Here is a 69,631-nt window from a genome sequence, read left to right on the forward strand (position 1 = left end):
CATAAAGCATGTTTGCTTTATAATCCTTTTCTTAAAAGGTTAAAATAAATGCTGCCTGCACCTTGGGAAAAAAACCTCACCAATCATCCTCAAACCTGGCAGGAAATTCTCATTGTGCACAGCGCAGGGAACTGCTCTTCACAAGCACTGGTGACCCACGCAAACGGCCCGCGATCCGGCCTGAAGCGAGAGAAGGGGGAGGACGGTTTGTGTTTGTCCCGAGTGTCCCTGCCCACTGCAGGGCGGGTGGGCTACGGCCTCTAAGGTCCCTTCCAACCCAAAGCATTCCATGGTTCTGTTTTCACTACCCAACGCTACGCCCAACCCTCGAATGAACGGGCAGGAAAGGCGAAAGCAGGCCTCCCAACAGCAGGGCAGACGTCCGCCCTCCCGCCTCCCCCAAGGCTTCCTCCCCGGCTGATTGTCAGTGAGCCCCTGCACCGGCTCCGGGCGGGGCGCCCAGCCCGCACGCCCCACCAGGAGAGGCCTCCGAGGCCGGGAGCGGTGCGCCGGCGCCTCGGGCCGCCGGTTCCTCACAGAGGTGCGAGGAAAGGGCCGACGCCCTTCCCGCCTTTTTTCCCGCCTTGCCCCGCCCCGCGCGCGCGCAGAGCGCCGCCCCCGCCCCCGGCCGTGTCGGTGTGGGGCGGCGCGAGGAGGCGGCGGGGGCCCCGCCGGCAGCCGCGTCCCGCTCAGGTGAGGTGGGAGGGGGAGAAGCAGCACGAGGACTCGGGCGAGGACTGGAGACCTCCACAGGGCCGGGGGAAGGTGGCGTCGTCCCCCCAGCGCTTGCCTCTGCGAGGTGTACGGGGGGCAGACCTGTTCCTGCGGCGGCCCGGCCGCACGGCTGCGGTGCGAGACCCGCAGGGGCCTGCCCGCCTCCTCCGCCGGCCGGTGCGATGGCGCTGCGACGGGAGCGGCTCCCTGCCAAATAGCGAGCCGCCGCCCTGAGCGGCCCCCGCGGCGCACGGCGCATGCGCCCCCGCGCTGCCAGAAGTGAGTCCCCGGGGGTGGGGCAAGGCGGGCGGGGCGCGCATGCGCAGTGGAGGGGCGTGTTGGAAGGAGGCGGCGCATGCGCGGGGGGGGGGGCTGGGCTGGCGGCGCAGGCGCAGGGGGTGGGCTGTGGGGGGGGACTGTGCGCATGCGCAGTAGGTATGAGCGGGGGGGCGCCGGGGAGGCGGTGTTGTTCGTGCCCGCGCATGCGCGGGCGGAGGGGGGCGCTGGGAGCAGCCATATCCTGCCTGGCCGCCGCTGGCGCATGCGCAGGAGGCGGCTGCGGGCACCTGCGGAATAGTGAGCCGCGGCGGCTGCGGGGGGACCTGGCGGAGGCAGACATGCTGCCAAATAGTGAGCCCCGGCTGCTGGTGTTCTCCTAGGGGGGCCGGCCGCCGAGAGCGGGGCAGAGTCCGGGGCGCCATCCCCACCCGCCGCACCTGCCCGGGACAGCGCTCCTCGGCCTTCCCCGCCTGCCTCGGAGCGCGGCGTCCTCCGGCGGTGGGAGCCGCTCGTAGGGCCGGGAGGTGAGAGCCGTGGGGAAGGGGCAGGAGTTGAGAGGAGAGCGGGGTCGGTGGCTCGGCTGGGGAGAGCGGGGGAGCAGGGCCCGCGGCGGGGAGCGGTGCGGCCGGGAGGGTCGGGGGGAGGCCTGGGAGGGAGATCCCTCGAGATCCCGGGGCGGGGGTGGAGGTTCGGTGGGCTGCCAGGACCTGCGTAAGGAAACACGAGTGGGAGAAAGGAAATAGGGGCTGGAGTGGAAAAACTGAGGTGACTAACAGCGTAACCGAGTAAGGGATGACAGGTCACGGCTTTGCCACCCAGGGCTGTGAGGCACGTTTCCAAATCAGGATGGAACTTGGTTGTCCTATGAATTAGACCTCGGGGGGGCTGGGATCAGTACTGGTATTTCTGAGCTGTGTCTCAGGCCTGTGGTGGTGTTTAAAGGAAATGGTGCATTATCATGCAGTATGGAAAGGCAAAAGAATTCCCTTTCGCAGTTAAATGTGTCGCTAATACGATTTGATAGCCGAGTGCTAATGCTTGTAGCAAGCGCTGTCTTGATTAGTGATAGGTGGGATTATAAAGGTAAAATATTATTATAGTATTTGCAAAGCTGCCTGTGAGACAGAATTGCCTTTTTCTGACAGGAGTTTTTTTGGGAGAGAAAAATACGGAATGTAATGTTATTTGTTGTCATTTTTCTGTAACTCGGCATTATTAGATGTGTTTACATTTCTGATTGTAGAGCATTGTTGTGATATAATGAAAAGGAATCCTTTTTTGTGACTTTCTTTTTTTTCGTTGCCTTTAGAGTTCTAAATGGTTATGTCTGGGGTGGCTTGGTGTGAAGCCCTATAAAAGTCTGAAGAATTTCACTATTATTTATGCTTTCTAAAATAGAACTCTTTGGTTATTAAAAAAACCCCCTACATTCGTTAAGTAAAACGTGTAACTGGCTTGCTTCTTTTTCAGTGACATTTTCTAACCAGATGCCCAGAATGATTTGGTTTCATTATGTCACTTGTTTCATTGCGATTTTTTTTTTTTTCCCCCTTAATGGTACTTTGTCATGGGTGTGTATCGAGATCAAGACAACATGATAGCAGAGTACATCGCAAGCTGTCATCCTGTCACTGTATCAGTAGAGGACAGTAATACAAAACTGTACCTACCCTAAGATCGGAGAAACTACTGTCAGATCTGATATCCTGATTTACCTGAGTGTAGTTACCACTGTTAGAACACTAATTGTGTTTCCTCCCCAAAACCTCCAGGATCCGCGCATGGATACAGGTCAGGGAGGGAGCTGGAATGGAAGGGGTTTTGTTTTGACACATGGTCTCAGGGAGCAGTACCATCCCTGATTGCACAGATCGCAGTGGAGTGCTTAAAAAATACCATTTCCTGTGTAATTGATTTTACAGTTTGCTCGTGTTTTAACACGGAGAAGGTACCAGTACTGGCAACAGCATTGGGTTGATTAGACCTGATAAATGTTAAAAACAATTCCATTCACCAGAGTCTTCTCTCAGTTTCCACTGAGCCAGCTTGACCAGTGTGGGGGGAGGTTTAGGGTTAATCTCTGAACTGCAGCTCAGCCTCTAGATGGGCCTAGTGTTAGTACGTACCATGAACGGAGTTTGTTGCCGTGTGATTTTTCTAGATACCAATCCAGTTTACAATAAGAGGGACTTACCAGCTTTGTTCTTGGCACACCCTTCTGTTCAGCGTTTTACTCGTGGGGCTTGCTGTTCCACTGCCTGGCTCACTGTAGACCTGTAAACTTGAAATCATCTGCTTCATTTCTTCCTGGACATTATTTCTGCAAAATTGGGCATAAAGCTGGGAAAGATATCTATTTCTTGTGTGATCAGGAGCTATTGCTGTGGTATTGATTGCATTCATAGTTCCACCCTTGGAAATACCCACTGTAATTTTGCAAAATTCCTTCTCTCCTCCCAGCTTTGGCTTGATTTTCTGCACGATTGGACTATTATGTAAGATCTTGCTGTATTCCTCCAACCTCTGACTGCTGGTGTTTCCTTCTCAGCACAGGGAGGAAATACAACAAAAATACGTTTTTAAAAAAAAACCCCAAACCAAACCCAACCAAACAAAAAACCTCCAACCAAAAAACCTTTATTGAGAGTGTTGCTGCTTGATTCTCAGTTGATAAGCTGCTACTGCATTCTGTCTCGTACTCTGTACTTGAGAGACCTCTTAAATAAAGCATGTGTCCCAAGTTCTAGAAACACATGATGGTACAGGAAACTAGCATGAGATTAAAGTATTCGTACCCCTGAGGAGGCAAAGAAGCTGTTGTTTTTCAGAAACTGTATCCGTAAATGTATTAGAACTTCTCTTCCTGGTTTCAAGTTGTTAAGTGTCCCTTTACGGAACTCTAGCAGTGTTTTGGAAGGAAGGAGTTGGGTGATTCTGGAAGTCTCTTCCTTTTTGCTGATGTGCATAGCTGAGAATTCAAGACAACATGTAGCACACATGAAATGTAATTTGTGGGTTTTTTGTTTGTTTGTTTGTTTTTTCTCCACATTTTTAGGACCAAAAAGATGCAGAACCACTGACTGTGTAGCAAATGCCTGGAAAAGACTTGGGAGTTCGTTTTTGTACTGTGAGTAAATTCTTTGGCTACAAGCAGGAGTTGCACTGTTGCATTCTGTGAGGTGTAGCTGGCCTTGCTACTCCATGGATTTTTAGACATCTGTAGAGGTTATTAAGTCAAGAGCATGGGAGGGATTAAACACTCCAACACTAAATTCGTAACTGGATGGTACTGTTCTGGCTGTTGATCTAGTAGAAGCCAGTAGGACACTGGTGACTTTAGACTGGAGAAAACAGTATTAAAATTTTCATGTTGAGATCTTGGTTCAGCTTTTCTTAGCCTGTGTTGTAGGTCTTCCTCAATAGGTTATATTGTATGACTGTGGACTTTAAAAATGGCTTTCGCTAGAAATGTGGCGTCTATGTTGTGCATTTTAAATTGGGTCTGATGTAATACTTGGGCTGTGAATCATATACAGTAATGTTAATGCTTTTAAAAAATTGATCCAACTCCTGATAACAGAAATAATTTTCCAGCAAAAAAGGATGTCCTTGTGCACACCTTTAAGAGACTTGCATACAGAAGAAGTCAGAATATTCATTTGAAAATATGCTAATTTTTAAGCATTTTAAATATCTAGGAATAAGTTCAGTAATACTGTTTCTGAAAATATAGTGGAAGATTTAGGACTCTAAACACTTAAATTTATTACATACTCAGAAACATTTCATGTCGCATGACATGTAAACTTATATAGGGTATAGTTGGACACTAGGATACTTAAATTGCTGACTGATGGTTCAAGTTACTCGGAATCGCTCCTTTTTCTCTGGAGTTAACATGCCACCCTTTGAGTTAATAGAGGGACGGTTGGAACACTTTGGTATGTGTGACATCAGCCATGCCAGTGACATCTACACAGCATCAATCTGAAAAGACTGATGTGGTGTTCTAAAAATGGGAACTGTATCTTCTGATGTCAATCAGAATTTAAAGAATTAACACTTTTTTAACTATGAATATTCAGGAATGGTACTTGTAGATGTTCACAAAATGGTATGTGGGACTTGAACAGCCACGCGTAGTTGTTCGGGCTTTTTTCCTCCTTTCCATGAAGTCTCGGTCCTCATATTTACCAGTAAACAGTTATCTCCAAAATGAGTGTAATGTGAATATCTCTCAGGGCTGTGACAAGAACTGATACTTAAGCAAAATTGCATGGGCAGAGAAGATGGTCTAGAAAAACTTACTGATTTTAGAGCCAAACAAGAAGTGGAAGTTTGCTTACAGGACTTGATCAGATGAAGAAGTAATTTAATTGAAGTGTTGTTCTGCCTACATTCTTTGCTCACTGCTGCAGAAATTTGTTAACAAATCATAAATCAGATCGCAATTGTATACAGCAACTTTTCTCTTATTGCAGTGGTTTACTAGTGACTAGTAGTTTGCTACGAGACTTCCCAAGATTATTAAGTTTTATTTCTTCAGCTTAGACTTCAAAGCTAGTGAGGCCTCGCTTATCTTCTCTTAATAAGTAATCCTTTTTAATTTTTATTTTTTTTTATTTGAAACAGTGGATTTGCCTTTGTGTCAGAAAGAAAAGCTCAAATGGCAGCCCTGGTTTTAGAGACATGCTTACAGCAGTGAGCCTGGAGAGCAGGTGGAGACAAATACACTAAGTCGTCGGGAGCTGCTGTATAGCAATGCAGAGAAGCTGCCTGGCTGCCTCCCAAGTGCTGCTGCATAAAGAGGCTAGAACAGACGCTGACTGCGTCGATGGAAAAGTTTTCAGTTAACATGGCTAGAATCGTGCCTCCAGATAAACTCTGTTGACTGTTAAAGAATCTTGTCATACCCCCCCCGGCCGAAGAATCCATTATCTTAGGGCGAAGACATCCAGTACCTTCCTCGGATGCGTTGAAGGCAGGCTGTTGTAGGCTGGGTATCCTGACCTGACAGATCTGCCTTTGTCATTTCAAAATCGTATTAAATGACACCACTATATTGGTGCCTTCATTTCCTCAGCTGCTTTTTTGTAGAAGTGTGCAACCTCAACAAGTTGTGCTTAGAAACCACATGTATCAGTTTGATTAACTTCTTAGAAGCACTTGTGGGCAGTAGGTGAAATTCAGAGAACAGTATTTCACTACTGCCTTTGAGAGACAGACGATTTTCTTCAGGTTTCCTGTTAGCTTGCAATTTTGTTCATACTTGTTCCCGGAGAGAAGAACAGTGTGTTGGTGTGGGTGTTTGAGTCCAGAAGTTTTGAAAATTGCCATCACGTGTCGTGTTCTGCCTCACAGACCTCTGCTTTCTAGCAAGTAAGATTACAGTGAAATGACTGTCGTTTAAATTTTATATAATATAATTTTAATTAGGGAGTGCAAGCACAAACATTATAGTAGATTATATTCAGCTGTATTGTGGAAATGTTCTGCAACATCCTTCCTTTAGGTTCGTGCCAACCTTACCAAACCTGCAAGTGTGATAAAAGTCCTAGTGTTACTCGGTAGTAAAAATTATAACTTGTGTGATTTAGAGCTGCTTCTTGGCTAGCAGATAATTGATATTTCCCTTTAGATAAGCCCAGTAGCTTATCGAGTTTTACTATTGATGGGGAAAATAGTAGGAAGACTTTATAAAGTGGTTTTATAGGAATGGAAGGGGTAACAGGAAGAAAACAAAAGCAACGAGAACTGGTTTCTTCTTTGAGCTGGACACAGTTTATGGAGGTGGCTTGTTGGTGTAAAAAGGGAAATAAATGTAGGTATCTCCTGGGAATTTATTTTCATGTACTTTTACATCTCCCTCTGTTTGTTAAAAATTTAATAAATGGCTTACGCCAACAACAGCTTTGAATGTATAATTGAAAGTCAGCCAGTCAGCTCCCTGTGTCCAAGATACTTCCTTTGGGATTTTTTTCACTTTTAGCACAAATTACAACATTAATGCTGAAAGCAGTGAAAAGAACGCACCTTGCTGCCCTGCTTCCGAAGTGTCACTAACATAAATTGACATATAATAATGCCTCTGGCCCAATTTTTCCTATTGACAAAAAACATGAAATACAGAATATCTGAGCCACCAAAATTTTTCTTTGCTCTTTGTCTTATTAACTAGATAATCTTGGTCTTGAATGGTTAGGATATTCAAGTATGGGTGCTGGCGAATGCCATAATTGTGTTGTTTTCAGAGTGTGATTTATGGTACGATGTGATTTTTTTTTTTCCCCTTTAGTATTAATGTGAGTAAGATTATTAAAATTATGCTAGCAAAACCATCACACCTTATTGAAGTTGGTGCGATATGTTCTATAGAAAACACGGCTGCTGATTTTTGAGGAAAACATAGATGGTTTGGAAATGGAAGTTGGTTGGAATTTGATTGCCATCTCCGTCCTCTCCTTATTCCTTCTCGTGTTGATGTCCGATAAGGTCAGAGAAAAGGCTAAGCGAAGTAACTTTGAAAATTAAGGACTCTTCCTGCCTATAAGCCCACAAATGTTGGAGAAGCATTACCTGGTAGAATAGGCTGCAAACAGTCTTTTTGAGTGCTTGTAATTGCTATTTATTATCTGTTAGAAAGTCCTGGAGTGAGCTTTCTGTTGGAATGAAGCAAGCGGTTGATTTCTTTTCATGCTTTTCCAAAAACCCGGGTTTGCATGCTGATTCGAAGAGTGCTTTTATTTGGCAATCTCACGATCTTTACATTTAGCAGGTTAAAATAATTCTCATAACCATTTTGAAGTCATGCTGCAATTGCAAGTAGGTGAAAGAATCCAGTAGTTTGATGTCTAGTTTTGGCCACGCATTGTAATCTCTAAATTCATTATTTGAAAGCTTAATTTCCAGACTAATAATGGCAGAAACTGTATTTCGGCACAAGTTGGTTTTGATAAGCTCTTAGAAATATTAATGCAAGATGGCAACTGGAAAATGTTATGTGAGGCCTACCAGATGTTTGTGTTCCTGGGAAGTCGATATAAATAAAAGGTTCCAGGGGGATTATCATCTCGGCGGCTTGCTAGAGGTCAGATCTGCGATCCCGTGTGAGTGCTTTAGCGGGGTTTGGTACCAGGCCTCAGCGCGGCAGACGGAAAAATGCAGTCCTGCTTAATTTTAAGTTGTTGTTTGTTCTCTGATTAGACATTATACCACTTAGGCAGTTTCTTCCAGTTATTTTCAGCTCCCCAGGAATCCGCTAGGATTTTAGAGGTGTGAGGTTTTCCTAGCGGCGTGTCACTCTTTCACGCGAAGAACAATCTACGGAGGGGAGAAAACCCTGCTGCTGCCGGCCTGCTCTCAGAGCAAGAGGCTTCCCTGGCATGTTAGGACGTTTTCTGGGAACGAGTAGTTTTCATGGCTCTATCTTTCAATTTGGAAGATGACTTACATGCTATGAAAATGCAGATGTTTTACTTTTAAAAAAATTTGCTAAAATGGCAGCTGAGTTACTTGACAAATGACAGGTAACAATTTACCCTGCAAGTGGAAACTGAAGCTGTAAAATACTTTTTATGATTTGCCTATGAGGGAGAAGCTAAAATGAAAGCGTTCGCGGGCAATAACAAAACCCTTCTTTTCAAAAATAAGATCAGGTTTCTTATTGAAGACAGAAGTCTGCTCAGGCTGATTGTTTCTGTACGACCTAAGCTGGTGTGTTCAAATAACATTTTTCCTTGCGAGGGGAGAGAAATGAGCAGGAACGGATTGGCAGGAGTGAAGAGAAAAGAAGTGAAAAGGAGAATTTGGAGAAAAAGAAGAGATTTATTTCTTTTTAATATGCTTATGATCTGGATTAAAAAATTATGAGGAAGATTAACTTCTGAGGAAAAACGGTTTTGAAGATTTAAGCTTTAAGCATCCTAGGACGTACCTCAAGGGGATTAAAGATGGAAGTAGAAAGAGTTAAAGAAGAGGCAAACATCTGGTCAAAATAGGTGTGGTGACTTAAATGCAACAGTAACTCTAAAATAAAAGTTTTGTTTGCTTTTAAGAATTTGATTACTTTTTATATTTACTGGTGTGGATGTAACTCTAATATACTTTGGGTAATTTATAGTTAGGGTTGGTTGTGATTAAAGGGGATACAATTTTCTGCATCTGTTCAAACACCGGCATGAAGCAGTCTTAGAAAAATGTCAAAAATACGACTTGATTTAATGACTGAAGAGCAGAAGTTTTCGGTGGAGGATTTGTTTATAAAAGCAGAACGTTATTTAGAGAACTTTAGAGAACTCTCGGCTGCCTCTTACCACCAACTTCCTCTCCCTTTCCTTGGTTCAGTTTTAGCTGTTTGCTGGTTTATCTGGTGGTAGTTGGGGAGGAGGTGGAAGGGATGGTAGGTGGTCTACAGCTAAAGAACGATGGTGTTTCTTTTCTTACGAAAAAGAAAAGAAACACCATATCTCTCTCTCTCTCTCTCTCTCTCTGTATGTGTCTGCCTTAATTAAAATCCTCATTTTATGCAGTGTTCAGAGGGCCCTGTTGTGACCTCAGGAATTTGGCCTTCTCTGTACTCTGCAGCTTCGGGGTGTAATGAAAAGAAGGTACCCATCCAAGCTCCTGAATGCTACTGATAGTATAATGGGGACAACTTACAAACTGGATTCGGACTGATATGTAGTGCCGTGGAATCAAGAGAAAAGCACGATCATTTGCACTGTATTTTAAGGAAACCAGGTTATCTCTATTGTTGCGGTCTCCCAAATGAGAAGTTGTAGGTCCTTTAGCCTGGTATGCATCTTCCACTGGATGCCAGTTCATTCCTTTTATCTCTCTGCTATGATTGTGTTGATTTTCCGGTCTGTTCTCTTATGACTGAAGGTTGTAAATGAAACCCCATGTGTCATTTGGAGCTCAGCAGTTTTCGTGGCACTCAACAGGGTACTGGTTAGGGAAGATCTGGTTTGGGATTTAAGAGCACAGAAGGTGGAGGAAGGTGTAATGCACATGCTCCCGGGTTTTAGAAAGTGTTCAAGCTTAATTCACCAACCACTTTTTTTGGCATCGATTATTCTTCCCTCTGATTCAGGTACAGTTAAGCCTGTGTATATCCCATTCAGGTGACTCCTTTGTAGTTTGTTTTTTCCAGGTGGCGATTGGCTGCTTCTTGTAGAACTGTTTGCGTTCCTTTGTTCCAAAAAGATAAGCCTCTCCCTTGTGTAAACCAGGCTTCCTTTCAAGACGTAGCTTTGTGGTATGGCTCACTTTCATCTTTCTTAAGTGTTGATTTCTAATCTTAAGTCTATTTTTATTGGTACAGGTTCTTTGCTACCTTGGTGCAGCCTCTTCCACACCGCCATGTTAATAATTAGGCAACTTTGTGTAACCTCTGGAATTCATTGTGCCTGACTTTCAGCCTGCGTTTGGAGCTCGGCAAGATTTCCTGCCACACAGGAGAGGTTGCAATCAGGATCACTTGGCAGTCGTTAGCACGGGCTACGTGAACGCTTTGCCCATCGTTGCTTTCTTTTGTGGTATGCCAAGCAGGAAGAGTGGTATGACGCCCTGTTTACTGTATACATTAAAATCTGAAAACTTACTCATTTTATTCATCCACTAGTTAGATAGCTTTGCAGCCCACTTTGCTCTTTCAGGTAACTTGCCGGGGTTTTTTTTTCTTTTCTTTTTCTTTCTTTATGGCAGCAAATTCAGACCTTGCATTGTCCTTTCCAAGGCTTTGAAGAATGCAGGAAGATAATGGTCTTTTCCTGTGCTTCCATATCTCATCCCCTTGTTTTATTGCTCCAATTATCTTTGCCCTGGTCCTTTTCTCTGCACTTTGTGCTGTTCTTGGATAGTCTTTGATACATAGCTGGTCCAAGAAGCAACCACCCCAGTTTTTGAAACACTTAATTAAAAATATACTTCTTTTACAGAGTTTTGTAAGTTACCTTTTGCTGAATAAAACTTACTGAAAACGAATATACTTGGAAATTTCTGGTGTAAACTACTGGTTTCTTAAAAGGTGGTTGGTTTGTCTTGCAGAAGTGGAAATGGACAGGCTGTTGAGCGAAAGCCTAGTAACTAATTTTGAGGCCTCTTCTAGAAATATTTGTTGAGTCGAGGTTTCCCCACCTCTCTCGGGTCAAGTCTGATGCTCACAGAATAGTTTTGACTGTTGATTCCTACAGTAGGTGAAGTTTTGAGCCGAGATGGCTGGGTACAGCTGCTCAGTCAGGAGGTGATTATGAGGACAGGGTGGCAAGGGAACGTTTCCTGTGCTTCAGAAAGGTCTGGTCTGGCTCTGGTTCTTAGATAAAATGTCTTCATTTGGAAGTCGTCGTGAATGAGGTGGGAATTACTTTTTTTCTTAACTGCAATATGAATTATGTCCAGAGACAACTGCTGTTTGTTGTTTATATCCAAGGAAGAGACTCGCAGACTGTACACGGGCTCGCAGTGGTCCGTAAGATAGTATTTTGTGGTTTGTTTCCTGTGACTTGATATTTATGCCTGTACCTTCAAGTTTGTCCCTGCCTCTCCTGGCCAGAAAGAATTTTGATACCCAAACTATTTACAACATGTTTTCCTAAAACCTCTGCCTGCAGCGCTTTTTAATTCACTCCTGGTTCAGAGGTGCCAGCGCTGTTAGTGAAGAGGTGTGAACTGGTGAAGTATTAAGTGTTCATGGGCCTATAAACACCGGCAGTGCCCTGCTGGTTTCAGAAATTTAACTTTACCTTCAGTCAGCTGTTGTTCCTTTGAAAATGCATTTAATGCTGGCCCATGCCAAAAGAGCGATTCGGCATTTGAAGGTGGAAGAACACATGGCAGGTTCTACGGCACACTTCTTGGGGTACATTTCAGTGACTTTTTGTGTGCTTCCTAAGCAGGACAAGTGGCAAGTTTTTCCTTACTGGTAGTTTTTGCAAAAGACAGTGATGGATATTACCTGTTTATTCCCATTATTACTTGCTGCAGCAGAAAAAGGACCAGTGATGTCATTTGATGCCAGGTATTTGATGGTTGATTGTCGTATTGAGCTAGGGGTATGCTGGAGTTTAACGTCTTTAACTGCATTAAACTGCCTTGCAAAGCATCTGTAGAAAGCTTTGACATACTAGACTGAAAGTATTTTCCGAAAATCTTTAAAATCTAGAACCTTTGGGCCATTTTAAGAGCATAACAAATGACGCGCTGGCATGCAGCAATTCTATTAGCACGTTGTCATAACTTTTATTACCACCTGCCTATCCAAGCCATCTGGGAGGAAAGGATATAAGATATAAAAGTGACAGTTACTCAGAGGAAATTAAATAGTCCTGTGTATCTCAAGCTCATATATTTGTCCTGCCTTTAGACCACAGAAGCTTTCTAAAACTTCTTTGCATATGTAAGATGGAGGTAATATTTAGGTACACCTTAAAATCCTGTTGCAATACAGAAAGTAGCTGTTAAAGATTCAATTTTTGCATCACACGATTATCTCTTTCCTTCCCCAATTATGGTTGATGGGTACAGTCTTTTGGAGTTTGCTTCTTGGAGACCAGTGAAAGGTACAGGAATTCAGGATTAACTTCTGCCCTCCATCCAGGAAGCCCTTCCACTCCTCTGTGTTCCAGCAGGCTTGATGAATGTGCCATTGTAACATAAACAGTTGTTGTTGTCTCCTCTTTCCCTCCTCATTAATCCCTCATTCTCATGCCATAAAGGGAGGTGTTGCCACTAAATTTACCGATTTGTTTTTGAGAAGGACCCACTGGAGTCTTTTACTGTGTAATTACCTTTCCTGTTAAGCCACATCTCTAATGTGTGTGTAGAGATACTTAATTGCTTCAGTTTACCTGGAAGTAGAAGTTGTCTTACAGAAAACTGCTTATTGTTGATAAATACCTTATGTGGAAATTGGTTCCTTATCCGAACTGTTCTGGGATCTGTTCCTTGTAATTACTCTGGAGCCAGGCAAGAACCGCACTGCAGCCTCACGGAGCACCGGGAGGATGCTGGTGGACGCTGCTGCTGCCGCCCCGGCCATTCCTCGCCTGGAGCTTTAGGGTGTCCCGCAGCGACGGGCTGTGCCCAAAACCCCTGTTGGGGGGGTGGTTGTGGCTTGAGGTTTAATTCACACCTCTGTGCTGGCCAGGTATATGGGGAGAGGTATGGAGGGCCATAGTGTCGTCGTTTCAGAGATTTCAAAAGCTATTTTAAGCTAGGTTATTTTCCCGTCTTTTCTTCACCTCTCTAATGCTTCTTAAACGAAAGTTGCATTAGTTCTCACTCTGCATAAGGAAATATTTTAAAAGAGACCTGAATGCTTCTGTGTTGCAAGTAGCTTGAGTAAAAAGATGTTAGCTAAAAACTAGAATCAGTGAAACTAACTACAGTTTTAACAAAAAAAAAAAAAAGGTAATTTCACATACCACTCTTGTGTTTTATTTATTCGTTGTGCTTTCTTCTGGTTGAACCTTTTCATTAGGCTTAGCATCTTGCTGCTGGGTGTGCAGACAGGTTGCCATCAGCGAGGAGGTGAGCTAAGAAACTTCATCCTTTCCCTGGCTGCTTATTATCCTCTCAGGAGTTTGTGTCCCTGTCGTTTGTGCCTGTGCTATAAAACAGATCCCTAGAACAATGTAGATTAAAAATAGCTGTGAACAGAACAAATGTAACAGCCTGGGTGGAGTTGAGCAGTGCTGCTGCGAACCCCGAGGGGAAGGAAGAAACTTGGGTCTCTCCTGCCCGTGGACTGAAACCAGCAGAAAGGCATCCCTTCCCCAGCTGGGTGGGGACAGGGGGCTTCTGGCTGCTTGTGCTGGAATTTCAGGTTTTATCTGTCCCCCAAAGACTTGGGCCTGCAGACAGTGAATGAAGCGATGATGTCCTGGGAGGCGAGACTGAATGTTGCCCATGGAAGGGCAGTTAGCTAAGTATTCAAAACTAGTGTCTGCTAATTTTGGCTTAATTTGAATGACACAGAGTGGTTTAATTCAATTTCTTTGGAGGAATTGTGGTAATTTTAAGTTTAATGTAATAAAGCCTGCAGCAAGTACCTGAAGTGCATATTGATGTCCCTTTCTTTTTAAAGTGTTCATTTTTAAATCAACACTTCAATTTTTTCTTTTTCCTCATTCCGCATGCACAGCACAAATTGCAAATTTAAGAAGTTTGTAAAGCAGTTTGATCGGAGAGCACTCGGTTTTACATTAGCGCGAGTTGTCTGCAGTTCAGATTTTACAGAGTTAGTTGTTTGCCCCTGAGCTTTGCTCTGGGAAAACTTCCATCGTGTGTGCATCTCTGCAGGGTTCAGTACTTCTTAGCTCCTGGTAGCCAGTATCTCTTTTTCAGTGTTTACATGAGCTCACTTGGGCTTTTTTAAAGGAAATTAAACCTGGAAAAAACCCCACTCCTGTTTCACTATTAGATGATGCCTGTGTAGCAGTATTTCCAGGTCCCTTCTGAAGATGCACGGAAGTCAAAGCCCGAGTACGCAGCCGTGAACTGGAGCGGAGGCTGATGCGAGCTTGCTTGGGAGAGGTCTGGTCTGCAGCTGGCGCCTGCGCTCCACTCCAGACCTGCCCTGCAACTGCACTCAAAACTCCAGATTATGTTGATAGCAGTTTGGAGGGACTTATGTGCATTTATGTTTATGTTCTTACTGTGAATATTCTCTTGTTGCTTTGAGGTGTGGGATTTTTAGGTACGTATTCTCTATGCTTTCCACCATTTCCTTTCAACAACTAACGACTTGGCTTTCCTCAAGAGCATGAGCCTGCGCTTTACCTTTCTCCCCCAATGAACCTCAGCGTCAGCCTTTGTATTTAAAGCAATTCGTATCACAAGATAACAATTTTAAGTCTTTTACTCACCCTTTTTTTTTTTTTTTTAATCCTTTTGAGGACAAAACTAACAGCAATGGTGTTCTTGTGGTTCACGGGCTGTCCTGCTCAGTAAGAGGAAGGCAGATAAATACCACCTGTGAAACAGAAAGCGTTTAGCAGAAGGCTAAACTGAAAAGCATGTGATGCTTTTATATCTGCCAAAGTCATGAATCCTGGTTTCTGAGCTCATCTTTGAAGGCGCTTTGTGTATCTGCCTTAGGGATCAGGACTCAGGAGTCAGAGATGGGTTGATTATTCTATTCTGTTTCTGGAAACTAGATGCCTGTTTTATGGGTTGTGCCTGTGTATTCATTCAGGTGTCTTGCAGTGGTTTTAACCCCATATGTTCCTGCAGATGACAATTTGACTTGGCACTTAGAAGTTGTGAACTTCACTAGCATATAAAGGCAATGAGAATTTCCCTCTGGCCAAAGGGATTCGGTTTGAAGTAGAGAAATCGTTACCAACACCTTCCCTAATAGTAAGGCTTCAGGAGAAGGTTTAAGCTATAGGAAGTTATTCTGTTGATGTTACCGGAGTCACTCTGAACCTAGGGGTTTGTTTTGCTCTTGAGTTTGGGTTGCATGTTGCTACCTGTAGCTTTTTCAGATTTAAGAGCTTCATTTGTCACATCTGATCTCTAATAGTCTGAGACTCAAAATGAAAATAGGGAGTATGTAGTGAGTTGAAATGGTGGCCTCAGGGTAAAGTAGTAAATCCCAAGTCAAGTGGGGAGTCTCCTGTTTGAGTCTTGGACTCCTTAAAGGAAATTGTATGCTGGGCTTATTCCTATAAGGAGCTGCATATTGAAAGAATGAGTGGAGGTGGTATATCCCCTCTTCAGAAAACATGTGGTAACACTTTAAAACGTTTAAATGTAACATCGTATTTTGAAGGTGTAAGGGGGGAGGGAGAAAGCATGATGGCTTTCACTTGTGTCCCATGAGATTTAACAACACTCCTGAAGTCTTTTTTTCCTTCGTTCTTAGTTTTGTTTTATTTCTCTTTTTGGGGACTGACAGGGTGAAGATCAATTATAAATTTCTTCTGCTGAGTTGTGAAATTCTGTTTAATCTTCAAACTGGCGATGTCAAGGGTGCCGAGTCCCCCTCCTCCGGCAGAAATGTCGAGTGGACCTGTAGCAGAGAGCTGGTGCTACACTCAAGTAAGTCCACACTGTGCTGAGATACTCTTGACGTAACGCAATTAGAACCTGTGGTAAGAGATTTATTCAAAACAAGTTTAGAGTCTGGATTTTCAGATGATGTCATGTTTGCTAACAGTGAGCATTCACCAAGGCAGCAGCAGAATGTTGCCCTCTGCCTTTGGCGGAACTTTGGAGGAGGCAGCTGGAGAAGTTGGAGTGGTCCAGCTCCACTGCCAGCCATTTCCAGACTCTGTTGTCTTGTGCTTGGGGGTTATTTGTCACGCAAGTGACTCAGTAAAACTTGCAGGTTTTCAGTTTTGCCTTTAAGATGGCCAGGGTGAATGGGCATGACCCTAAACCACCTATTGTCCTCTGTTTTAAGATCAAGGTGGTGAAGTTTTCCTACATGTGGACCATAAACAACTTTAGCTTCTGCCGAGAAGAAATGGGTGAGGTCATCAAAAGCTCAACCTTTTCATCGGGAGCCAATGATAAACTCAAATGGTAAGAAATTGAGCAGAGAGGTTCACCCTGTCTGTACGACTGTGTGAAAGAATTTGGGCTTCTATAACAGGAAATATATTTAAAAAATACTTGTACTGCACATGGGTTCTTGCTTCCTTGGATGTACAACATATGCACAGGGAGAAAGTACCGTTGCTTCAGCACAGTGTTTGGACACACAAAACAAATGTGAGGATCTGGCTGTTTGCAGTGTTTCTCTGATAATGGAAAACATCAGAAGTAATAGAAGCCATAGCTGGAAGGGAGACTACATCCTGCCTTGAAGCAGACATGCTGTGGAGGATTATTAATGTCTTAAGTTGGGGGTTTTGGGCTGATGTTTATCTTAACAAGTTCTTATAAGCCAATGAGAGTCCACAGCCAGTGTATTCAAGCTCTATTTCAGCCTCCCAGTTTCAGTCCCTAATACTCCACGCTGGTAAAAAGATAACTTCTGCCTGCGCTCTAAATCCTGCAGTGTAAGACTATAGCTACTGTATTACCTTTCTCTTTACGGCAGCTTTTTGTGAATTCAGAGACTTAACATTGTTACTTCGATCATCTCTGTGTTCTATAACTCCTTCTGCCCAGGAGTTTCTGCTTCTTAAAGATGACATTATTTTTACTCTTCTCCTTTCCTTCAAAACCTTTCTTCCCAGAGTTCTCAAGTAATTCCCAGTAACTCAGAGTAGGCTTTGGTCACAATGTGTATCTACTGCGAGTCGTCTCTGACCTAGTATATCCATGGACACCTGGTTCCTTATTTTATCCCTTGTTGGTGATGTTAAGTGTTTTAGCATTTTTATTTAAACATCCTTAGTATAGATTGCAGCGAATTACCACTACATAATTTAGTGTGTGTGTGTGATACAATTTGTGTTCCCTTCCTTTGGGTGGCAGACCTGTGCTTTCCTTGGACTGCTTTTTGTTATTAAATTACTTGCCTTTATAACCTTTGCTAGTCAGATCTCATTCTAATGTCTAGATCTTTCTGATTTTTTTTGTCCTTGTGTGTTTGAGCTGTTAGTCATTTGGCCTAGTTTTTGCTTCTTGTTAGATTCTGTGTCAAGTTTCAGGTCATGGAAGTGCTTATGAATTAGCCTCTTCCTGCACTTACTACCTTTTCTTCACACAGGAGTATTCTTCTCTTTTTGCCCTAGTATTATGTTTTTGAGAAACTACCAGCCTTCCAGAAATCCATTTTTCCTTTCAGTTGCTTCCTACTGGAAGGAATTTTACCTACCATTTCTCTGGATTTGTTGCACTTCCTCGAATCCGTTGCCTCCATTCTACTACTTCTTTCAGGTTCCTTTTGTGAAAGCTGACATCCAGGGTGCTTTTCAGTAATTTAAACCATACCCCGCTCCTTTTTTCCCCTGTGGTTTTTTTTTTTAATTGGTTTGCCCATAGTTACTGCCTGTATATTATTATCTGTCTCAGAGATGTGGCATGAGGCTGACTGTAACACGCAGTTCCACTCTATTTACCTAGCTGTAATTTCCTTGTGCTTCAGTGGCTGTTAAACAGAACTTGTTTGCTGTACATTTTATTGTGAAAATTCTACAATGCCCTTTCTTTGAAAGCTATGAATGACCTGCCAAAAACTGTTCCTGACATCTCATTCAGATGCCTGCTTCTACAGGTGTTTACGTGTGAACCCTAAAGGCTTGGATGAAGAAAGTAAAGATTATCTATCCCTCTATCTGTTGCTGGTGAGCTGTCCAAAAAGTGAAGTTCGAGCAAAGTTCAAATTCTCCATCCTGAATGCTAAAGGGGAAGAAACAAAAGCAATGGGTGTGTAAAAACTCTTTCTGTCTGATGGGGTCAGTTGTTTGTCTTTTGCTGTTTGATCAAGCGAGTCACTCAGCTGATGTTTAAAGCACCGTATCTTTCTTCCAGAGAGCCAGCGAGCATATCGATTTGTACAAGGCAAGGACTGGGGGTTCAAAAAATTTATTAGAAGAGACTTTCTTTTGGATGAGGCCAATGGACTTCTTCCAGATGACAAACTCACTCTTTTCTGTGAGGTAAGTCTTCCTGTGCAGCTGAAAGAATAGCAGTTCCATTAGCTTAAGGTAGATGTGACCTTATTTTTCATCATTGCTTTTAAGGAGTCAGAGGTATCAGGAGAAATACTGGATGTTTATATGGCGCTTAGATTTTATTTGTGCGTGTGTGTGTGCGCGCGCGCGCCTGTGCGGCTGGTGGCTTTTTCTCCGTGTGATTCATCGCATTTCACTTCCATTTATTTTTTGTTTCTGTATATTTGTCTTTTACCTGTGATGATGATAGGAATTAAGCATGTTTGATTATCATTTCACTTCTGGTTTAGTGTTATCATCCATCTGTTTGTACTACTTAATTTGAAACTCACTGGGGGTAATAACCAACACTAGCTCTGTAGTGGAAACTGGCCCGCCTATTGCTTGCCTACTGAATAAAGAGTTTTCTTTATTTTCCTAAGTGTGTCTATACAGCCAACAAAAAGAAAAATGTAAGAAAAAGGAATTTTACAGTAACCACAATTTTCTGTTCATTGTGTTTGTATTTTTCTACAACTGCTTACAAAATTATTATTTCACTAATACTAATTTCAGACAAAGATGCAGACAGTTATTTCTAAAACTAGAGATTTAAGTTTAGAAACCTGAATGAGCAAATCTAAACTCTCTAATTTAGTGTCTTCAGAGCTTCTGCTGTCCTATTCCCATTGTCTTTTTAACTGCAGCATACCTCCTGTAGCTGTGATTTTTGCCAGAAGACAGGTAGAACGAGTTGTTCTCTCTTTGGATCTCCTGCAGTGTTTTTTATGGGAGTCTTTTCTTTTGCTGTGTGTGTTTTCAGCAGTGAAAGAAATGCTTCAGTCAAAGTTGTTTGACAACTGGGGGGGGTGTTTTTGGGGAGGGGGTTCAGTTTTGTTTGGCCATCATAAGCACACACATATTTAAATTAACAAAACATCTCCTAAAGCATGTGTATTCAATCAGTAGTAAAAATTATTGCTGTCATGGAGGGAGCCCTTCTTTTAACACTTGCAGCAATATGGGAGGGGAAGGCGGCAGCGTCTTGGATGACACTTCTGTAGGTCTGGCAATGACTCTTTCCTTCATGACAAAAGAGCCGGAAAACTTACAATTGTGGAGTGAAACTCAAAAATTAGTGTCTGAGAAGGGAATTTGCGAGGTGCGATGTAGATAAACCTGAGATCCACCAGTAGTCTTGGCAGCTAGTGCTAACTCAAGTCACTCTACGCTTTACTGAATTACTCACTTTAAAAGCTTCAGCTCAGTGGTTTTGTTTGTTCTAGATGAAGAGACAACTTGCTGCCGGCCTCACCTGGCCTTGATATCTTCTGTTCTCTCTTTCAGTTTGTTCTACAGTCTAGCATGTAAGAAATCTGAAGTTTAGTGATATCAGAGGGGAAAGTTTTGCTGTCGGGAAACAGTTTGGCGAGAACTCTTCAATAGCTTGGCTTTGGGTCGTGTGGCCATCCATCCCTTTTTTCTTTTTCTTTTTCTTCACTGAGCTTATAAGTAATTCTCTTAGCATGTACACTGGTGTGCCATATGCTCTCCTAATGCTTCCCTGCTGGCCACAGGTGCCAAGTGATGCTGCTCACATCTGTACTTTCAGCAAGCATGTTTTGTATTGTAGAAACTCTCCAAGGAGTTAGCAATACTGGATGTTGAGATGCTTGTTATGGGGGGATAATATTGGAGTTTTCTGTAGACCAGAGGGTTGCTGAGTGTCTCTGCTGCACCTTCTCATTGCTTTATTAAAGTTAAAAGGAAAAAGCCTTTTGCTCTCTGCTCATGTGTCCGGTGCTGAACACAGATAATATCTTGCTGAAAATGCTGTTAAGGTAGAGAATGATGTTCCTTGTCAAGCGTTTCAAATCTGACCTCATTTAGTTGTCAGTTTGGGGAATTTTCAACGTCTGTTTTGCAGGTGAGGTTGATTTGTTCATATCCCAACTGCGTTACTTTTTGCTGTTTAAATTACATTCCGGCGTCATAGGTAAATATCATTCCAGTAAATCTTGAAAAAGAATGATGTTCCTAAAGTTATGGTAATAGCTCTCTTCTGAGCTGGGTAGCATTGGTTCCCTTGCTAAGGTGTTGAAAATCGCTTAAGCAAAACCTTATCTATTTTGACCTCTAAGGCTGGTCAGCACTTGGAATCCACCAGTCTAAACTCCTTATGTAAAAAGCCATGTAATAGATTTTCATGCCGGTAACTGAGTTTCTTTCACATATGAAGAGGATTTGTTTGTTGATTTGAGACACAGTTCGCAAGTTGGTTTTGGCTGGTCTGTAATCAGTATTGGACTCCAGCAAGGGATCTACGTCTTAAAATTCCTTTTTAATTACTCTGATGGGTTTTCATCCATCCTTGAGTCCATGTTACTGGTCTAGATGTTACAGGGCAAAAAGATGATGTAGCTGTCAAATTCATGACCAAGAATATTAGCTTCCTCACGTTTGCTCTGGCTAATCATTAGCGTCCTTTGGCAAGCAGCATCTGATACTTGTTTGGTTTTGAGTGTTGTAGTTTACAGAAGATGTGTCTGCCCTCAGAAACCCACTGGAGGTTTCTCAAGAGTTGGGGTATGTGCTGTCCGCAGGTTTTTTTCCTTAGAAGATGCTTCTGTCGTCTCTCGCTTCATAATTTACTTCTCCTTTTACATAACTGTGAAGCTTCTTTTTCTGTCCATTGTTCTTCTTTGGCCATTGGTTATTAATAGAACTGAAATTTAACTTGGACTTGACAGCAAATACAGGAAACAGTCTCACGCATGCTTCCCTGTCAATCATCATCTTTTATTCTTTGTTATAGCGGGGTAGTATTAGTCACTCTGATCTTTTCTAATTGGAGTCTGCTGTAGGAGGCTATGATTTACTGAGTGTTTAACAATAATGGTTTGGTGCTGAACAGGCTCTTAACGGTTCCCTTTGTGTAGGATATTCATCAGCCAGTACGGCTATGTATGGTCCCTGCCTAACACCCTATGCTTTAGAGCAGGTGATAAGGAATCTGTCTGCCTTCCCCCAGTCTTCCTAATTACTTGACATAAAGCTGCTTTTTAAAACTTAACGTTTAGGGGTTTTTTAATTTTATTTTGTAATGTGATGGAAGCGTTGAACTGTCTTAAGAAATTTAGAACCAGAAGCAGCAAGATGTTTGGGGGTTGGGACACTGCCCTTGCATACATGTGTGGATGCAGTGCTCAGTTATAGAAGCTTTCTGTATACTTCATTTTCATTTGTACTGCTGTCTGTATTGCATTATTGATTGGGGAGGGTTTCAGAGTGTTGATAGAAGGAAAAAACTAGGTCAGGTATGATGGCTGTAAAAGCAGAAAAATAAGGTTCCACTTCCTTAGGAAGCCATCTAATAAAGTAATGATTAAATCGCATAGAAGTGCCTTTACTTTGGGGTCAAAAAGAAAATCTGCTGGTGTGATTTAGGACTTGGGATAGACCCTCTGGAGGAGTAGAGAACGGGGTTAAGGCAGGGTAGAAAGGATGCCTTAAAAATGTAGACATATTTAGTCATACAGTGATTCTGCTTGAGAGGTGTGGGTTTTGCTTTGCATTTTCCTTCACCTGCCCTGGAAATAAAAACTTCCTGTAGGGATATTAGTTTTCCAGTGTGGGTTTTTGAGTTTGAGTTTGTTGCTTTCTCTTCCCGTCCAGGTGAGTGTGGTACAGGACTCTGTCAATATCTCCGGCCAGAACACTATGAACATGGTGAAGGTACCAGAGTGCCGCTTGGCAGACGAGTTGGGAGGACTCTGGGAGAACTCGCGCTTCACGGACTGCTGTCTGTGCGTCGCAGGCCAGGAGTTCCAGGCGCACAAAGCCATACTAGCAGGTCGGTATCCCCGGTTAGCGGGATAGGAGGCAGCAACCTGGTGGCAAGTGGGTTTTTTTGAATTGTTGCTTCTTTAAAGGAGACTTCTGCAGCTCTTTTAACAAGACTGTTTTGTGAACTGTTATGGGTAGAGAAGAAATACCTACTCCATTTTTAATTGCCTATCTCCTACTATGGCGAGGATGGTAGGAGGATTCTTCTGTGGCTGTAGCGTATTCCTAAAGCATTTGTAAGGAGAGGTTAGCATGTTTCCTGAGGAATACGTTCTTGTAAAGTCAAGAAGCATACCATACCACCCATGTACTCTTCAGCCTTGGTTGAAAGGACATAATAAATTCTCCTGTACCCAGTTTGAAGCTATGTCGGCCACATTATATTATGTTACAGCCTATACTTCTTTATCAGTTGTACCCAATTTTCCCTGTCTGCTGTAGAATAATTTTTCCTGCATTAAGTAGCAGGACAGTTGTTGAGGTGTTGGCAGGCTACACTTAGCTCCTCCTGAAGAGTAAAAGAGCATCTCTAATTGTGTTTTATTTTCCCCACTGCTATAGCGCGTTCCCCGGTTTTCAGCGCCATGTTTGAACACGAGATGGAGGAGAGTAAAAAGGTAAGTTCCTGAAGGAAGGAGAACTTCTCTGGCTAGGTGAATAGCTCTCCAGTCAACTCTTAGCATCACTGGTCAGATAACTTTCTTAGGTAGTGTTTGTGACTATTGTCACCTTTTAACTGTTTTTCTCATATTAGATGCAGGTCTCTGCTTCAGCTGTCCTGAAGGGAGGAAGAAAGGGATCAAGGAGGCAATTGTTACCTTTGTTACTCTTGGGGAAAGGTTCTGGTGTGGGACAGGGAGAAGTAGAGAATGTGAAATACAACTTAGAATTTTTCTTACTCCATCCGCATCTTTTTTTTTTTTTTTTTTTCTTTTTTGCAAGTAGCACATATTCTCGTTTGTAGCAAATTTCTGAATACTGAAAGAGCTTGGGTAGAAGGAAGCCTTAATCCTCTTGTCAGGATCTTAATAAGCTTCATTTTTCTGATACAGAATCGGGTTGAAATCAATGATGTGGAGCCTGAAGTTTTTAAGGAAATGATGTGCTTTATTTACACGGGGAAGGCACCAAATCTTGACAAAATGGCTGATGACTTGCTGGCAGCTGCTGACAAGGTACAGTTGGGATTATGGGTGTTCAGAGAACCAGGAATGACATGCGCCTTGCTTTACACAATGCTCCTGGGAGATTGCTGCAGTAAGCTTTCCATGTCATTGTGGTTGGGCAGCTCCTTTGAATTGGTTGTGGCTTACAGGTAAACCTGGATGTAGTATAAGATACCTATAAGACAGGATATACATATGAGATACCTATAGCTGTATAGATACATATCTTAACAATCAGGAATTTCTGTCTCTACTGCTCATTTTCAAGCATTTTCTTAAAATTTTAGAGGACATCTCTATTCAGCATAATCTAGCATAAGAGCTGGGGGTGAGAAGAAAATTTCAAGGTGGACCTGGAGATATTTTTTTTAGTGTGATTATTACCAAATCTCAAAAGTAGTGTTCTGTCTTGGCAAACAGGGCCTGCTGCTCCTTCTGGTCTGGCTGGTATCAGCAGCTGCAAGAGATGCTCTAAAGCGATGGATAGTGGAGAGTGGGAAGGTCCTGTTGTTTATTTTCTTTTTGCAGTGGCAGTCCCTGCTGTTTATGGAGAGAAGGGGTGCACTGGAGGAAGCCCCGTTGCCTAACCTGTCCGTGGTTTTGCAGGGTCCTTGCCAGGGAGGTGCCGGGGATGGGCTGACTGCAAGGCTGCTGGTAGTCCCCGTGCAGCAGGCACGGCGCCGTGGCCTTGCCAGCCAGGCAGCCGCTGCCTCCTTCCCTTTGCAGCACCAAGGACAGAAGAGAGTGCTCTGCTGGCCAGTGAGCCATATTAACCAGTGAAAATTCGTAATATATAATTTTATTTCCTTTTTCTTTTTTCTCTTAAAAGTGAACTTAGTGCTGGTGAAAGATGCCAGTTTGACAGCACTGGAGACTAAAGTCCTGAATTTATCCATCGAACAGGTTCAGCACGGGTAGCAGCAGTGCAAGATTCTCCACACTGCCCTGCCAATGTGCCTCAACTCTGACCTGGAGGGACCACCTCTAGGGGTGAGAGCGTAGTTCAGTCTCCATGCTTCTTCAGTCCTTGGATTCTCTTGTGGGTGCCAGTCAGGGTGGTGGATTTTAAGGTGTGGATGCATGTAACCTTGTTCCACGCAACCACCACGTGGCCATCGAATCCCCTGTCACTGCAGACCTGGGCTTCATCAAAACCGCTGATTTTAGAGGTGAAATGCTCCATATGCCGTTACTAGGCCACTGCAACTAGAATTAAAATGGGAGATGATGCAAGGAGATTCTTGGCCTGATTATAATCATTGCCACATATTTTATTCAATATTTAAAGAGTATTGACTGAGAGCTTACATACCATCTTTAACTGAGACAAGTGTAAGTAAGAAGCAGTACATTAAGGACAGAGTAGGCTTTAACTTTGAGTTTCCTGGCTTTTAATGTAGGTTTTTTCCTTTTAAGCTCATTGTGTGTCTTTTAAAAGCAGAAATAAAAAATCTTTCATGAAAGCACATAAAACATCTACTATTTACTCAAGAGACTGAAACAGCTTCTTCTGAGTTCCTCCTGTCTCTTGGGAAAAATATGTAATTAGACCAAAATCAAAACAAAGCACGTCTTCTCAACCCAGGAGATACTATTTCAGCCTCTTGGGTAAGTATGCTATTAGGTAGGGTGTTTTTTTTTAAAGTGTAATTAAGGAAGGGGGGAAGGGGAAATCTTGGTACCTGAGAGACCAGAATGGCTACTTTTGCCCAACTATGTAATTAGAAGCTGAGCTATTTGTAGTGAAAATCGAAATAAAAATTGTACATGCATGGAGGAGAATATTCAATTTACAAAAGGAATAATTTTAAGCTTCGTTTGCTGCATTTTAAGCTACTGACAGACAATAATATAAACTAATGGCTTGCCCCTCATTTGAAACTGTTTTAGTTATTGATACAGATTAAGCAAGTAAATTTGATTTGCCTTCTCAGATGTTCTGGTGGGAGAAAACTGTCCTGGTTATGAGTGCCATGCCTCAATTGAAGTAATTATTATCACTGAGTCTTAAGTGAGAAAATGTTTTTATAATCTAAAATTATTCATTTAAATTTAATCATAATGGGATGAAAATCTCAATCAGAATATAAAATCAATTTATAGTAATAGTGCTTATCATATGGCAAGCACTCCCATCATCATGCAGATGAGCTTGTTACTGGCTCTCTGTTCAGGCTGACAGAGCAGTCCTTACAAATCTGCTCTCTTTTCCAAATGCGGCCTCACATACTGAAGAACTTGTATACCATGTCATCTCTAAGTTGTCCAAAAAAGCCTTATAAACAATATGAAGGATACTCTCAAATGCGGTTATCTGTCAGATAAAAAAAGAAATTAACAATCTTAAAGATTTTTATTTTGGAAATGTCACTCAATTTGAAGTCATAACGTGAAGATTTGACTGTGTTTAATCTTTAGGACAGTTTATGTAGTGCTAATGTTAGTACTCATACAAGAACTGCATTAGAATGGACTACTCTCCTAATCCCTATGAAGTGCCATCATGGGATCTAGAATATTCAGAGCTATTCAGAAAAACTCAGTTTGTTTCATCCAAAGAACTGCAAATGCCATAATCAGATCACACATACCGAGATTTTCAGAAGTATCTCAGTCTCAGTTCCTGGCTGTGATATTCTAAAAGACTGAGGTTTGGGTTTCATTTCTTGATAACGAGTGGCTTAAAGTTTTCTGACTATTGACCTTTCTGAAGTCTGCCCAAGACCACTGTGTTGCTTTTGAAAATCTTGGCTGTGTCTGCATGTTTCAGTACTGACTGAAGTGCTGCAGAAAGTAGAGTGTGAAATTTATTTGACAGCACTCTTCTTCTAAGCATGTCCTTTGAATTTCTCAAACGATTGACATGGCCCAACCCTGTGGATCTAAAAAATGTTGAGGCAAATGCACAATCGAACAGTAGAAACTCTTAGGTTGAGAACGTGAAGTTACACTAGAGCTTTTGCCAGGGCGTTACAGACATGCTGTGATGCTTCGTTTCCAGCTGGAGAGCCACAAGAAATCAGGGGCATTTATTTAACATTGTAGTATGAAACTAGTAGCAAATACTTGAGCAAGGCTGATCTTAATGTGCAGGTCATTAATGGCAAAGAAATAGAGTGAAAACTGCCTAAACGTCACTGGAACACCTATGGAGCATTCACTGTTAGATAGGTCTTCCCACTGAACCCAGGTAATACTGTCATGCGGGAATAGATTGAGAATAAAGATTTGGCTTTAGCATTCTGTGCCTTGAAGTAACTGAGATGGGAAGTATTACAGGTGACCTGAAATTCTCATTTCAAAGCATGAACACAGCTCCAGTAAGCCTGTAACACCAGAAGGCCGGGATGAGAGTTATGGTGGGTATGTTTCCTCTCCATTGCTTTCCTCAGGGTGGGCACATCGCGTTTCTCCTTTTTTGCTGGTCGGTACTTCTTTGAGTACAGTTCAGATGCATACAGCAAAGCAAAGAGCTCTGTTCAGCACAGTAGAGTAGTTTGTTACTGAAGAGTGAAGGAGCACAAGTAAGGCTTCACGTCAGGCCTGACGAGGTGTTTTCTTCTTTGTAACTGTGCTTTGGCTTGTATTTTGCAGTACGCTCTAGAACGTCTGAAGGTGATGTGTGAGGATGCACTGTGCAGTAACCTGTCCGTGGAAAATGCAGCCGAGATCCTCATTCTAGCTGACCTGCATAGTGCTGATCAGCTGAAAACTCAAGCAGTGGACTTCATTAACTAGTGAGTTTTACTTTTGTTCCAGGATGCAACAAATCTAGAGGAAAGTATTGTTTATTAGCACTAGGGTTCACAACTTGTGAACTGTCGCACACAGGGGAGATTCTCCTCTATTCTTTCTCTTTTTTAGTTCTCCCATTGTGATGCTTCATTTATCTGGCGTCCCAGAAGCGGCATTGCCCTAAGGGCAGATTAGTCTTGTCCTGCTGGGACTGTTCAGAGCGTACAGCAGGACTGTCTCTGTGAGCTATTACGGATCTCTTCCTAAGATCACAAGAACTTTTAGGTAGTAGAATATGAGGTAGTCCCTGACATTGAGGGACTGTTTGCAACTCGTGATATAACAGACCTTTCAGTACGTGTAAAATGACTACCAACTACTTTGATGTCTGGAAACGTTTTTAGTCCTATTTGTCAGTTAATACAGTTTTTCTCAGTACTTTCTATATTGATTTAAAATACTTCCGTGCTGAGTAGTCAGGGTAGACGAGCATTGTGTTCCTGCTGTCCTCTGCCTGGGCTCATGTATATTTGAGCTTTTCATCCTTAAGCTGAAGGTCTGCCCAGCAGACAGTCGCGCCAGCAGAGCCAAAGCTTGCAACCTCCACAAAAGATACCTCGCGTACATCCAGAGCGATCCTAAAACAGTACACTAAAAATGTCAGGTTTCTCAGGCATGTGGAAAGAATCTATTTAGTTAATCCTTTTTATCCCCGGTTGATAACTTCAGATTTATTCTCTCTTATTTCTAGTCATGCTTCTGACGTCATGGAGACATCAGGCTGGAAGTCTATGGTAGTATCGCATCCGCATTTGGTGGCTGAGGCGTATCGCTCTCTGGCCTCTGCACAGTGTCCCTTTCTGGGACCCCCACGTAAGCGACTGAAGCAATCCTAAAGTCCTGTCTGTCACACCACCCCATGTTTTTTTCTGGAAGCAGCATCAGCTGTTGCTGCTGTAACCTTGACCACCAGGTAGACAGCGAAATCTGTGGAGCTTTTACTCTGTTGTTGGGGGGAAGAGACTGCTTCGTGACACCCAGACTTTTTAAAACAGCACCAAGTAACTTGGGGAGAGGGGGGAGGGTGGGCCTGGGGCTCTGGGGCTGTTCAACCTAATGAATCCCTGTCGCTGCATCGTCTGTGTGTTCCCTTCAACTTGGCTGAGTCAATTAAGTTACAGGGTTCGGTTTAGGTACCGACCCAAGTCGGAATAACCCAGCAGTGGTACTGGGGAAAACAACGTCTCTGCGTCTGGCAGCACAGAACAAATCGTCAGATGCCTGGAGCAAGAGGACATTTTAGCTTTGGAGAGTGTTGGAGGGTTAAAAAGAATTTCCAGTGAGGTTCTGGAAAGAAGGTACCTGATGGGAGCTCCAGTAGTATTTATATCAAAAAAAGAGAATTTTAAGTCCTTCCAGCTGAGCTAAAAACTGGACGTTTGTGTAACTCCTTATTGCCATCCAGCAACAAGAAGATCAGTTTCTCTGTTAGTAGCACTTGTATGTTAATTGCAAAAAAAAAAAAAAAAAAAAAAAGAAAAAAAAAGAAAAAAAAAAAGAAAACCCCCACCTTTTATAAAATGACAGGTTGAAGTGAAAGGGGACAGTGAAAGGCTGTGTGTTCTGGAGGGTGTGAATAGACTGAAGGCAGCCTTTGGCAAGTCTGTATTGGTTTTGAAAGGACTAGAAAATCCTTGATCTGGAGTGTGCTGTCTGACAAGAACAACGGTTACTGTTTTTAGATATTGTGGGAAATGTTTTTGGCATTTTTCCCTGCTTTATTTCCCTCCTCCCCCTTTTTTAAAAAAAAAAAAAAAAGAAATTTTATTGTTCATGAACGCTGCGTCAAAAGTCCCTGTCCTGAGTTGCTAAATGATTCTTAACAACTGTTTGTACCTGACTTGCCGACTGTATAGGAGCCAGTCCTGTTCCTTTCTATTAGTCACTCTTCTTACAGGGAAGAAGTTTCAAAATAGCTGGTAACTTTTTTTTTTCCTTTTTGAAAATATAAATAATTACTATTTTGTACTGTGTGGTATCTGTTGTCTTTTTTTTTGTTGTTTCATTTTTAAGACTTCCCAGTTTAAAACCAGCTCCCAAAAGGTTCGGTTGAGTCTGCTGCCATATACCGATAGTGCCATGCTGTTCCTGGAACTCAGGTGGGATTTATTAAGGAACATTGCACACAAAATTGCAAGGCAAGTCATTCCTCATAGCAGGTATTGCCAAAATACTGGAGAGCATTGGTTTTAATAATAGCTGTGTGAAGCTGACCTGTGGTCCTTTCTTTTACCTGTGCCTGTTTAGACGCGGGAAGGGAGAACAGCATAATCAGCCATCTGGTTTATAACATTAAGGTGCAAGGCAGGACGTCTGGGTAGGATAGACACCATCCATTTATGTCATCATTAGCCCCAAATCTCCAGAGAGGTTAGCTTGAAGTACGCAGTGCCAGGGCAGTGGCAAATTGATCTGACCTTAAGATGGTCAGGTAGGGCGTGTAATGGATTAGGGAGAATAACTCTGTTTTGTCTAGAAAATAGATTAGGGATCTGTTGTCTCTGATTTTTCATTCTGTGATCATACTTGCTCTCACAGCCTCTTGTCCCTTGTGTGAAGGAGAATTCCATTCGTACGCTCGTGTGTTTAATCTAGCTGCTGTCTATTTTTATCAAATGGTGACTCACGAGAGGGCCCCTGCCCCTTTTTGTGCTCCCCCCCGAGGCTCTCATCATAAACACACAACCGTCTGTATAGTGAAGCCTTCCTTTTACGTGCTTCACAAATTCCCATATTACATCTATTGCTCGAAGGCCACTAATTCCTTCTATATTGGATTTAGCGTGCGTTTCCTTTTAGGTAAGCAAAGCCTTTAGTCATAACGAGATTCTCCCCACTACCCTGTCAGAGCTCAAACCCGGCATTTCGAGCTTATCATTGCAAACGGACGTGAAAAGTTCATTGCCAGGTAATTGCAGAAGTTGTCTGTGTGGCACAGGGATGTCTGATCATGCTGCAGTAACTGCATAGTTTACTGAAACACTCAGACCTGGAGGAGACCCTTTGTCCTTGCCACGTTAGTGACCGGCTGCCCGAGGAGTGTCCCTGCCTCAGCCTTGCCCTGGGAAGCAGCCGTGCCTGGGAGAAGGTAAACGGGTGTGCACGGTGCCTGTCCTCAGCCTTTTGTGGGGAGGTATTTACAGGAAAGCGATACGGATTTGGCAGCCTCCTTCCCCGGAGGATGGGGAGATACCTGCAGGAAAATAATCTGCTCTGGGGCTCGTCCGTCCCAGCCCGTCCTGCGGAGCCAGGCGCAGTTGCAGAATACGCTGCCATGGAAGGTCTGAAATGAGATCCATGAAGGAGGCGACTTGTTCAGATTGTTCCAGTTGCAGGTGAATTAATGATTTATTTGTCAACTTCACTTTTTTTTTGTTTGTTTTTTATTGTAAATGATACAGCTGAAGCCATCTGGTTATAACAACATCAGAGCTAGAGCATACTGTTCATAAACCTCCCACTGACATCCTCCCCTCCCCAGATTTGAAATGTAATTCAAGTTAACTCACAATCTGTGGCATGTGTTGTTACTGCAGAGATGTCCATGCCAGTTGAACAGTTGGAGATTTGAATTCCACAAGGAGATGGCATATTTATCAAAACAATATTTCAGAGAGGCATTTTTACCGGGTCTTCTGAACCGCAGCGTAGCTACCACAGGTCCGGATTCAGAATTTAGGTTGGACCCTGCGCTCGTGCTTTTAATTCCTTCTTTTCCCCCTCCTCCGAGGTGTTACAGAGAGACATTTCATCCCTGTGTGCAGCCTTTCATGTGCTTCCTTCTCCCTATTATCTCCTTGCTCCTGCTTCCTCCGCTCGCTTTTGTGCTGACCTGCGAGGGTTGCAGCCTTCATCTGGCTGTGGGGAGGAGAGGCGGAACGAGGAAGACCTCGGAGAATCCCCTGACCTCCTCGGCAGCGGTGGCATGGATGGGTGGATGCCCGACGCCCAGAAGCAGTCGGCTCTCTCTGAGCATCCGAATACCAAATATTTTTTGCTGGCCAAAAGATTTCTTTCTGGCTGCCCCTTGGGCTTTGTTATTACAGACTCAGATTCTATTGAGGTATTTTTCTTATTGTGTGAGTTTTTCCAGATGAAAGGAAACAGCTTGTCTGCTTATGAGCAGAACAAACAGCAGAGTGGGGAGAGCTGCTGTGCTTTGAAACTCTCTCTGGCTTTGTTCTGGTTCTCAAACTGCTGTTAAGGACACAATACCGTCTCTCTCTTTCTTTTTTTTCTCTTTTTTTTTTTTCTTTTTTTTTTCCCCCCTCCTCTTCCTTGAAGGAGCCAAAGATTTTTTTTTTTTAAGAACTTCATTTCAGAAGGTTTCTCAACTTCCGTGCAATTTATTTTGCAAAAGGCTTTGCTAAAATAATTATCTTGTTCAGTCAGCTTGGGCCATGCAGTTTTTCTTTCTCTCATGACTGCCATTTAACTTGTGTTGCAGAATTGCTTAACTCATTTATTTCTAATGACTTTTTTTGGTTAATCTAATATGAAGACATTTAATTATAGAGGGTGTATTTTTTTTTTTTCCTGACCTGCTGCCCACTTAGATCTTTGGCTGCAATTCCAGACACATGCTGCAGCAAATTTTGCCTTGGCAGTTCCAGTTTCTTGTGTATGTTACATTTAAAGTTAACTTTAGAACTGCTGGGGGGGGGTACAGCAGGCAAGTGCCAGCTTGAACCACACAGGAAGACAGTGGGCAAAAGAAACTGTGAGACACCAGGAAAAAAATGACAGCCCATGAAATAGTTGGGGAAATAAATTGCAGTGACCTGGAAGGCTTTTGGAAAATACATAAGATAAATAAAGGAGGAGTGGTTTGGCGTAGGAGGTGGCCTTTTAACCCAGCTGAAGTTTGTTGGGCAGAGTGCAGGCAAGAAAAATCAGCTGAGTTTTGGGTTAAGTTTGGGTTTGGATTTTGCGTCTTGCTCCTACTTGATACATTAGACTTTGTCTCTGAGACTGAATTATTAAAATCACTTGAGGAAATGTGTTAATTGATGGGGTAAATTGGGGAGGGATGGAGAGAGGATTGCAATTATTCCATCAAATTACGAAAAATCACAGGCAGAAGAGGTATAAAATGTAGGGCTCCTCTTTGAATAATTGAAAAGCATCAATGGCAAAAAAAAAAAAAATAGTAGTTAATCGAGGTGGTGGATGATAAACGGGATGGGAACTGGAACACTTCCCCCAGCCCTCCAGAAGAGAAATGATGTCCTGTGTTACGCTGGAGTATTTTTTTTCTAATCCGAATGCAGGAACATTACTTTGAGCTCTGCCGTCGGGAAACGGAGCGGGGCTTGAAGAGAAAATCGTTGACTCTTGCCACTGGGGAGCAGTGTTGAGGACAAGAACTCTTCATATGTTTGTACCGAGCTGCTAATGAAGCTTTCTGAGCCTTGAAATAGGCAGAGGTTGCGCATCGAGGAGTAATGGGATGAAAACGAACAAATGAAAACCATTTTCAAACTCTCGTTCCGCTCCTTCTGGAAGGCTCCTGGCAGGCGGGGAGGTTATCCCGGAGCGTTTTGAGTCATTGAAAACCTACTAGAGAAACACTTCGTCACACGGGGATCTTGTTCGGACGCGGGGGAGGTGGGTGCGCTGGTCCTCGATAGTTGATAGCGCGGCGTCCTGGACAGCGGCGTCTGCGTGGATGTCTGCGAACCTGTTCCTCGCTGCCGCCTCCGATGCGGTAGCTGCAGCGCTTTTTATCTGCTTTTTTGTCTTGGCGTGGTGAGATGAAGCGGTGTAAGTGTTCGCTCCTACAATTGTTGCATCTCATAGCTGGGGTGGGTCCGTTTTTCCTGTTCACGCCTACTTGCTTCAGTCTTCACGGTAGGACTGCAAGGTTCTCGTTGCTTTTTTATTTTGCGTTGGGAGAAGAGTTTCCCACTGTTGATTCCGGTTGCTGCATTGCAGTTTGTCTGCATTCCCTTTCTTTCCCGCTAACTTTTTTCACTCCTCTAGGCAGGTGGCGTTGGCAAAATTATTGCTTATTACTGAATTTTTGCCAGACAACAAAACACTCGACAAAAATAGCTCAACAGGATGCTGGGTTGTTAGTCCGTGGCCAGGTTACGGCTCGCGGCCAGCTCCGGCGGCTGCTGGAGGCTCGTCGGGGCTTTCACCCCGCTGCAAGGACGACTGGCTGGCGCTTCCTGTGGCCAGCGATGAGAGCTGGCGGGCCGGCAGCTTCCTCTTCCCGTAGCCTGTGCTTGCAGATTTGGGGAGATCGCCTTCTGCCCCGCGTGTGTGCGGCAAGGAGACGGCAGACTCGGGCGAGGTCGTTACCGTGCCGTGCTCAATTGAAACGGCGGCGTTGTGCAGCGGCGCGTTCGCCCCACAGCAGCCTCGGCGCTGCTCTGGCTTGGGGCAGGGTAGAGCGGAGCGGAGCGGAGCGTTCTCGGTTGGAAGGGACCTGCCACGATCGTCCAGCCCAGCTGCCGGTATCTTTGTGAAGCCAAGATAGCAGCGATGCGTGGCACGCGTGCCGCAGCGTGCGGGCTGCCGGGCAATGGTTCCTCGTCTGTCCGCGCCCTTTGCGGTGGCTCTGCCCAGGGGCAGGCGGTGACTCCATCGCCCGCAGTCACCGCTTGCGACTGTAAAACGTTTCGACACGAATGAGCAGGAGATACTCGGATGGGTTGTGATAATTTCTCTCTCTAGAGGTTGTGAAAATAAAATGCGTTTTCTTTATTCTCCTCTGCCCAGCGTGATGTCACTCCTAACTCAGATCCTCCTGAATTTAAAAAAAAAAAAGAAAAAAAGAAATAATAAAAAACAAAGCACCTTGCAGATTTGATTTCTAATGTGATGTGCCAGATGGTAAAACCTGAATTAGGTAGCAGGCATTACTTAGCTGGGGCCTGTAAACAAAACTGAACTATGAAATACTCTTTAATGAGCCAGATTTATTTCTAGGTGCTGAAGCCTCAAAAGGCAAGGGAAAAGGAGAGGCATTTCACATACGGTAAATGTTTAAATAAGCCTTTTCCTTCCTTTCAGCACCACAGCAATAACTCCATTCCGTCCCAGGGCTGCTGGGACTTCTAAAATGCATAATTCTGTGAGGTTATAATTATTGTGGGTGCTTTAGCACGGCGTGGGGCTGGGCTGTAGGATGTAAGTGGTGTTTTTGTTATATTGATGAGTGGTTTGCTTTTTAAATCTTGTCTAGATATTCTTTGACAGCGTGGTTCTCCAAATTTAAATGGAGCAAATGCCTTTTACCTGCTGCCCCTGAACCGGCGCCGCTCCTCTCGGGCTGCGGCGCTGCAGGGCGAGCGGCGGGCGCGGGCAGATTGCGCGGCGGCGGTTCAGCAGCGCCTGGCGGGCAGCGTCGCGGGGATGAAACGCTGTGGATTCAGCAGCCGCGGCTGTGCTGACCGGTGGCTCCGTTCACGTTTCCCCTCCTGCCCCCAGCACTGGCACCTCGTGCTGCTCGGCACTGCTCTCTCGGCACGCGGAGAGGAACTGCGTGAGGTTTTGATGTAAGCAGACTTCTCCTGTCGGTGAACAGTCACTAGATATTTAAAATATGTGTTATTACCTTCCCCCTAATATTTGAAACCTCTGGCTATGGATTGGCGCTATACAAAAAGCGTGTGGGTGTTTGCTTCTGTAAAATGGCAAAGTACGGAGGAGAGAATAGGCTTTAGAAACAGCGGGAGGAGAGCTCGATGCGTCGGAAAATAGGTAGGCTGTGTTTAAGTACAGATAATGCGTACAATAATACTTTATTTTTCAAAGATCTTCAGTTGTTTTAGAAAAACAACAACAAACCAGCCCAGAACTTCAAACCTTTGCTATCTTTTGGCTCTCGGTACCCTACCAGAAATGCTTTTCTTTGGCAGACAGAGGTCTGTTGCAGACGGGGGCTCGAGCACGGTCAGTTTTGACATTCACAGGTCCCACCGCGGGCGGTCTCGGCGGAAAGCTGTGCCTAGACTGCGTCCTTGTGTTTATTCCCCATTTGTTAGCATGGGACGTTCGGGGATGCTTGCATTGCCACTCCCTCTGCTCATGCTGTTCTTGGCAATGGGTGCACGGCTAGAGAGCTGCCAAGAAAAATTGGGCCAGTACCTTGTTTTCAAAGGTTTATTGGATGTTGCAAGCATGCTGTAATGTCACATCTTGTGGTCAAAGAGTTTTAAGCAATTTTAAGCGCTGCTTCCACCTGTTTTCCAAGCTTCATTCCCAAAATAGAAATAAAAAAATCACGAGAGTGCCAAGCCCACCCTTTTGCTCATAAAAATGTAAATGGGAAGTTGTGTCTTCCGAGACCTGCTTATGCTCTTTTGGTGCTCTGGGGATGAAGTAGCCCTCTTCCAACCAGATGAAGAGGGATGTTTTTCCAAAATTCAGTTCCATCCCTAGACACAAACAACCCTGTGTATTAGAAACAGACCTCAAAATGAGGCGTTTTCACAACAGAGTTGCTGTGGGGAGGTTTCTTCCATCAGCACCTATTAACCACGAGTTTGTCCCTGTTGTCTGAGCAGCCGTAGAGACTCCTTACAACGGACCCCAACTACGATTTATTTCTGTAGAGCTTTTCTTAGGGAATAATTTTAAGAGACCAGAAGAAATGATCTGGTGCATCCTTGTGTCCCAAGGCAAGGTTATTTTTAAATGGGGTTCAGACCTCTTTACTGGCATTAACTGGCAGATTATAACCCGTAAAGCAAAAATACGTGGATCTCCTTCAGGTTACTGGCTGTAGCTTGAGACGTCGGCAGGATGCGTTAACACCCAGGCGTCCCGTTTTGCAGCCGATTGACTTGTGTGTGTTGCTGCTTCAGAGCTTGCTTCTGTTTATTTTCAATACGTAAGGGGAGAGATCAGGCAAAATTTCCAAAACTGTAGATAGAATTCAGCCGATTTCAGGGGTGAGGAAGAGGAGTGGTAGGAAGAAACCACTGAACAGCATTTACTGCTTATCATTGATAAGTATACGATACGATTGATAGCTGCTCAGAAAACCTTTCACTCGTGTCCATTTATTTCAAGTCCTACTATAATAGGTAATTAAAGTATACTAATTGAATTAAGATCCCATCTGTCTGAGTTCAGCAAGCCAACAAGTCCCTTAATTAAGATACCATGTTTGCTATAACAGAGGCTGCAAACACAGAGCTGGCCACCAATGCTGTAAGCAAATATCTGTCTTCCCATGACAGAGTGCCAAAGCACCCGCTGGGCTGAGAGATCAAAATAAAACCTGCAAGGTGAGCAGCACTTGCTCGTGGGATAACAATAAATACAAGAATAGTTACGCTTCCTCTGATAGCTGAGAAGAATGCTGATTTGAGCTGGGTGCAAACGCTTCCAAGCACTCGGAGGTAGACGGCAGCAGTAGTAACTGGAAGGCTCTGTATTGGGTATCGGCGTCTGATCACCGTCTCAGTGGGACGATGTCTAATATTGGAGGCGAGAAGAGAGAACATAGTAGTTAAAATCAGTGTCTTCAGGCTGCAATTCCAAAAGGTTTATAAAGCACCAGTGTATCCTCAAAGTGATTTGCAGACGCGGTAGGCTCCTGGGCGGCTCCACCGTGGGCTGGCTTCACTTTATTTAACCATCAGCCCCACAAGCGTGCGTGGAGCCCACTGAGGAATCTCCTTTCAGATGCCGTATCTTCACTGGTTTTGTGCCTGGGATTGTGGTTTTCTGAACAAGACATAAACATTTCAGAGCCCCTGTGCCTGAAACTAAGGATTTCCCTCTAGTTTGGGCTGCTGTGCCATAGCACTGGTCTCTGAACGGGACCCTTCCCAGGAGATGGTTTCAGCCAAGGAACCTGCTGAAAGTCTCATTTAGTTATAATTGTCTTTCTGCACTTCCTCCAGGAGCTTCAGTCTCATGAAACCTTGTTAGGATGCTTTAAAATTCTGGAGGAGAAATGTGCATGTGAATGTAGGTGCCTCTTTGCAACTGGGGGACGAGCCCGTGTCAGCGGTGACCGAGCCAGCTGCATCCCACCCGCGGCGACTTGCGCCTGCCCGTTTGTCCCCCAATATGTTTCGGAGCAAGAAAACTGGATTTTTCGCTGCTCGTAAAGCAATTTGTCTTGATGGAGGGGTTGGGAGGTGGCGTAGCAGGTGGCACGTGTCCCTGCTGGGCGCACGGGGAGCCTTCAGGAGGAGCGTGCGCCGCGGGGGATCACCCCATGGTCGTCGCAGGGCGGGCGCGAGGCCGTCGGTCGTGCAGAAGGGTCGGCAGGCGTGGGGGGAGCAGGAGGGCTGCCGGGCCGGGGTAACGTCCTAGACGCGTCACGAAAATGCAGGCATGCGTCCTTGACGGCGCGATGCTTTGATTAGACCGCAGCAGATAATTTTTTTTTTCTCCCCTTATGGGAAGATTTCCCAATGAGGAGGCTAGATGAAAGCGGACGCTTCTTGACGCAGTTTGAAAGCGGAGAGACATCTGCCACAGATCAGAAAAGCCTGGCAGGTGGAAAACACACCAGCCCTCCCTTCTCCCTGCCTTTATCCTGTACGTGGCACATCTCTATTCCCCGTGTGTCGCAGCCACCGCGCTGACGTGGGCTCCGCGCCGCTCGGCAAAGAGCAGCGGCGCCAGAAATCGGGGTTTGCTCTCCCAGAGCGTGGCGGTGGGGCGAGGCACCGACCTCCCCTCCCTCGATCCCAGCCCGCTCGTACCTTCCCCCTAAAATACCGCACAAAGCCACAGGAGCCGGGAGGATTCTGCAGCTCGAGAGCACACGAGTAAAAATGAATTATTTAGCATATTCTTTTAGTGCAAGCAGGTGTGGGGTTTGAAGCGGTTTGAGTTGGGAATTCTCTGCAGAGGAGTTAGGGTCTGGTGGGATTTGAAAGAGCTGGACAAGTTTTCCATTCCCGTCCTCTTCTTGCTGCCTCTTGACAGCCTTTCCTTTTTTTTAGGTCTGAATTCTTGTTCTCTTTCTTGTGCTTTCCATCCCCCATAACTTCTCCCTCTCCCTTCATTTCGCCGCTTCACCTGCTGCAGCGCCTGTGGCCGCCGCCGTAACGATCTATTGAGCGCTGACAGCGCGCTCGACGCCGCGCACTGGCACGCTCGGCGATGTGGCCCCTCGTCCCGGGGGACGCGGCGCTCTGCAGGCACTGACAGCGCGGTTCGGAGCGTCGCGAGCCGCCAGATGCTAGTTCAGCTGGAAACGGAGCCGCCGAGGCTCACCGAAAGGCTTGGCAGCAGGCGAGGGCTGGCGTGGAGGTGGCTGTGTTAGGGGCTGGGCGAGGTTGCTGTCTGCCTGTGTGGGTTCTGGTGCGTTGATTCAGGGTATTTTATTTTATTTTATTGTTTTTAGAAGGCGGGGGGGTGGTTGGCAAAGCTGTGTGAGCACTGAAGCAGCGTGCCCTTCGTTCTGAGGGGAGAGGACAGGGACAGAAACGCGCAGGTGGCTGGGGCAGCTCCGCTGTGAACCGCGTCCGAGTGGGTTTTGGACCAACATTCCCCTAAAATCTCTTCCTCCTCCCATCCGTTTTGTTCAGGCGTTTGGGACCGTCTGTGTGCGAGCATCAGACAGACGCTGTTCTCCTCCACGATCTGCTCAACTCCGTCTCGCCCAGATCTTTCCTGCAGCCTTTGGTGCTGGTTAATCCCCCGCTCCGCTCGCAGGGAGGGCTGCGGTGTGCAGCGGCTCGCGGCTGCGACGCCAACTGGCCCAGCTCTGCCTGTCCCCGGGGGCACAGGGAAGGGCTCTGTGGGCAACAAATGCTCGGGCAACCCCGCTCCTGTGCGCGCACGGAGCTCAGCGCTGCGATTGCAGCCACCCTCGCACCCCAACGCTCTTGGATAGTTTTGTGCAACCCAAGTAAGTCTGAATTATCCATACAGCACTTAGATGGGAGTATTTCTATTTTTACAAAAAATCGCTATTCCTGTACTCGGCTCTTCTTGTCTCTTTGTTTGCAATCTAACAAGACCCGAGAGGAAACGCTCACCACGATCTGGATGGTAAGAGATACGCTCCAGCACAGCGAGCGGCAACGCTGAGCGGTGACCTTAGGGGCCCGGAGGAGAAGGGGTTACTGCATCACATCTCCCTCCTACTCTGGGCACAAGCCTTTAGGAAGCGACATTTGGGTAGCAGATGGGTGCTCTGGTAGGTCTGGAAACCTCTCAGGCAAAAGTAAATCCTTCCTTCCCACCAGGAGCTTCAGGCCCTATCTGCAGAACAGCACGTACGGCTGAGCTCCCCGAGGGAGCAGATTGCCCTATTCCTCCGGCGCCTGGCTGGATGCCGCGCTGCCACCGGTGCACGGAGCGGCAGAGCAGCCCGGCCGCTCAGCCCGCGAGCCCCGTCCCTCCAGCCGAAGCCGTGTTTGACGCTCTCAGGTAGGTGAGGGTTTGGGGGGGGACGCCAAGGGTGCTTCTCTCCCCCACCCGCTCGGCACGGCTCCCTCGCGGGCAGGGAAAAGCCGCTGATGGGCGAGCGGTTGCTGCCATGATGTGGCATTACACGCTGCAGCTTCTTTCTGGGAGAGCAGTGCACTCTGCCATTAATTGGAGGGAAAACAATCAGAGACCTGCTGCTTTTGGAGTTTGTTGAAAGCACAGGAAGATGGGGAAATGTTGGTGTTTATGAAACGGCAGCTGGTGCTAAGCTCTGGCAGGGGAGCGGGAGGAGGAGGAGGGAAGCGGTTGTATTTGGGTTCTGGGTCTAATTGGCAAAACTGTAATAATTCTTAGATCAAATACACGATGCATTCAGCCCACTTGCATTTTTAGTCTACTGCGTGTAATAACAAGTCATAACACTGGGGATTTCATGAATAATCATTTCTGCTTGCCTCCCCTTTCAGTGGAGGGTTTCCAGAGTGCTTGATGATCGTGCAGTCTCACTCCATCCCCAGAAGGCAAATGAATATTATCTTTATAAAGAGAGATAAGGCAGGCTAGACAAAGGCCTGGAGTAACTTGGTTAAGTTTATCAGAAAAAGCCAATAGCACGATCAGGATTTATGCCCAGGAATTAAGATTCTCGAACTGCTTGGAGAACGAGATGTCTGTCCGTAGCACAGCTTGCGTTGGCACCGTGCAACGTGGTCTGTGAAGAGGAGGATCTTCCCTTAGAAAAGAAGAGAAGGCACAGAGCGGCAGTGAAGAGACTTCGGGAGGGCTGGAGAGTGCAGCGGCTCCCCGGGGGAGGCGGGGGCCGTGGGCTGGGGCGGCACCCCGGGTACCCGTGCTGCCCCGGCTCTGCTGCCTGACCCATCCCAAAACCTCCGGCCAGTGCCGTCGCTCTGTGTTCAGCGTGACGCTGGCCTGGCACCAGCCGTAACAACAAAATCAGACCTGAAGGTGCTTTAATGCACCCAGAAGAGCAGGAGAACCAGCAACGTAATGCCTCCAGGAGCTACCTATGGCTATTGGAATGGGGGATTACAGGCATAAGGGCTTGGCTGGCTCGCTAGTCCTCATTAAAGTCTAATAATCTCTATAAAGATGCGGCGTTGCACATGCACAGCAGCCCTGGCCCCTCTGAGCTACGGCTCGGCGAAGGCTCTATTAGCCATTTGATAGTTTGGGCATGAAACCGTAAAATGTGTGTGTTTGTGTTGTGAAAGAACTTGGGTCAGGATTCCCTCTGTGAGCCTCAACCTCGGCAGCTTGGCTTAGGAACAGAGGGGCCAGGCTTGTCCCGCAAGCGATGTTAGGGAGCTGCGACGCCGCCGGCAAGCAAGACTTGGGGGGTTGCAAAAAGCAGGAGCAACAAAAATGTAAATGCTTTGAGCTTCCAGTGTCCTCCAAGCAAAGCGTTATACGCCCGCCCAGCTGCAGGAGCTTCAGTATCGCCAGCCTAAAAACTTGGTAAAAGGAAACCCGAGATGGACCGTAAAGTGAGCTTGATGGAGAAATGGTGAAATCTAACACAAATGGACGTTTGTATTAGCATTGTGACATCTAAGCCTCTAGAAATCCCATTTTCTTGGGTTTTTTTGTGATTAGGCCAATTGTTTTTCTGGAAGCTGAAGTTCTTGAGTAACCAAGTGGCTCTGATAGCCACTGCTCTGGGAACTGCTCCAAATATTGCCAAATTCTGGTGAAAACCTCAAAGGTTGGCACCTCCGCAATGTTGATGCCTTCAAAGAAGCAAGGCTTTTAATGAACAGACTTCCTTCTTCGAGGTCTCAGCATCTGGCTGGAACCTGCTAAAAATGTTTGTGCTTGGAAAAAACCTGACTGACCCTGAGTTGAGGAAAATCAATGCCTTGAAGCTGTCGTGGTGGTGACAAGGGTCCGGCTGTGCCACCCTTGCATTAACTCGTCGGTCCTTTCTGAAATCCTGGAGTAACGCGTTGGCACGCTTTGGAGGCGATAGCTGGCCGCGAGTCTCATTTGAATCTGAGGCCACTGCTGGGTTTTTTGGATATGGTAAATAGGAAACGGTAGGAAGACAAAGTCTGACTGGAAGATTACAAAGGGAGAAGAGGTCCCACTAACCGACTTAAACAGCATTTTAAGGAAGATGGGGGGAGTCCCATCACGTCACTCCTTAAAACCAGAGGGGGCAGAAGCGATGGGATCCACCACCCTGGGACGGAGAGCGGCGTCAGGACTGGGGAGGTGCTGGGCCGGTTGTATTCCTGCAGCAAACGCATCGGCTCCTGACTTTTTCCTGACTCATCTAATCCTGGTGCTGGGGAGCCTGGATCAACTGGTCCCCACCAGCCGTAATGAGTGCAATTACTGGCCGGGGGCTGCTGATTGACTTTGGTGGGAGGGTGGAGCAGGCTGAAGCCGGGTTCTAAATGTGCAGAAGCACAGGTTAGCTCGGCTGGGAGACTCATGAAATTTAAATTAGGAGGATTTTGTGGGGAAGAGGAAAAAGTATTAACAAACTAAAGAGAGCTAATTACTGGCGATGGAGAACATTCACTGTGTAGTTGCAGATGACAGCGGTAAGTAGTTCCCATCAGGGCTTTTCCTGCTTTGGAGACAGAGAGGTTGGCCGTCCACCGAGTTACCAAAGATGATAAGGGGCTGCATTTTATAAATGGAGGTAGGCTCTAATTGCAGAAATGCCTGCAAATACTTCTGTGGCACTTTGCTGAACCCTGGTGTCACGGAGGATTTTTGAAGTCTGCTTTCCACAGTCATTACGCGCAGCTTCATTTGTAATGAAGTTTGCAACTCGTGGAACTTCATTTGGATAAATTTTAGCTCCCCCCACCCCGAAACCTATTTCATGTCCATCTGCTAATGGGGAAAGAAATTAAACCTTGGTTCCTTGTGGAATATTGCGGCAGAGGCCGTCGCAGGGTTTTAACTCCCGCTCGAGAAGCAGAAACAACTCCGTGGCCAACCTCCACCGTGCCACACAGCTTGAGCAACGCCCCACAAAGCAAATAATCATCAGCTGTAAGCGAATGCATTCAAGTGCACCTTGACTTCGTCTCTAATGAGGGAAATTTTACCAAATGAGTTGGTGCAAAGGTTCTCCCTTGCATCTCATTGTAGTGGGGGGTGAGCAGGGGGGTTAAGGGCAGGCGGATTTAGGTGCGGGGATTTTTTTTTCTCTTGTATTGTTTGCCCTCCAGCTCAGCAAAATCCTTCTTTTCTGAGCACGGGTTGTGACTCCGCTAGCAGGAATCCTCTTCTCCCAAGCCCGAATAATGGCCCGTCCTGGTCTCCTAGTAACTGCGGCTGCCACATCACTTTTGACAATGGTGCATCCTTTGTAGCCTGGTTCTCTGCTCCCGCTGTCTGCTCTGTTTCTTCAAATGGCAATTGTCTGAAATTTCTCCAAATGAGCAACTTTTGTGTGTGGTGGTTTTGTTTGTGCTGGCAGAAAGGGGTTTAACATGTCTTTTTGTGCTTCTTCCTTAAAGCAAGGTGAACCCTTGGGGAACATACTTTTGTGAGATAGCTGTTGGTAGGGGTTTTTTTCCCCCCCAATATCAAGTATTGCTCCTGTTATTTTCTGAAACCGTGCTCTCAAAGCATTTTAAACTTTCTGTTCTCGGAGTAAAATACTTTCCATTGATTATTGCGCTAAAAGGTTTTCTTTGCTGGATGTGTTTTGGAACCGGCCTCTGTCTAGATGTAAAAGCGCATATAATGAAACTTCGCCAGCAGCCAGCAAAGCTCTCTCCAAGCTGTAGAGAAGGCATTTGACTTGTGAAGGCTGCAGCATAAAACCTGCTCTCGTGGTAATACCTGCCTCGTAACTCTGCCGGGGTTTTACTGGCGTAAGGGGATTTTTTGAGCTGCTCTGGATATGGGGAGTTTGGGAGCAAAATGAAGGGCTGGGGGGCAGGGGGGAGCTGCTTTTTGGCCTTTTCTGTAGGAGGGGCTGTGTCCACGTAAGTGGGAGCCTGAAGTTTGGGTGTTTGGGGAAGGGGAGGAGGTTGGGAATACTCATGAGTGGTGCAGAATGAGCCCCTGCACGAGCAATAGCAACCAAGCGTCCGGGTGACAGTCCGAGTCCCGGCAGCCCCGAGCTGGACCCAACACCTGGCTACTAGAAGGGGCGAGTTCAGATGCAGCTGAACGGAGCCGAATTTGGGCACGGGGCGGGGTGATGCCCTGTGCCTCATTCCCAACCCCACCCGTTTATTTTCCATCTCCCCCAAGGAGACCGAGATTGCTCTCAGTAAAAACACTTGACCTGCCTCGGTACCACTGTGAAAACTTTATTCTGGCTCTCCAAGACAGCATTGTTGTGGTTTGGGGATGGTTTTGGGTGGGTTTTTTTCTTTTTTTTTTTCCTTCAAAGTAAATTAGGTGCTACAGTCAGAGCTCCACTTCACACAAATGTACGGACGCGGGCACGCACCTTTGCACCGAGGAATGGCAGCACTTGGAGCTGAATGTGGCTGGGCGAGGGTGGGAGCGGGCGCTGGGGAGCCGGCAGCGATACGAAGCACGAATGAGATGAAGGGGAAACGCATGAATCACAGCGTGTCAGGGGAAACACATGAATCACGTATTGTGTCAGCACATTTGACAGATTCCACCAGGCTGTCTCTACCTGATTTCACATCCCCAAGCCCCCCTGTGCCATGGTGCCCGGTGTGAGCCATGGGGGGGTGGCACCCCGGGAAGGTCCTTCCCTGCCCTCCCACCCATCCTGGCTCCCCGTTTCCATCCTGGCAGCCCTTTGCATCCCGACATGGGAAAGCTCTGCTCCAGCTCCCATCGCTGCAGAATTTGGACATGGAGCAGATGATGTGGCTGCCCATGGACATCCCACAGCCATGGACAGCATCAGGTGCCTTTCTCCCCCCGAGGTCTTCCCCTGGCTCCGGGCTGTGCAAACCTGCTTCTGGAGCCCGCTTTGCCTGGTCACCAACCTTCTAGGACCATGTGGCCTAGATCCAGGCAAATCCATTATTGCACTGAGAAACCCGAGTCCGGATTGTGGCTTTGTGTCCTATTTTCTGTATCCTAGATTCAGACCCTGCCTTCGGGTACCAGTCTCTAAAGACCACGGATCCAGGCCAGGTTTAGCGATGCCAGTACCCCATAGCCTAAAATTCCTCCTCTTGACATTGGAGCTTTTGGGGAAAATGGAAAATCCTCCTCTTCCTTCCTTCTGGTTTCTAGGGACCGCTGCGCTCCCGCCCCCGCTTACAAAACCGTCCCCGTCCCTCCCCCCGCCCCCCCAGCACCCGCTCGTCACCGGGGCATCCTGAGATGGGCAGAGCACGTCATCCCGAGGGGTAGTAGGGTACGTCGCTGTGGTAGTTGTAGTCGGGACACACTTTCTGCACCAGCCTGTAGTCTATGCTGTAGAAGGTGATGTAGATGCAGATGACTTTGAAGGGCTTCGAGCAGACCCAGGAGACGTGACTTTGGGTGTGCTCGTGGTAGCAGGTCTTAGATGGGTCATAAGTGCAGAGTGTGGTCTTCTTGGCACGATCCACTTTCTCGTACTCCACGCGGCAGTTGAAGATTTTGGATTCTTTGGCCTCGATGAAGATCTGTTGCTCCAGGTCAAACTCCACTGCCTTGGTGGGGGGGACGAGGCTGACGGAGATGTTCCCTTGCCCGGTAGAGTTGTGTCGGAAGAAGACGTTGACGGTGCCGTTGCCGTGATCAACCACCTTTCCAGTGATCAAGAGGTTCAACTTCACTGTCTTGATATTGGAATAGAAATCTCCCCAGCCAAAAATTTTTTTAAGCTTGCCTGAGGCTGGCCCCAAGTCCCTTTGTCCTCTGGGGTGTGGAGCGTGGTCCTGCTCGGACAGGTTATCCAGGATATCCCACAACTCCCGTGAGCTGCTCACCAGCTCCAGGAGGGTCATGTTCTGCAGTAAGGTTGGCGTTAACAGGGACTTTGGGGACAGCAGCTGTCTCATCTTCTGCACTTGAGGTCTCTCCTGGGTCTTGGGTTCATGTTGCTCTGCACCTTTCCCGGGTTCTTCTTGGCCACGGATCACCTGAACGAAGCGATGGCAGAGAGGGAGAGATGGGTGATGGGTGCCTGTCCCCCTTGCCCAGTCCTGCTCTCCAGAGTCACCACACTTCTCCAGACAGGACCCAGCCATCCTCTTTCCCATCCTTATTTCCCTTTTCTCTTGCCTTTCCTCTCTACTTCTCTGTAGCCTGTACTTCCCTGCTGGTAGCAGTTTTTCCCTGCTCTCATTCTCTCATGGTTGCTCGGGGAGCGGGTGAAAGGAGCCGGGATGGGTGCGTTTTGCTCATCGCTGGAGCAGCCTGGCAGCGGCACCTCTCAGGGCAGAGCACTTGCACCTGGGCGATCTCTGCAGGTGCCAGGGAGAGGGTGCTATGGGGGAGGACACGCACCTGCGACGAGGGTGCCGGACTCCTGGCCTTCGCAGGCTGCCGACAGCACGTCCCACGGACCCCGCTTCTCACCTCCAAACTGTGCTGCGGTCCGGCGGAGAGACGGAGCTGGGAGCAGCGGGGCAGCGCGAGGGACCGCAAAGCGCAGAGGCGAGTTCTCGCCCCGGGGAGATGCCCGTCGCATCGAACAGCCGTGCGTGGGCTCCTCTGCCAACTCTCCTCCTGCCGGCATGGGGGCTCTGCCTGCACCCACCCGTGGACCCCAAAACGGGCACAGAGGGGGGCTGGGGGGGCTGCCTTGCTGCCAGGCTGTGGGCACCCAGCGTGCTGGGGGGGTGCCCGGGCGGGAGGCGGATGCTGCAGCCCCGCTGGGCGAACGCCCGCCGTGATGGCCGGGGTGCGAGGGGCTCGCCGGGCAGCGGGGGCTCGCCGGGCAGCGGGGAAGCCGTGGCGGTGGGCGGCCTGCGGGGCTGTGCCGGGCTCTGGCCCGGCCCGGGGGTGCGGGCGAGCTGCCCCCCGCAGCTCTACCGGGGCTGCTGTGCCGCGGGGGGCTGCAGGTTTTTAGGGTCCCTTTCCCACCAGCCCCGCCTGCGAGCCCACCCTGCCCGCTGCCCACCCGCTCCCTGCTGCAAAACAGCAGAACTTTTGGGACGCTTGTTTTTCCAGGGGATGGGGGGGTGGGCGAATCGATTTGGGAAACGTTCCCGGCTGTCGCCCCCCGCCGTCCCCTTGGCAGCCCGACCCCCCCAGCCCCTGCAGCCCCCCTCCCTGCCCCCGGCGCTCACCAGCAGAGAGATGCTCCCCTGGATGAGGAGGACGATGCAGCTCCGGGGGAGATGCATTTTCCAGCCGGTGCCGCCCGCCTTCGCCGTATCTCAAATTCGGACGGGGTTCGGGTGGGTTTTTTTGGTTGTTGGTGGTTTTTTTTTTTTTTTTTTTTTTTGCTTTCCCTCCCTTCTTTTTAAGCGAGGGACGTCAGCGAGGGGAAGGGGCTGTCCCCCTTTATAAGCCGGTTCCTAGGGCCCCCCCCGGCCCATGGTGGCTCCGGCAGCTCCCACCCCGCTGTGCCTGCCCCCCTCGCTGCCCCCCTCCGCCCCTCGCCGCCGTGCTGGAGCCTCAATGAAACTCCGCTCCATCCCCTCCCGGCCCCCTCCCCTGCCAGGTGCCGGCAGCACAGCGGCACCCCCGAGCCGTAACCCTTTGCTGCCTGCGGCGCAGGCGGAGCAGCCCGGGCGGGGGGCCCCGGGGGCTGGGGGGGGCCCGGGGGCTGGGGGGGTCCCGGGTGCACTGCAGGGGGGGGCTGGCAGCCGTCGTGCCCAGGAGTCCCCACCGCTCCCCTGAGAGGAGCGGCCCAGGCTGGCGGCGGGGAACCGGCACGAAGGGGCGAAGCGGGGGCGGACGGGGGGACAGCCGGGGGACGCAGCTGGGGATACAGCCGGGGGTCGGGGGGACAGCCAGGGGGCATAGCCGGGGGTCCGGGGGACACAGCCGGAGACACAGCCGGGGGTCGGGGACACAGCCGGGGGGACAGCCGGGGGTCTGGGGGACAGCCAGGGGACACAACTGGGGATACAGCCAGGGGTCCGGGGGGACAGCCGGGAGGACACAGCCGGGGGTCGGGGGGACAGCCAGGGGACATAGCTGGGGACACAGCCGGGGGGCATAGCCGGGGGTCTAGGGGGCATAGCCGGGGGTCTGGGGGGCACAGCCGGGGGTCCAGGGGACACAGCCGGGGGTCCGGGCGCTGCCCGCTCGAACTGCTGCATCTCGCACCGGGGGAACGGGCAGGGCCGGGGCATCGCCCGCAGCCCCGGGGCTCAGCTCGTCCCCATCCCGTTCCCTCCGGTCCCGCCATCGCCATCAGGGAAAGGCAGAGGGTCCGGCCAGGCCCCCCGGGCAGGGCCCTCGGCGGGCACGGCGAGGGCAGGCACGGGGCAGAGCGGCTGCGCCCCTTGGGAGGCGATGGACGAGGCGAGGGGAGACTCGGCCTGCGTTTATTGGGGAGGTTTAATTTTTGTTTCTCTAAGACTGGCTGCCGCGGCGATGCTTGCTCCCCCATCGCATGGCTGTGCCGTCTTCTTTCCCTCTGCACCCTTAAAATCGTTAAAAATAGAGCGAATTGTAATATTTCTAGGGTCTTTTGATTTTGTGTGGCCCCTTCTACCCACTTGAAATGGATGTGGAGCTTTTCCCTCCTCCACGGAGGGTCCGGCACCTCCTTTGCAAGACACGCAGGCTGGGTAGGAAGTTTATTTTGAATTTATTTGTGATTTTGTGTTTATGGACGTGTGTGTGTAAGTCTGGGCAATAACGTTCTCCCCTTCCCTCTGCGTGGCAGAGTGGGGAGGTGGCAAATGGTAGCTGTGCCAGGGCATTGCTCCTCTTTGGCTTGGGAAATCATAAAAGGAACAGGGAAATGCAGCTCCTGTTCCCCCAAGCCAGGCCGTCTGATTTTTATATCATCCCAGAAGTAAAGGGATGGCAGGCAGCATTGCGCTTCAAAAGGAAACAGAAGCCACTGGCTCACTGTTACAGAAAGATGGATTTGCTGGTTGGGGGTTTGTCCCACCGAAGGCAGCAGTTGTCCTTTTCCCATCTTTCAGCAGGAGAAGTTGCGGTACCAAGAAGCAACTTGCCAAGGACAGGACTAGAATTAAACACGGTATTTTCTCAACCCCTAGGCGACGATTCCCCTTCTTTACATCACTTTACCTTCCTCTCTGCATCCTTTTTGCATTCCCCCTTTTCCTGAGCTGCTTTGGAAAGTCGGGTCTTGCAGCGACGCTAAAGGTGAACAAACTACGGGGGGAAGGAGCACGTCGTGAGATGCAGGATGCTCTCGCCGAATGCCCTGCTAGCACTCCCATCTGCACAGCAGATCGGTCCAGCTTTTGACTGCGACTGCGGTGCTGGGATCTGGACAGGGAGGTTTCTCTTGCAGTTTTGGGGAGGGGAGGAAGGTGGGTGATAAATCTGCCCAGTGGCTGCTGCCTGCATCTAAGGTGCCTGCCTGCAGTGCTGCCCGTTGCCTCCTGGCTTTGTTGGAAATCTGAATCAGGTTGAAATACCATCTCAGGCAGATGCCACGGGAGTTACTTGGGGGCTGAATCACTTTTTACTTGCTATTGAGCAACCCGCGCGGTGTTGATGGCACTTGCTCCCATGGAGTGGTGGCATTTTGGGGCGCGGGAAGTCGACACCTTAATGCCAACGGAGGGCGAGGAGCCCTGGGAGCCTGGTTCCCCTGGCCGATCTGCGCCAAAGGGAGCAAAGGAGTGACAAATCCCTCCAAGAAAGCTTCCTGGTAGCCAGGGCTATTAAGCTCCAGAATATTCATCCAAGAGCGGTGCTGGAAGGACCCTGGGGCCTCCTAAAAGCAGAAGGAACACAGCGTTGGAGGATATATGGCGACACTAATGCTGTCCTGGCCCCAGCGGCGTGCTGGATACCTTTAATAGGCTGCACGTCTCTAACTACTGTGATTTCGATAAAAGATCTTCATAAAACTTCCAAATGCCTGTGCCATCACCTGCTTTTCAATCACTCCAAGCACTGCATCTCCTGCACAGCCTTCCCGGAGCCGTCTGTGCTGCGTGGGCTCGGGTCCATGCCAGCCCCCCGTGCCGTGCTGGATGCATCCCACCCGTTCCCACGCTGGTTCTGGGTGGCCAAATGCTTTTGGGGAGCAGCTCTGCGGCTCCGATTTGGCTCCTCGCAACTCAGCAAGGCTCAGCTGAGGTCAGTGTGGCTCAGGACAAGGAAGAAGAACAAGGGATAAAAATGATTTAATGTGACTTTCTGGGTTTCTTGGTGTTTGGAGGGAGCTGGGGACTGGAGTGGCATAAAGAAGGACTGATTTAGGAGCTGCTCAAGCTCGTCTTGTGCTGTGATGACTCCCTCTGGAGCTACTTAAATAGCCCGTGCGTGGTGAGCATGGGGCTGGCGCTTCCACCTTCCCAGGACGGTGGTGGGGATGCGTCCCCCAGGCCAGCCCAAGGAAGCGTCCCATCCCGCATGGCCCATCTGAGGGGCCCATTCAGTAAAAGTGGGCTCCTGCACCTCCCGTGCAGAAATGGGGCCTCAGCGGTGGAAATAAAACCACCCAGGCGAGTCCTGGGCTAGCATTTAGGGACAGGTTTCTTTTTAAACACTGGCAAATATGTTGCTGGTGCTGTAAAATTGGATGGGATTGGGGTGGGAGGAGGTAATGGAAAGGCTGGGCGATGCCTTCAATACAGCTAAAGAAAACTCTCATCCCTGCTGCTTTTTCACCGGAAGGGTCCCAGGCTGGGGCTGCAGCGGGGTTGGAAGGGGCGTCCCGGCCTCTCGCCAGGAGCAGGGTCACTGATGAGGCTGGGGTGAGGTGGTGCTGGGGTTTTGGCTCTGGCGTTGCTCAGCTTGGCTGCTCTGAAGCCGCAGCTCCAGCTGGTGGGGGCCGAAGCAGGCTTTGCAGGTGTACGCTGCTGGGTTTTGCAATGGGGGCAGATCCAGCGACCAGGATTGCTCCTTCCTCGTTGTCCCGTGCGGGCTTCTCGCAGTGGGCGAGGCGCGCTGCAGGGGTGCGATTGCAGCGGGTGACGGGGCTCTTCCAGCTGCGTCGCTTTGTGCAGCACCTGGCACGACGGGCCGGCCCAGCCGGGGCTCCGGGGGCTGCTGGAAAACGATTGTGCAGACTTCCAAAATTAAACGGTACCCACGTGTTTCTAGTGCTTTGGGAAACCTTTCTCCCCAGGTGCAGGGGATCCGGCTCTCTGGGAGGGATGTTCTCGCCGTTGGAGCGAGCAGGGGCTGATTTTGGGGAGGCGGAGGACGCAGCCCCTCGCACCTCGCCCGATGCCCGCGCACATCCCGCCTGGGGAAGCAGCCCGGGCTGTAGGGGAGCGCTGAGATTTTTTTTAGGCGTGATTTGGGTGCAAGCTGAATTAAGGAAGCCTTAAGGGCCCGTTCTCCCCTGTGCTGCCAGCCCAGCTCCGCGCTCCCTTTCCTGGGTTTCTGTTGCCCTCTAGCGGGACCCTGCGCTGGGAGAGGGGCTCGGCCGGGGGTGCTGGGGGGCCCAGCCCTGCCGAGAACCCGCGGGGTTCTGAGCGCCGGGAGGGAGTGAAATGGGGAGGGGAGAGGCTCTGGCAAGCACCTCCCGTGTACCGAGGCAGACCTCTGTTCACTGGTCTCATTTTTGGAAGCGTTTTTTTACAAGGCGTTATCAACCTCAGCAGAATTAAGGCTAGAAGGAGACTAGAAAGACGGAAAAGGCCGGGAAGGGGGAATGCATTTTAAGCAGGAAGGCTGCAGAGACCCGAGGTGCAGGCGTGCGATGGCGGGGGAGAGGCTGGCTGCTGGCGGCATCACCAGCAGGAACAGCAAGGAAGAGGGTTCTGCAGCTCTGTGGCAGGATGCTGCTGGGCGCCTTCCTCCGGTAACGTGCCACACACACGCGCGTACACAGAGGCGGCTTGGCTACGCGGCACGCACGTGCCCTTCGGTCCTGGTGGCTTTTGCAGCGGGCCAGGCAGGCGTCCCGAAGGTTCTTCGCCAAAGGGAAAGGGCTCGGTTCTCTCGCGCCGCTGCGGAGGAGGGATGCGGCACCATCGAGCTGTCCGGCGGGCCCAGTGCCCCCACAAAGCCATGACGTTGCTCTTGCAAAGCTGGAGCAGCTGCGCATACAGCGGCGCTGTCAAGAACGTGAGTGCCAAAGCCCAAAGAAAACCCAGCCCTGAGAGCGAAGACGCTCTGGGAGAGGCAGCAGAGATCGGGAGGTCAGGGAGACCGGCTTATGCAGAGACTTAAAAGAAGCAAGGGAGCATAGCGAGAGTGGGAACCCAAGCCTTCAAACACCTGACAGCTGTAAGGGGAGGAAGATAATTAATTCAGGTCTTGATTAAGAGGGATATGCGGCCTAAGATGCTGCGTATCCCCCGGTGCAGCCCTTTCCCCTTCCAGTTACTTTAGGAAAGAGGCTGCCATCCTTATTTTTATTTTGCAGCCCAACACCCCAAGGTTATTTGGCCACAGTGGTGAGATTTCAGCTCAGCTCCACGGAGCCACGGTTCAGTGCCCTGTCTCCTGCCTCCTCTCCAGGAGCTGCTGGGGGTGCTCTGCCTTCCTCGGCTGGGCTGATGCGGAGGAGTCTGCTCCCAACGCACGGGGAGCAGGAGGATGCTGTCGGCACCCAGAAACGTATGAAACGTGGTTAGTTCATACCTTGCCCTCACGGAGCCTTTCATCAGCAGGTAGCAAAAGATTCCTCCGGGTTGGTAAATGCAGTTATTCCAGATTGATTGGAGTTCAGGGGCCCAGGAGCAAAGCTGGGGGGAGAAGGCGGGTTCCTGGGTTGCAGCCAGCTGCATCTCGCTGCATCCTCAGCTGCGTGTGCAAGACAAGCAGATTTCCCCCCCTGCAAAGCACCGCCCTGTGTGCATGCATCTGCTGGTGTTCATGTACATAATGCAGCTCCTTTTTTTTTTTTTTTATAGATGTATATGAAAGGGATGTCCGTTCTCTGGGCTCCAGTGCTGTCCTGGGAAAAGTTCTCCTAAGACCCTCGTCTAAATTCAGCTGCCGGATGGGAGGTTTGGAGCCGACGGCCGCATCTCTGGCTGTGCTCAGCCCTTCTCCGGATCCAGCTGAACCTCCTGGGCAGGTACGATCCATCTTGCTGGGGCTGGTAAACCAGATACCTCCAAATTGCAGTTTGGGTTTGCCTTTGGAGTGCGTCGGGCTACTTTGCTGGATACTAAAATATAAAATAATATTGCTCCTGGGAAAATTATCTCTAAATCCCTGCTTCTTGCACTGCCCCAGCTCTCTGCCCCATTCTCAGCCATGCACACAGGTCTTTCCCTTTTCCAGTAACGAAAAATAATCATTTCCAAAAGGCGACACCTAATCGCAGCATGTTTGCCAAGTGCCGAGACCTCTTGGCTTGGGCTGCGGAAGCCTGTTTGGATTTTTAAGTGGGAAAACAAATTAAAAGGTTCCTCCCCGTTTCCTTTTTCTCTTGCGGACACCTGCAGGCAACAGGGTTTTCCTAAAGAGCTGGGGGAGGCGGTTTGGCAAGGCGCTGCCTGAAACCAGCGCAAACCTGGGGGTCTGGGCGAAGCCGGAGCCCAGCATCTCGCCACGCGGATGCGAGCGGGGATGCGCTGCTGCGGCTGGGGGTGACGCGATGCGGGGAGCGGGGTGGGCTGGGGGTACACCCGGCCTTTGCGAGAGGCCGGGCGGGAGGCAGAGCAGGCTGGAGCCCAGCCCTTCTGCCGGGCGACTGCAGAGGGTAGCAGGGAGCCGCTCTCATCGCCGGGCTGCTGCGTGCACCCACCGCAGCCGGGGCTGCAAGGGCAGCGAACCCCCAGACCCGCTGGCCTGGGAGCGGCGGGCGCTGCCCAAAGCCACCTTCCACACCACGGTGTAATTTATGGCCCAGGTGGCGCGTGAAAATTGAATAGCCCAGGAAACTTTTAAAATACTGTTCTGGAAGCAAAAACCACGTTCGTCACGGGGAAGTTGGGGACCTGGCGAGGATGAGCGTGTCCTGCTCTGCTGTGCTACAGAGGGGTTCGATGATTTTTCATCCTCGTCTCCTTTGGGTTTCTCTGTGTTGGCTCCTTTGGTTTTCCCAGGCTAAATGGGGGAGGAAAGAAATGTCTTGCTTCTGCTCTGGGGGTTTGGAAGGAGGGTCCCCGCTGGCCCGGGGCGCTGGGAGGGGACCCCCACGGCTGGCTGCCCCAAGGGTGCTCGGCTCCAGCCCCCGAGGGGTCCCCCCTGCCGGGGATGGGTGGCTCCGCTTTCCCTTCCCACCCTCCGAGGCTGAATATCATTTCATAAAAACAACCAGAGGCAACTGGAGTCTCTCTGGGAAAAGAAATAATCCCAGAGAAAACAAAGCCGTACCAAAGGAGTGTTTGTGCAGGGATGCGGTTTGGAGCCAGGAGCAGCCCTTCCCTGTGTTTTGGGTGTAGAGCACAGGACTTCCCTCAGAGCAAGGCTTTAATTTTGCCTGCAAATCCTCCCGTAGGAGAGCAGAGCATGTGCAGGCAGCCGATACAGCCCCCGTGCTCAAAACCACAAACCTCAGGGGGAAAAAAAAAAAGTCATTTATCCTGCCCGTTCGGGCGACGCAGGGCGTTCTGCTGGATGAGTCGCTGGTGGAGGTGATGGTTCGCATCTTGCGCAGCATCCCCGTCCTTCGGAGCAGGATGGAGATGAACAGCTCATTTCTGCTGGCCTCAGCAAACGGCAATGACACCGGGCTTCCAGGGCAGATGTGAAATGATAAATTGGAGATGAAAAGGGTTCACGTCCCAGTAACATTTTACCGGGTCATGTCCCATATTTACATCGCGGTCCTATCCTTGTGAAAAGGCACTATAAACACGATACAATCTATTGGCACAAAAACTGCATGGCTTGCAGCCGTCAGGGTTTCTTGCCCCAGCTCTTGGCGCGGGGCAGCGCTGAGTGAAATTAAAATGATCGGTAAAAATGCCGCGATGCCTCTGGCTGGGACCGAGTTGTTTGCATGCCTTTGAAAGGATATGAAAAAAAAAAAGATCTCTGCATGCAAAATGCCCTCCATGCTGTTTTAGTCTGGACAGAGAAGAGGCTGAAATCTTTACAGTGTGCTGCTTAGCTGCAAGGAGAGGAAAAACCTCTTAGCAGCAGATCTTGGAGGCTCAAAGCTCCGCTTCGGCCCCAGAAGAGCGACTGCCCGCAGCTCTGCTGCGTTCGGACGGGCTGCTTTTCCCCGCCTCGCATGCCAGCTGATATTTAAGTCGTAGCTGCTGGAGTCAAGGGATTTATGCCGGGATCTCACCTCGCGTTTTAAATGTGCTGTAAACACCTGACATTTGCAAGGAGAGCTTTGCAAAGATGACCAGCGTGCATCTGACAGCAGGGGAAGGAGATGCCCCTGCCAGGCCCCTTGAATTAACGCAGCTTTGCTAGAAAAATCTTAATTTCTCAGGCACGTTTTGGAGGAAGATGGTTGAACAGCTCAGACGCCTCTGCCTGCGCGCGTGCAGACAGGGATTCTCATTTCTCTCGCCTCTGAAAGCTCAGTTTCCCCCGCAGCTCCTGGCTAGATGAGAGCTGCTTTAGGCAAATCCCCCCCCGGCCCTGTCCTCTGCATCTGCCCGTGCCCGTGCCCGTGGCGGGCGTCTGCCTCTGTGCTCCCCAGCTGGCTGCGGAGCGGAGATAAGCCCTGTCTAGGAGCCGTGCGATAATACTGGCGGTTAGTTATTTCTTAATGCTGGAGTGGGCTGGGCAAGTGGGGGGGGGGTTCCCCCCACAGAAAATTTTGCCTTATTGTCATTAAAAAAAAGGGATAAGGAAGCAGGGAGGGTGCATTGGGATGAGAACTGGTGAAAAGGCGGGGGAAAAGGGTGATATTTTTTCTCCTGAAAAATTGGGAAAAGGGGGAAAACTGCTCTTTTTTTTCCTTCTTTCTTTCTTTTTTTCTTTTTTTTTTTTTTTTTTTTCCCTGGAAATATTTAAGCTGCTCTCCCTGAGCAGTCCAGCAGGCAACCAGAGCTCCGGCGCTGGCCCTGTTTTCTGTGCCACCCCATTGCCGCTTTCCCCAGAGCTTCTCACCTGCAGGCTGGGCTGTAACCCCCCCAGGACTTCTCCAGCCTCCTCTTGGACACTTCTTCCCCGCCTTGCAGAGACGCTCCGTGCTCCCGGGAAGGAGCAGCCTGGGGAGCCCCGGGCACCGCAGGGCTCCCGGCCCGCCCGCTGGCTCCGGGGCTGCAACCTCGCCTCATGTCAGAGCAGGAAAAAAATCGAGGCGAGGGGCCCTTTTGCTAAAGTTTTACATCTGCCCGAGCGCTCCGAGCACGGCGGGGTTTCTTGGGAGAGGTAATTTCTTCTCGGAGACTGGCAGAGGCAGCTCCTCTAAAGGGCTCTCGTGCCCTAAACCTGATCTGATTATTTTTTTCAGCTGCATTGGCTGATCTAAGAGGAAATACCTGCCTCTAAATCCTACCTTGCCCATCGCTGCCATGGGGGATATACCGCCCGGGGCGATACGTTCTGCCAGCATCAGTGGGGCGCGTAGCGCTGCGCATAGTGGGGCCACCCGTCCTGCTCCCTCCCGGGGCTCCCCGCTGCTGTTCTGCGTTGATCGTGCTCTGCCTGGGCGCTCAGCGAGCCTTCAGATGACTTTGCTGACCTAAATCATACGTGGAAATGCGTTTTTGCGGCGTGCAGTAGCAGCTGACAGTCCTGGGGGGCGGCTGGGCACTCTCGCAGGCTTGGCTAATGACCCACCCCCCCACCCCAAAATTTCCTCGTAATAATTAAAAATGTATTTTTTTAGCAGCCCGCGCGGAGGGGAGGGCGCTGAAGGGCCAGCAGGCGAGGCGGAGGGCAGGTATTCAGCGGTGCATCTCCAGCGCTCGCACTCCATCAGCAGCCTGGGGCAGGTCCAAGCCGGGGGCGGCCGATGCTGGCTGAGCGCAGCCCTCCCATCCCGGTGGGCTCGGGAGCGGAGCCGCTTTCCGTCCCGGGGATCAGATTGCCCATGGAAAGATGCCTGGGCCAGGTGTTCTGGGCTTGATCGGGGCAGAGGTGGGGGGATTTGGGGGGGATTTGGCCGTGGGGCTGAGCAGCACGTGGCTGGGGGGACGTGCAGGAGGAGGGGGCCAAATGGGGCAGAAAAAGGAGGTGACCACACATTGCATTGCCCGCGTGTTTTTAAGCGATGTCTGCGGTGTGCTCTGCGTGCCGTGGGGCCGGAGCAGCATCAGCCCCGGTCCTGCCCTCGCCTCTGGGTTCGGGGGCTCCCCGTGGGGTGACGTGTGGCTGAGATCCTGCACTTCCCCGGGGGGCTTTGCCTTCTCAGCCCATTCTTTCCGTCGTGGCGCTGATCTTCGTCGCCATCCATCTCGGCAGCGATGGCAAGGCCGACCTGAGCCTCCCAAGCCCAGTCCCCTCTGCCAGCGCTGAGCCTGCAGCTGTGCCCTGGCGTTGGGCTCTCCGGGGGGCTCGGTCCTGCGGACCCCTCCTTGTGGGAGCTGCAGGCCGAGAGCAGCCGGCTGGGTTTGGATGCACACGTTCAGCCCCGACCCACGTGCTGAGCCATAGCCCAGGGCTGCGTTGGCTTCTCCCCCAAAATAAAGCACGGTCGGGAACCCAAGTGAAAATACTGCAGCAACTGCGTGTGCCCCGCTGCCCCCCGGCTCCGCTCCCCCCCGCCTCTCCAGCTGTCTTATCCCTGCCAAAAAGCAACAAATCCAGCCAAAAAGCTGCAGATCTCCCCCTTGACACCTGCACTTCCACTCCCGCCTTGTCCCCGAGGAGGGGACGGGGCCAGGCGGGCAGCAGGTCCCGGCTGCCGGGGAGCACGGGGCTGGAGGGGCCGTGATTGATGAGCGGCTTCCCTGCCCCCGGGGCCGCGGCGTCGCAGCTTGGCTTCTTCAAGGGATTTGGGGGAATTTCTGCCTTTCTTTAGGCTCTGCTTTTCAGTTCGCTGGGTTTTAAGCCTTCCTGCTCTGCTTGAGAAGGCTGGAAGGTCAGTGGGGGGAACAGCGGCTTTTAACGAGCAAAGAGCCTGCAACGCTGTTCTCAGCATTGCAGTTTTGGTGTGATATCGCCCGTTTTGCCCCCAAAACGGCCCGTCTGCTCTCTCCAAACCCCTTTCCCGCAGCCAAACCCAGTGCCTGCTGTCGCAGGAGGAGGCAGAGTGTGGCGCGTTGTGCGAGCTTGTGTTGACAAGCTCAGACTCCCCAGGGAATAACCCAGATGGATTTGCTCTTGGAAAACCGTGCTTCGGATAACGATGCGGCTTTCCTAATTGCTCCAATGGCCGGATCCCAGACAGCGTAGAGCGGCTCGTGGATCAGGGCCAGTCTGAAGCAGCTGAGGCGCTGGGTCCATTGATGCTCTAAGTCATGGGACGAAGCGGCGAGCGGCCTCTGTCCGATTGCCTCGAGCTCTAGCAGCAGCAAAGGCAGCGATTCATGGGCGCTAGGGAGGAAGGAGGATTTATTAGATCAGAAAGTCTCCCAGTGAATGCAAGATTGTTTTTTTTCCTCCCAGCTAACCGAAGTCAAAGATGAGCCTCAGTGGGTGTTGGGGGATGCTTGCTTAGGAGTGACAATGCAGAGTAGCGAGAGCCTCGGGAGAAGCACCCAAAACCGGAGCGCACAGAAGTCGTGGGGACCGCTGGTGCCTCTGTGGGGTGGCTTACGGCCCTTCTCCGGCCGGGGGGAGGCTGCATCCCGGTCCTCTCTCCTGCTGGTGCGGGATTCACGCGGGGCCTTCATCCCATCCCTGGGCGAGTGGCCGGGGGTCAGGGCACAGCTCCCCGCCGGCGAGCACCTCTTACCGAAAGCTGCGGTCGGAGACGTGCCTCTCCGGCCGGCAGAGCCGCACACCCCAGGGAGAGGGAGCCCTGGGGTTCCTTCCTCTGCCAGCGCCTGTTTATGCATTTTATCCAATTACTGCTTAATGCAAAATGCATAAGGAGTGCTTGGAGCAGGGACAGAAACCCACGGCTCGGCTTTGCTGTCCTCATCGGCAGAGCCGACCCTTTAGGACAATTTCCAGCCTCAGCTGAATGACTTCATGAGAAGATTTCTTTTTTTTTTTTTTTATCTTTTTATTTCATTCCAACCAGTTGCTGGTTAATTTTTGCTCTGATTTAGGAACAAAAACCGTATCTGGAGGCTGAATTTTCTTCACTTAAGCATCTCACCGCTGCATCTCAGCTAGGCTTTTGCTGCCAGATTAAAAGCTTTTGCGTGGGGGAATTGGGGCTGCTTTCAAGAGGTCTTGAGCCGGCCCACCTCAAACACCAAAGATCGCAGGGGGGCTCTTTGAAAGCATAAGCCACCACCGGCATCGTGGCTTCCCAGCTAACCTGGCAGGGTCCACGCTGCCGGCTGTCGCTTGACCCGAGACAGGAAAGGAACAGCTTGTACAACCGAGCCCTGTTGTGGCTTTTGAGGTTTTAGCAAGTTAAAGCAACAAATTGTCCATTTAAGTGAAACCTACACTGCAGACCAGTTCCCAGGGGAGCCCCAGATCCTGAGCCAAAAACTGAGCACGCAGCAGGAGAAAAATCAATCATTATTATAGGAAATCAAGCAAACTCCAAAGCTTTCTTTCCTTTCTTCCTTTTTTTTGTTTCAGATTTTCCCATTCTTGTTTCTAAAGCGGACAAAGAGATAGGGATGGGGATGCATTTCCCTGCCCCACAGCCAGGTTTCACCCGAAACCTGAAGTAGGACCCAAAATCTCTCTATTATTTTAATAGAGACGCACCCTGCGAGATGATTAACTGCAGGCCTTTTGCAAGCCCATCAAAGAATTTTTCCAACCTAATTGGATTTGCTTTCCCTACTTCTGCAGCTTGTGTGCTCCTTACTTTGTTATTTATAGAAAACAGCTGTCTGAGTGTCGGCCAGCCCTTAGGTGGGAAATCGGGGCTTGATGATTTCTTTGCTCTACACAGCTGGGGCGAAACACCAGCTATGCCAAAAAAAAAAAAATAGTGGTGCCTCCGCTACTCCCCGTTTGGGAGAATAGCACTGGGTTTCATGGGTGATGAGCTACCCATGGGTGCCTCCTTGCACCCAACGGCAGCAGGAGGGCAGGCTGAAAACCACCGTTGCATGAAGAAAGTAGGTAAATCCTGGCTGATAAAAAAAGCCTTCCAGGAAGGCAGGAGCTTCTTCCATCCCAGTCCTGTTGAATGGGCAGGGAAAAGCCAGGGATCATTTTTCCAGGTAAGAAGCAGACCCGCAGGACGGAAGAGTGTCATAATGCTGACTAAGGCAATTATTACAGCTGTGATTAGCCTGGGTAATTAATCTCAGGGACTGGATGTGGTAGAGGTCAACATTTTCAAAGCTGCTTGGGAGACGTGGTGGTGTAATTGCTTTGGAGATGTTAATTCTCCCCATCCGCCCCCCGACCCCACTTCTGCTCATCTTTTATGGTTTTGAGAAGCCTTTTCTCATCGTTTCCACTTTCCGGGAGCTGAGGCTGAAGGGGTTTGCGCCGGCAATGGCAGCAGCGCAGACAAACCCTCCCTCTCCCTTTCCATGCCCGGCAGGGCTGGGGCGGGCGCGTGAGACGGGGTCCGGGGCCAGCTGTGTGCAGCCGACGGCATGACCCGGCTGCAAATCCCTGGGTGCAAATTTGCTTTGCTGGGTGGGAAAGGGGAGGGAACCGAGCCAGGGTGGTGGATTAATTGGGTAAGATCACGCAGCAAATTTATAGCAGCTGGAAATCAGATGCATCCTCCCCAGTGCTCCATTAACCCCAAAGCATCCCTCTTCCTCCCCGGGCACCTTTCTGAAAGCTGTGCCCCGTACCTAACAGCAAGTAGGTAAGAGCTGAGCTCCTGAACACCTTTTATTCTGGTGCATTTGGACCACAAAAAATACTGTAGGTCGAAAAAAGTGATGTGCGATCTTTGGGGGGAGTCTTGGTGGCTTTTATTTGCGATAGTGAAGACGCACCTTTGTCAGGCTGCGGGGACCTGGGGTGCCGACACATGGTGCCGTCTGGATGTTTTTATTTGTACCGTGAGGCACTGCTGGCAAAAGGAGCGCTCTGTTTGTGAAGGGAGGGCTGGCTACTGATAACAAAGTGATTTACAGTGAGGCTTAGGCCAGCCAGCTCCAGGAGTGCTTTTACGTGACGGCCTAATGGTTATTAATTTGTCTGGAATTTACTGTAATGCTATTAATCCTGATAGGCTTGTTGGGTATTTAATGCAAATATTTTAAGTGCTTCTGTGGGATTTTTTTTCCCTGGAATGGCGTGTTTAGCTGCACAGCCCGCATGCAAGTAGGAGCTCCTGTTTCGATGGAAATCTTGATTAATTTCCCCCCCGGTTGCAGCGGGTGTAACTCCGCCATGCTCTTCCCCATCCTCTCGGGCAGGGCTCCCAGGCTTGTCCAGCATCCCTGTCCTCTCTGCCCTGAGGTTTCAAATTCCTCTTCTCTTTTCCATCCCTGAACATCTTTCATCGCCTCCTCTTTGCGAGAGCCGCTGCATTGCCCGTGTGCCCGGCTCGCTGCCCCGCGCTGGCTCTGCCTCACCCGCTCCCGTGGGTCAGCGCCTTCGTTTCTCCTTCACTTTGATTCCTCGCTTCACGCGGCTGGCTGGCAAGCTGAGCTGCAGCCATGTGTTTCTGTTTAGGTGGCCTGAACAGATTGAGGTTTCCAGCTTTCTTGGTGGGAAACACGGCTCCAAAAGCCTGGAAATGTGTGAAGGTTGCAATCCGATTCCGGCTCATTCCCCACTCCCCCTCCTCTCTGTCCCTGCAGGGAGAGCACAGCTGATGCCAAAGGGGGGGGGCGAAAAAGGAAAAAAAAAAAAATCCAAACCTCCCAGGGAAACTGGAAATATATGTACGACTTTATCCAAAGATCGATTAAATAAATCACAGGCTGGGACTGTGAGAGCGGCAGGTTCCTTTGGAGGGCTCAGCTCCCAAGTCTGCGGCTGGAGCGAGCTGGCTCGGGGGGGTCCGGGCTGCGCCGCCGGCGCCCCAGATGCGGGGGGCGAGAAGACCGTGCTACCAGCGCAGTGCTGGGGAGCGCGCGTTTCCCGTGCACGGGCACCGGGTCCCCGGCTTGAGCCCCCTCCGACGGGGTTTAAGCCTGGCGCGGCCAGAGCTGCCTCGAGGCTTCGCCACCCCCGTCGCGGAGGGAACAGCAGAGCACCCCTGGGTGCACGTGGCTCCTTCCCCGCCGTCCCCGCGGCTCGCGGCATCCCCACGGGCGGGCTAACGCCTCTGCCCCCCTCCCGGGCAAGCGGGCTGGTGCTGGTGGGAGACAAAGAGCCCTTTGAAGGGTTTGGAGATGTGAGTCAAGGGCCGGCTGTGCCCCGTGCCGAGGGGCGAGGGCCGGGGCAAGCTGTCCGCCTCAATTGATGGCTTTATCCTTTATTTTCTGTCTTTGCTCAGCCTGGAGCTCCTCAGCAGGAAGCGAAGCCAGATGCTCGGTGTTTTGGCGAGCCGAGGGCTGCCACCCCTCATTGCTTTGGGTGGTGGCCACCACCGGCAGCTCCCCCGGACCCCCGCGTGCCCCCCATGTGTGGCACGGGGCTCGGTGGGCATCTCTGCTCGGCCACAGGGGTCTTGCGTGGCTCGCCCCCCTGCGTGTGTCTGGCTGGAGCCTGGGCTTTCAGCCCTCCTTGGCTGGAGGAAGGCGAGCGGGTCGCCTCTTGTGACCTTCTTGCCGAGCCAAATATCAGGGCTTGGCTCCCACTGTGGCTGAGCACATGCAACCATTTCCTTCCCAGCCGAAAAAGCCTTTCTGGGAACGAGGGGGAGAGAGAGGTGCTTTCCACTCTTCCCTTCCCCAGAGCCTTTGGGAATAGTTGGGTGTGGAAATACCCCCCAACGCGCGTGGCCCCGTGTTGCCTACTCGGGTGCAGCCGGGTGATGCCGACCACGTAGGGATGGATCCCTCCCCACGCTTCTGCCATTGCAGCTTCACGGAGCCCCGCAGGGGATAGGGGGTTTGGGAGAAGGAGGGTTTGCAAAGTGGGATGCTGGTGTTTACAGGCTCGAACACGCCACCACCCCGGGATAACGGGCGTGAGGTTCCTCTTGGTATCATTTTACAAGCAAAGCGTCCAGGGTCAGCCCTGCCTTTTTGCTGAATGATTCCTGATGGGAGCTGAGTGTTTGCCAGCAGAAGGGTGGATGGAGAGCACGCTCGACCCTGGGCTCTGCTAACAGAGCCCGGCTTGTTCCCGGCAGCCTGGCAGTGACCGCTTCGGTCTCGTGGCCCGTTTGGGGAGCGATGGGAGAGAGCAAAGGCGAGCGCTGTGCCTGCACCCCAGCACCGGTGCTGAGCTGTTCCGCGGGGTGGCGGGGATGTGGGGAGGAAGCCCAGCCAGATGGGAGGGGTAGGAGGGATTTTGGTTTCAGAGCAGAGGAAGGAGCGGCGGGTCCCGCTCTGGCCCCGCTGAAGCGGCGCGTGTTGCAGGAGCGCTCCGGCAAGCTGGGCTGGCGTTTGGCCACCGTGCCCGGGTGGCTGTGGCTGGTCCCGGCCAGATGTTCTGTAATTTCAGTCTGCTTGGTTCCCAGCGTCTGCTCCTGCCATCAGCCTGGCCCCCAAGCCTCGCTCTCCGCGGGCGGCAGATTCCCCTCCCGCCTTCGCTGACGCGGCCAAGGATAACACACGTTGGCGGCGAAACGCCCCGGTCTCCTCCGCAGCCCACCCGAGCCTCCCGACTCGTGACGGGCTGTGGGAGGACGGGAACCCCGACGCCTTCGGGAGGTCGGGACAAGGAGGGAGAAGCAAATACCAGGGCTGGGGAAGGCATGCAGGAGGCAGGGCTGCTGGGAAGATGCAGCAAGGGGGTAGGGAATAATCAAGGGTATTTCTAGGATTCCGGTCCCTCCGTGTTCAGCATCTCACCCGCACAGGCAGACCGTCTCCAGCCAGGGACCCAGGGCACGGCGAGGTTAAACACCAAGGGTTCGTGCCTTTTGGTCTCCAAGAGCAAAGCTGGTGTCAAAAGCAGAATCTGCAGTGCCAGGGTAGGAGAAATGGACTTACAAAAATAAATAGCGTGGGTCACATGAGTAACTGGCTTTTTCTGGAGGAGCCGAGTGTTTACATGAGTGCTTGGAGGCTTGGCTGTGCTTCGCGCTCACGGAAAGGGTCCTGGAGGAGAGGCTGAGGCTGAGCTCGAGTTAATTAAGGGTAGGCTGTTGTTTGGGAGGCCTGGCTCTGCCCTTGGCTGCGGGGCTGAGATGTTTCCCTTTGATGCACATGGGGCTGGTTGCTGTCAGAGAGCAGACTCGGGACGAGCCAGGCTGTGGGGCCGCTCGGCTCATGGCTTTCCCCTGTTAATTGGGGGTCTCCAGGCGCTCTCTGCTTCCAGAGACCCCACGAAGCTGCTGCTGTCGGATACAGTGTGAACCTGTGCCCGGAGACTGACCGCACATCCCGAGGGATGCCTGCAGGTCCCGGCACTGGGTGGTCCTTGCCCAAAGCTGGCGGGGTGGGGTGACCTTGGCCCCCGGCAGACTGCAGCATCAGTGGCCAGCGGCGCTGCCAGCGCCTTCTCTGTTCCTTAATCAGCAGCATTACCCGCACATTTGGGCATCCCTCATGTTGGGAGCAGGATGTCATTTGCTCCTCCTGCTTGTTCTTCCTTTTGAAGTCATAATCCTCCCAGCCTGACATCACAGCCGTTCCCGCCGCAGCTAATTGCGATGCCACAGGGGCAGGTGGGAGCAGCTCGTGGGCAGAGGAGCCCACCGGACCTCGGGCGGGCGGCGGAGCCCCTCCAGCTGTCCCGATGACGGGGGAGCCGCAAATGTGATACGGGGACAGAATCGATTCGGCTCCACACCTTGGTGCGAGGCTGGCGGCTCCCAGAGAGCAGCATCTCCTCGTCCTCTCCATGGCAAGCTCTGGCCCAGGGCTACTTTCCCCTGGGGAACTAAAACAAGGGGAAAACAGCTCCTGCGAACTGCTTTCTGCCTGCAGGTTGCCCTTCGTTTCGTGGGGTCTGGAGCAGGGATCCGGAGCAGAGCTCTGCTGTTTGATTTGCTTTGCAAAGACAACCAAAAGGTGTTAAGTGCTTGTAATGTGAGTATGAACATGACTCTGCTGGTGTGCAGTCACTGGCTTGTTCAACACTTTCTAAAGCGCAAGCTTTTGGGATCCGGGCACCAAAACCCCTTAACATCATTGCATTTGTCCAGGATGTGATGTGAAAGATCCCACCCTGACACAGGTCATGGTTGTCTTTTTTTTTTTTTTTTTCCCCTTAACTTACCACTCACTCAATTATTCTGTCTTCTTTTATCCCTTTTTATCCCCTTTTATCCTCTGTTAGAATAAACCTTGCATGCTCCAGGTGCTGGAGCAGGAGCAGACGCTGGATGTGCGGAGGGGTTGGGTTCCCACAGCCCAGCCACCGCCTTCCCCGCTCAGGGGCCTTTATCGGACGCTGCAAAACAAACAAACAAACTAATGGAGGAAACCAAAGCCCAGAGGGCAAAGAGGGAAGGGATGAGGAGGAGGCTGCACTGGCAGAATATAGATTTCTTTCTCGCATCTTCTAAAGATCTTCGGTTGGTCGGTGTTAGCATACGATCCCGGAGGGACTCTCGTTTTTCCAAGGGCTGCTATCACTGCGTGGGATCCACGGTTGCTTCTGGTTGTTGCATTGCTCCAGAAGGCTGAAGCAAAAGGGCACGTCCCAAACGCGTGCGAGCGTGGCTCGGTGGCCTTACGCCCCCGGCAGCCGTGCGGGCAGCTTTCCTTTTGCCAGGTTCATCCCGGAGCTTTTTTGCTGTTGTTTTCTTGTTTATCGATGGAAGCAGAGGTCTGGGTTGCTTCCTTTCATCTTTCTTATTGCTCTGCTCCCCGCCAGGGACAGGCAGGATTTATTGCTGATCCTCTGTTCTGTTTTTGCCTCCTAACATCTGTGTTAACTCTTCCCTTGGCCATCAGGAACAGCGTGGCTGGCCCCACGCCGGCTCTGCGGAGCTTCAGCCTGGGCAAACGCTTCGGGGCCGAGCTCGGAGGCGAGCGGGTGACGGCGCTGAGTGTTTTGCCACATTGCAGCGCTGGGTAGGGTGTCCGTGTCACTGGACAGGAGAGGTGTGCTCCTCCTCCGAGGGCGTACAGCGCTCATGAGTTGTGCTTTACCTATCAGGCTTTCCCACGCTGTTGTCCCATCCGTCCTGTCCCCGTATTTACCTGCCACCCCCAGGCTGGGACCTCTGCCAAGAAGAAAGGAGATATTCGTGTCAGCAAGCCCCGGTCACTGCCATGAGAGCGCGGACAGATGGAGCAGATCAGCTCCGGTTTGCTCTCCAGAAGCTGCTGTAGCTGCCGGGACCAAACGCCATGTCAGCGTCTCCGCCGGGAGCTCTCGGCTGGGCTGTATTTGATGCTACTTCTCGTGCGGGCACCACGGTGTTTCCGTGGGTTTGGGAAGCCAGTCTGCTTGCTAAGAGCCAAAGTTTCCAAATGGAAACCCTGGGCTGCTCCCCAGTGATGTTGTTTTATTGGTTTTGAAGACTTAAACTCTTTGCTGGAAATATCGGGGCATCTTTAAAGATCCCCACGAGTCCTGCCTGGGGTAATGCACTCATTTCTACTGGGTTTCTCCTTCTGCTGCAGTGGAGGGAGGGAAGCTTTCTCTTTACCCTGCTCTTAGGTGACTGGTGTGATAATTAGGTCTAAATTGATTCAAAGCATTTCCTGTAAGTCTCTAGGGAATAAATTTCCCAGATCAATGGATGTCACTAGCAGTGGCTGGAAATCCTGCTGCCCTAAGCAGGGCTCGGAGGAGTGTTTTATTGAATCTTCAATGCCTCCCACTTGTCCCAATTAATCCTGGTTTGAGCAAGGATCCCCGTTTTTCCTGGGTGCTGATGCTCTGGGCACGGATCCCCGTGATCTGATGAGTAGCACTAAACCAAGATTTGGGTACCCGGCGGGTGCGGGTGCTGCCGTAGCCTCTCTGTCCCCATCACGCGGTGGCTGGTGGCAGAAGGGGGCTGGGTTTTGGGCAGGCGCAAGGGGTGCCGTGCTATCTGCGCACAGGAGCTTGTCCATCCTGCCTCCTGCCTCTCCAATTGAAGCTAAAATCCAGCAAAATCTCTTTTATGCAAAGCATCTGTTGAACCAGATCCAGCTCTGAGTGCAATGAAGCATTTTTTTGGTACCTTTGAGGCATTTCCACATGTCCTACCGCACATCCCAAAACCTCCCAACCCTCCCCCAAAGATCCCCTCTCCTTCTGGCCTTGCTTGCTGCTTTTCTGCACAGTCCCACGGGCAGGTTTGGGGAGTTTGCCCCCGCCAACTGTGGTACCGGGGTGTGAAGGGCTGCAAACCAGCGCTGAGGTTTCCCAGGGATGTTTCCTGCCACCCCCAAGGTCCCAGTTTAAATCACTTAGAAACCAGAGATGCTTTGGGTGCAAAAAAATCTCCCGGGGTTCCCAAGCACATCCCTGCTGCTCTGTTCCTGTGCCTGGCTGCTGCAAAACACAAGCCTTTTCCGAATGAACTGGGGCAGGAAGAGGATCTGGGGAAATATCCCTCCTGAAAACCAAATGAATCCCATTAAATTTGCTGCCTCTAGATCCTGTCCCGCTCGATCCAAAGCTGCTCCCTCCAGAGCTCAGACCCATGGCTGGAGATTTATCAGCTCTTGGACGCAGCTCTCTCCTGTAATGTGTCTTCCAGGGGCTATTTTACAATGATTTCTTGCCTTCACCTTCTCACCAGCTCTGCGGATGGTGTTTACTAAGTGTATTTTAATGTATTCACCTTTCACCTCCTGACTAGACGCGTATTGATCTGATATAGATCCCCGGGAAAGGCTGCGAAGGGGACAGGGAGCTACAGCCGCCCTGGGCTGGGGAGAGGGGACGGTGGCAGCTGGGGACGAGCCTGTGGCAGGGCTCAGCGTGGAAAAGACAACTGGTTCCTGCACCCTGTCCGTGCTAGGAAAGGGGGGCACAAGCCTGAAAATACAGATAATGGCAGTGTTGCTACTGGGGGTGGTGCTGGTGGCAGAAATTCGGGAGAGGAGCTGGGTGCTTGGTTTCCGCCCTGGCTCTGCGGTGTCCAGCGGGGCATGGCAGGGGCGTTTATCCATGGAATAACTTTTTATCCTGTGGCAGCCCAGAGCTGGTACCTGGTGCAAGCAAGTCCTTTGGGATGCTGTGTTCACCCAACTGCATCACACGGACCTGTTTGCTCATGGGATGCTGCACCATCCCCTCTTTTCCCAGGCTTAAATGCTTGGGAAAATGCACCCATGGAGCTGGTTTCTCCAAGATTTTCCTGGAACCAGGGCCAATGTGTCACTGTGCCTGGAGGAGCTCCTGGAGTACTTTTCTTTATTCCTTGAGCAGATTTTTTAGATGATTTTTGGGCAAAAATGTTGATGCATGGTGAAGGCAACACAACCAGCGAGGCACCAGTGCACGCGCTGCTATTGCTGCTGAGCAAAAAACACGTGCAACCATAAACCACAGCCTGGGGAAATGGGCCGTGCTAATCTCAGACCTGAAACTGGGAGCAACGGGAGGTAAGAGGTAAAAGCTGAGATGTCCCAGCTGTTGCCTGCCTTGCCTTGCTAATCTCACGGGGAAAAGGCATTTCTGTAGGGTCGCGGGAGTGACTTTGCGTCTGAGCTCCTCGCTGTCCGTGGGGCAGGTGGAGGGCACCGGGACAGCCTCTTTTCAGCAGATTTTTGCCTCTGGGTCTCCTGCAGCCCTCCCCCGTGTCTGCCCGGACTGCACAGCTGGGCTGCAGCCCCCACAGCCCTTCCCACAGCTTGCTGGGGCCGGGGAAACCTCCTGGCTCCTTTGCTGAGCCGCCTCAGCCCCTTGCCGAGGCTCCCACGGCCTCAGCGCCGATCGAGCCTCCTTGCTGCAGGGAGCTGGCAGGGAATGCAGAGGGGGAGCGGGCTGTGTATCCCAACACTGTACGATAATCCATCTAAAAGAAATGGGATGCAGAACCCAGCGGTGCCGGGCGGCGTCAGGAAAGCGAAGTGATGCTCCAGCAGAGATGGGCCAGGCAGCCGCCCCGCGGGTGTCCATGGGCCGTTTCCCGGGGGTCTGAGGTGGGAAGGGGGGTCACGGCAGCCCTGCCCCACCCCTGCAGCCCCCCAGGGAGCAGAGGGAGGGGGCTGGGGGGAGCATGACCTCCTCCAAAGAGCATCCATGCAGGAAAGCATCTGTGAAGCGAGCCCGAAGCTCCTGCAGGATTGCCTGCGCTGAGCACTGAACGGGCAGCATCATTTGTCCCCAGCTCATTTCCCCCCCTCCCCTTGCTCCAAATTTTCTCTCTCGGGGGGGCAGAGGAGGTAGAAAGCAAAACCCCGAGGTCGTCGGTGCAAAGGCAGGGTTGGAGGACAGACTGGCTTAAAGGTCATCAAACACATCCCCCCTCTCATTTATTTTTTTGGTAAACAGGAAGCTGGGCTTTCATTTCACCCCAAATCTTCACAGAATGTGGCTGTTTTCATAGCAGCTTTTTTTTTTTTTTTCGTTTCGTTGGGAACTGGAGAGTTTGCAGCTGATGGAAAGCAGGGGACGTGTCAGCTGCTAAAAACTAGAATTATAAGTATATGCAGTGACTTTCACTGAAAACCTAAAACCTCCTCCCAAGGGGAGGGGGGGAGCAGGGATGGAAAATGGGATAATGTTTCCTCCCATTCCCACTTGTGCCGGTGCTGGACTTTGTTTGGGAAGAGGTGATGATTTACCTGGGGTGATCCCCAGGCTGGGGGCCCGAGGGCTGATTTATGGAGCAGTAAAACTGAACAGTCTTGTCTTCATCGGTGGTTGGTTTTTCTTTTTTTTTTTTTTTTCCCCCCAGAAAAGCTCATAGACATTATCTTCCTTCCAGTAAAAATCCCAACCAAGCAGAAAAGCCCTCCCAGCTACTTGCAGCCTCAGCTGCCCCACAAAATACCATCCTGAACCCCGATACCCACCGACCAACAGCCCGCAAAATACCATCCTGAACCCCGATACCCACCGACCAACAGCCCGCAAAATACCATCCTG

At 49.8% G+C, this 69,631-nt stretch overlaps 2 protein-coding genes across 2 annotated transcripts; one reads left to right on the forward strand and one right to left on the reverse strand.

Annotated features, from left to right (window-relative positions):
* Positions 1–1,498: 1,498 nt before the first annotated feature.
* SPOP (speckle type BTB/POZ protein) lies at positions 1,499–28,352 on the forward strand. Its single transcript, XM_075722628.1, has 11 exons — positions 1,499–1,517; positions 4,049–4,120; positions 15,893–16,035; positions 16,400–16,521; positions 18,164–18,315; positions 18,421–18,548; positions 22,218–22,395; positions 22,950–23,005; positions 23,441–23,563; positions 27,149–27,291; positions 28,041–28,352. Exons 3-11 carry the CDS (start codon positions 15,958–15,960, stop codon positions 28,183–28,185), a joined length of 1,125 nt encoding a protein of 374 aa, XP_075578743.1. The 5' UTR covers positions 1,499–1,517; positions 4,049–4,120; positions 15,893–15,957; the 3' UTR covers positions 28,186–28,352.
* A 16,669-nt stretch (positions 28,353–45,021) lies between these two features.
* NXPH3 (neurexophilin 3) lies at positions 45,022–46,962 on the reverse strand. Its single transcript, XM_075722865.1, has 2 exons — positions 46,906–46,962; positions 45,022–45,753 (listed from the first exon to the last, which is right to left on the reverse strand). Exons 1-2 carry the CDS (start codon positions 46,960–46,962, stop codon positions 45,022–45,024), a joined length of 789 nt encoding a protein of 262 aa, XP_075578980.1.
* Between the last annotated feature and the right edge of the window lie 22,669 nt (positions 46,963–69,631).

This window comes from Pelecanus crispus, chromosome 18, assembly GCF_030463565.1.
Source record: "Pelecanus crispus isolate bPelCri1 chromosome 18, bPelCri1.pri, whole genome shotgun sequence".
Classification (NCBI taxonomy): Eukaryota; Metazoa; Chordata; class Aves; order Pelecaniformes; family Pelecanidae; genus Pelecanus; species Pelecanus crispus.

Coding starts and splice junctions, on each gene's coding strand:
- SPOP (XM_075722628.1), top strand. CDS start 15,958: ATGTCAAGGGTGCCGAGTCCCCCTCCTCCGGCAGAAATGTCGAGTGGA. Junction 16,522..18,163: donor GCCAATGATAAACTCAAATG/GTAAGAAATTGA, acceptor CTGCTTCTACAG/GTGTTTACGTGTGAACCCTA. Junction 18,549..22,217: donor AACTCACTCTTTTCTGTGAG/GTAAGTCTTCCT, acceptor CTTCCCGTCCAG/GTGAGTGTGGTACAGGACTC.
- NXPH3 (XM_075722865.1), bottom strand. CDS start 46,962: ATGCATCTCCCCCGGAGCTGCATCGTCCTCCTCATCCAGGGGAGCATC. Junction 45,754..46,905: donor AGGGGAGCATCTCTCTGCTG/GTGAGCGCCGGG, acceptor CGCTTCGTTCAG/GTGATCCGTGGCCAAGAAGA.